Below are 71,613 nucleotides of genomic sequence, written 5' to 3'. Positions count from 1 at the left end.
AATTATTTCCCATACATTAACAAATTAGACTACATCACACATTTTGGGGAATTGACCTGGCCTCACTAATCATGATGGTATATGATATATTTGCCACTACTAGACCGAAATGAAACATAGGACAGGTCTCACCAACCTGCAGAAAACATTAAGCATTTGGTTAATAATTAATTAAAGAAAATCAATGTCTTCAGATCCCCCTTCATTTCCTACAATTGTCTGCTCCATCGCCCTCTGACAATGGCAGGAGAGGGCCTTGGTGCTAGGGATATGTCAATGTACTCCACAATATGGTTTTGTTATTCAGCTGAGTGACATGGGATCTCACAAATTAGGCCAGCTTCCTATGAGAGATTTCCTGCGCTTGGATCAAAGAGTTTCTATTCGCAGAGGAGAAGTGATAGAGGGGAAAAAAGCAGTCACTGTGAGATGGCTATCAAAAGACAAAGATAGTTCTGTGCTTCCTGCACCCTAGATGCAAGACCCTCAAAACTTTGACTGTTTCACTAGGGCCATAGTTTGTTACAAGGCTGGTTTGGAGACCCTTTTCTCAAGCTAAACCGATCTGCGTGCTCGGACTGCATCTGACAGTGACTGCCCAGCAAAGCATTTTCCCTCCATTGTCCATGAAGAGTATTGATGGAAACGAGTTAGTCTGGCACATCGATCAAATCAGTGCAAATAACCCTTGACGTGCAGCATCCAATCAGACCTGGGGTCACAGAGAATGCACGTAATATCAGACACAAAGGCACTCGGCAGAGGGGCTTCATGAATAATTGAAACCTGTAAAACTTTGAGATGGGGTTCACCAGTCAAGTGAGGGGAGGCAGATATAAACCGTTACAAACACGAGATGAACAAGACACTATTATATCTCCTCTCCTTCCAGTTTACTACACTTCAGACCATTCAGGCCATTTACACTACAAGAAATGCCGGTAATGTGGAGAACTTTAGCAAAAAGGCAGTGCCATGAACACAGTCCAATACTGGAGAAAATTATCAGGGGGAAAAAAGAATTTAGACCTACAATATGTTTGACAGGCCTATTTCTTTAAGGATTGTTTTCAGAGTGGTCATGTTCCATGTGCACTAATTCAAGACATTGTAGGATTTCATTGCAATTTCAGGTTCACTGATGCCTTACTAGTTCTTTGGAGTGACAAGGCTGTGGATGGAGAGGTTTTTACACTTCAATCCAGTTACTGCCCAATGAAAATAGGTTGTTTTTTCTTAAGGCAGGACAAATCAAAAAAGTACAGGAACAGGTCTTTTACATGCCATTGTGACAATAAAGGCTGGTGTTTCAATAGAGAATGTTTGTGTGTGTCTCACGCCTGCAGTGACTCAGTCACACCACCCTCACATATTCCCACTTCAGAACTAGTGGAACGCTCCCTCCTCCCTTCACCTCTCTTCATTTTTGAAGCGGTTCTGCATAGCTCCTGTTAATCGAAGTCCAGCTCTGTGCACCTCACCCACTTCAAGGCTAAGCCTACTATAGAGCCCCACAGTGTAGGTGTTATAATACGCATAAAACCTAGAGGTCAAACAGGGAAATGGTTCCAGTCATTTTCCCAACATTTATTTTTCCCATATGGGATTTTACAAACACTTAAAGGGAGGTGTTTCATGTAGGCTTACCCTGGCGTGACATTTTGATAACCATGTTTATCCCTCTTGGACATGCAAGACTACAAATCCCTGCACGTCAACTCTAGCCGACACCTTTGCAAACAGGTATTGTCAATTGTCCATTTAAAAGAGACTTAGCTAAATGTAGTAATTAATAAATTACTAAAATAAAAAGTCACCAGATCATCATGGTATTTGTAGTTCTTTATGATAGCCACATTAGCAGCTAATTAGCATTTCATTTTTTGCAGGTAAATACAGGCAAATATATTGATAAGTCACCTTGTCCTAGAGAGATTTACACAGTTATCAAAACGTTACGACAGGGTACGCCTACACAAAACACAGCCCTTATTTTAAGTGTTTCCAAAATCCCCTATGGGAAACATGAATGGTGGAAAAACGATTGGAACCATTTCCCTGTTTGACCGCTAGGTTTTATGGGTATTATGAATCATAATGTGGTACACTATAATGTGTGGAATGACACAGTAGCCACTACACTGCTTAGAACACTGGTAGTTGTTTGATGTGTGTGTTTCAAATGTATTCTCACTCTGCTTGAATAGCTACCAACTTTATTTTTATAAAGACCTGTGTATTCTTTCCATTCGCGGTATTTAATCAAATGAAACAATGTCACACCGCCATGGAGTGAAGTTCTTATGTTGCCAAACATGTTACACAATGGACAGCTCAAACTATGACAAATTAATTAAAAAAAATACAAAACAGGTTGTTCATACCTTTCTAACAGATGGAAATGTCCTGTTCAATTTGAGCCTTCACAGGGCTCCTTTCAGACAGTATCTGATGGTATAGTGCAAGGTTTGGTGTCATTTTAAACCTTACTGTATGCTCTGGAATATAGGTTAGGCCTAAAGAGCATTATGGCTTACAAAGAGTGTTTCCAAAAAAATTCAGCTATGATAAACCCCTGCTACACAGTGATGTAACATGGACAGTCCTGTGTTACCATGGAGTCAAGAACATGCAGTGAAGAAAAACAAAAAAATGAACACCTGCTCGCCAAGTTTATCACCCTAGAAACACAGGCAGAAAGGTTGGGAGGTCCAAGAGTAAATTTAAATAAAGCAGTAGTAATTTTGTCTGGATATAACAACCTGGCCACAGGCCTAGACTAATAGGAAAAAAAACAGCCAATGTTAAATTATCTCTTCAAAGCTACAGAAAGATGCAGGACTGCCACCGATGGTCTCTGACTAGCCGATCAGAATCGAACCTCCGGCAGGATAGTTAACTAGCGTGCCATGTACTTAAGGTAGATCCGATGGTACATTGAAAGCATGGTACATTTATTTTCAACCAACCTTTAGCCTACTTGCAGATACTTTCTACATTCTCGATGTGGAAGGCAACTGGTGTCTTATAAAATGTCTGTTTCTGATACTCAAGAGAATATTCCGCAAAAAAATGTTAATCCACACCTGTGCCTTCCAAGTCAAGAATCAGCAAGTAAAGATTGTTAAAAAAAATAAAAGTTCCATGCTTTGAATGGACCATTGGATCAATCTCCAGTGCAAGCTAGCTAACTATGCTGCTGGAGGTTTGATCTGATCGGGTAGGGCTGACTAGATTGTCTTCATATTTTAGACTCATTGGAACATACTGCCCAAGCTTTAGTTTAGTTTTTGGATTGGCACGCTGAAGGGTGTTAAACTATTGATGACAGCCGTCCACAATTCTACATGTTGAATTGGTTAAGACTGCTGGCAGGTGGTCCCTGTAACACACATTTACATTACATTTACATTTAAGTCATTTAGCAGACGCTCTTATCCAGAGCGACTTACAAATTTACCTTTTTATATTTTAACTAGGCAAGTCAGTTAAGAACAAATTCTTATTTTTCAATGACGGCCTAGGAACAGTGGGTTAACTGCCTGTTCAGGGGCAGAACGACAGATTTGTACCTTGTCAGCTTGGGGATTTTAACTTGCAACCTTTCGGTTACTAGTCCAACGCTCTAACCACTAGGCTACACACCGCAGGTACTGCAGGCAATGGGACTGACTTTTCGGCTCATTTCATATTATTTATTTAGCCAGGATAGCCCACTCAGTAACAATTCAGCCACTGTTTTGCAAGGAGTCCTGGGTTCCATAGATCGTCAACTTGTTATAGCCTGATACTTTCCTGTTAACATTGTCTTAAATTCCAACCCAAACAGGACCAACACCTCTACGAACCAGCAGAGTAGATTAAACTATAATAATTTTTCAAAACCAAATTCTTACTTAAAGTTATTTCACGAGATAGCCTCTATTATAAGCGTCCCATCTTGAAGGAGGATGTGGCTAGGCCACCTGGACAAGACATTGAAAAGTTATTGTACATTTTATGACGAGCCTCAACTACTTGGACCCCTAACTTCTGGACAGGATCAAGGACCATAACGTCAATATAATCTAGATAGCATAGCCAGTTACCTAACGTAGGTTGCATACTACTTCAGGAATGGTTGGATTAGTTAGCTGGAAAGACGAATATTGTTTAGCTAAAATGCTCAACTCAGACACCTGGCTAGTTTGGTTCTGACAAGGTTTTGAGTAACGAGACAGATACTGGACCTAACTAGCTAACTTACTGTAGCTAGCTTACATTAGCTAACGTTACTTATGATAAACTAGCACTCTCCGTTTTACTTATTAGAACATAAAACGAATCACTAATCTTAGCTAACTTATTAGCCCATAAACGATATAGTTTGCTAGTTAATTAACTAATGACGGAAACTCGCACTTGACTGGCAACAAACACCAACCACTCCCAATTCCATGCACTGTCGGCACCACACAAACAAAAAACAGACAACCAAGATGCATTCCCTGTGTGGTCAAAATGTTGTCTAGGTAGTTCGTTAGCTAGCTGGCTAAAGGTAGCTAATTGTCCAGACACTGTCTTTAGTTCAGGCCATTAAGTTGTTAGTTAGCTAGCTAGCTGTTAAACCTAGCCTAGCCGGCGTCGTTCAGAAATGCAGCGGTTAGCTAACGTTAATGGACTAGCTTTAGCTATTAGTCAATGTTAGCTTGCGAGGTTTGTGGAAATATAAACTTACTTTCAATGTGATCCTGGGTGCATTTAGTCATTTATTTTCCGTTTGTGTAGTGACAATTACGCCAGAAACAAGGTCGAGATGTCAATTTGGCTAAGGTTATGTCAAGCTACGCCTCCCAGAGCCCGGTTCAGTTCGCCTCCACTGATATGAAAGTGTTCCGGAAGTGTTGATCCAAACCAGAAAGGAAGGAAGAGGCGAAGCGAGAGATTTTACTCCGCCCGAAATCTGTCTACGAAAATAAAACCAAGTGCGGAATTTTTGTATGGCGGTTTGGTACAATTGTATGAATGCGAACAGATAATTTGTGGTTTCGACATGGTGGGATCTTTTTGCGTTGTCAAATTAATCATGCGAGAAATGGCGGTAGAAACGCCTTTATGCGCAATTATTGATAGCCTATAATAACAATCATATCGAAGTAAATTTGGGAGTCACGCGATGACATGTTGTGTGGTCCTCCCACTACGACAAGGGAGACCATGCAGTTTGTTAGGCTACAGAGTAAGCACATTTGGATGAACTTTACAGGGTGGTGAAAGTGCACGGTATGAGCTTGATGCTCCTTTCCAATAAATGCCGAGGGTTTTATTCTGGTGACATGATGATCGATGCTTGACAAATACAAAACATTTCTGCTCTTATCCATAATAATCTCATCATGTACCAGGGCTCTCCGACCCTGTTCCTGGAGAGCTACCCTCGTGTAAAGTGTGGCTTCAAACACAGTTGTAAACAGGGGTGAAGTAGATTTCATTTCTTCTCGGTATGTGACCTCCCACGCACTTGCACCCCAAAAAATTATGTGCCCTGGACTTTCTGCCACTTTCTGCCGGGAGACAAAAAATGGCCACCCCCGCCTATCCCTACTAAACTAGAATAGGGTCAATTTTTTTGTCAGCTAATAGTTGACAGAACAGAATATAATAGTTGCCCAATTCATTGGCAAATTAAACACTTTTTTTGCACATCTGCTTAGTAGGCTATATAATCATGTCAATAACACATCCTAATATTTTCGAACTGATTACACTGATAAAATCACCAATGTCTTTTAAAATAGTTTTACATTTCTTTGTGCATTGATTGCTTGCAATCAAGAGAAAATATACTATGAAAAAGTCTCAAAAGAAAGGTGGATAATGAAAAAATTCAGGCAAGAATTGACAGGGAGAAATATGCATTGTTCCACGAGGCAGAACAATTTAAGCTTCAACTGCTGGCTACTCGTCCATTGTTTAACCTAACAACATACGTGTTTCCCTATAAACTGCCTGTGATTCAACATTTTCACTTTTCAGAAAGTAAAAAGCTCAATTAATAGGGATAGCAAAGTACATTGTTCATGAGTCACGGATTTTGTGGAAATTTTAAAGCTGGTTTCTAGAATAATGCATCACGAAGTTAAGCGTTATAACAATGCTTATCGGGATACTTTTTATTTATTTCAAAATATAAAGCTAAAAATAGGTATCATTTTTGCCATTTACTTTAACAAAAGGTATGGCATACCTTCACTCAATTTGAGCCCTGGTTTTAACCAAACACACCAAGCCCTTCCCAGGCATAGAGGTATTTAAGGAGTGCATAAAGACAGTTTTGGTCGATTTTGTTATACCGACAAATCTATGGATAGCATAATTGGGTCTGTCAAAGAGGTAGGCCTACCTTTTATTTTCTTTAATAGGAAGAAATAGGCTCCAATATAGCCCTCTTGTTGTGAGTGAAGTCAAATAAAAATGAAGACAACTGTTTAAATCAATTAAATTCAGCACCATTTGCTGTCCACCTCTCTTTGATTATGCCTCAGCCGCTCCAAAGCTATTGTCTGCCCGCTTGCCTTTTTATACTGAACAAAAATCTAAACACAACATCCAACAATTTCCAAGCTTTTACTGAGTTACAGTTCATATAAGGAAATCAGTGAATTGAAATAACTTCATTATTGCCTTAATCTATGGATTTCACATGACTGGGAATACAGATATGCATCTGTTGGTCACAGATACCATAAAAAAAGGTAGAGGCGTGGATCTGATGTGACTACCATTTGCCTCATGCAGTGCAACACATCTCCTTCGCATAGAGTTGATCAGGCTGTTGATTGTGGCCTGTGGAATGTTGTCCCACTCCTCTTCAATAGCTGTGTGAAGTTGCTGGATATTGGCGGAAACTGGAAAACGCTGTCATACATGTCCATCCAGAGTAGAGGTTGACCGATTAATCGGAATGGCCGATTACTTAGGGCCGATTTCAAGTTTTCATAACAATCGGAAATCGGTATTTCTGGACACCGATTTGGCCGTTTTTTTTTTTTTTTTACACCTTTATTTAACTAGGCAAGTCAGTTAAGAACACATTCTTATTTTCAATGACGGCCTAGGAACGGTGGGTTAACTGCCTTGTTCAGGGGCAGAACGACAGATTTTTACCTTGTCAGCTCGGGGATTCAATCTTGCAACCTTACGGTTAACTAGTCCAATGCTCTAACCACCTGCTTCTCATTGCACTCCACGAGGAGCCTGCCTGTTACGCGAATGCAGTAGGAAGCCAAGGTAAGTTGCTAGCTAGCATTAAACGTATCTTTTAAAAAACAATCAATCAATCACTAGTTAACTACACATGGTTGATGATATTACTAGTTTATCTAGCGTGTCCTGCGTTGCATATAATCGATGCGGTGCGCATTCGCGAAAAAGGTACCTAACCATAAACATCAATGCCTTCCTTAAAATCAATACACAAGTATATATTTTTAAACCTGCATATTTAGTTAATATTGCCTGCTAACATGAATTTCTTTGTGTCACTTCTCTTGCAACAGAGTCAGGGTATATGCAGCAGTTTGGGCCGCCTGGCTTGTTGCGAACTGTGTGAAGACTATTTCTTCCTAACAAAGACAGCCATCTTCGCCAAACGGGGGATGATTTAACAAAAGCGCATTTGCGAAAAAAGCACAATCGTTGCACGACTGTACCTAACCATAAACATCAATGCCTTTCTTAAAATCAATACACAGAAGTATATATTTTTAAACCTGCATATTTAGCTAAAAGAAATCCAGGTCAGCAGGCAATATTAACCAGGTGAAATTGTGTCACTTCTCTTGCGTTCATTGCACGCAGAGTCAGGGTATATGCAACAGTTTGGGCCACCTGGCTTGTTGCGAACTAATTTGCCAGAATTTTATGTAATTATGACATAACATTGAAGGTTGTGCAATGTAACAGGAATATTTAGACTTATGGATGCCACCCGTTAGATGAAATACGGAACGGTTCCGTATTTCACTGAAAGAATAAATGTTTTGTTTTCGAGATGATAGTTTCCGGATTCGACCATATTAATGACCTAAGGCTCGTATTTATGTTATAATTAAGTCTATGATTTGATAGAGCAGTCTGACTGAGCGATGGTAGGCACCAGCAGGCTCGTAAGCATTCATTCAAACAGCACTTTCGTGCGTTTTGCCAGCAGCTCTGCTGTTTATGACTTCAAGCCTATCAACTCCCGAGATTAGGCTGGTGTAACCGATGTGAAATGGCTAGCTAGTTAGCGGGGTGTGCGCTAATAGCGTTTCAAACGTCACTCGCTCTGAGACTTGGAGTAGTTGTTCCCCTTGTCTGCATGGGTAACGCTGCTTCGAGGGTGGCTGTTGTCGATGTGTTCCTCGTTCGAGCCCAGGTAGGAGCGAGGAGAGGGACGGAAGCTATAGTGTTACACTGGCAATACTAAAGTGCCTATAAGAACATCCAATAGTCAAAGGTATATGAAATACAAATCGTATAGAGAGAAATAGTCCTATAATTCCTATAATAACTACAACCTAAAACTTCTTTCCTGGGAATATTGAAGACTCATGTTAAAAGGAACCACCAGCTTTCATATGTTCTCATGTTCTGAGCAAGGAACTTAAACGTTAGCTTTCTTACATGGCACATATTGCACTTTTACTTTCTTCTCCAACACTTTGTTTTTACATTATTTAAACCAAATTGAACATGTTTCATTATTTATTTGAGGCTAAATTGATTTTATTGATGTATTATATTAAGTTAAAATAAGTGTTCATTCAGTATTGTTGTAATTGTCATTATTACAAATATATATATTTTTTTAAATCGGACGATATTTTCAGCTTCCAGGAATTGTGTACAGATCCTTGCGACATGGGGTGTGCATTATCATGCTGAAACATGAGGTGATGGCGGCGGATGAATGGCACAACAATGGGCCTCAGGATCTCGTCATGGTATCTCTGTGCATTAAAAATGCCATCAATAAAAAGCAATTGTGTTCGTTGTCCGTAGCTTATGCCTGCCTGCCTGCCCATACCATAACCCCACCGCCACCACGGGACACCCTGCTCACAACGTTTACATCAGCAAACCGCTCGCACAACCAACGCCATACACGTGGTCTGCGGTTGTGAGGCTGGTTGGTCGTACTGCCAAATTCTCTAAAATGACATTGGAGGCGGCTTATGGTAAAGAAATTAACATTAAATTCTCTGGCAACAGCTCTGGTGGAAATTCCTGCAGTCAGCATGCCAATTGCACACTCTCTCAAAACTTGACACATCTGTGGAATTGTGTCGTGAAACAAAACTGCACATTTTAGAGTGGCCTTTATTGTCCCCAGCACAAAAGTGCACCTGTGTAATGGTCATGCTGTTTAATCAGCATCTTGATATACCACACCTGTTGGGTGGATGGACTATCTTGGAAAAGGAGAAATGCTCACTAACAGAGATGTAAACAAATTTGTGACAACATTTTTGAGAAATAAGCTTTTTGTGCATATGGAACATTTCTGGGATCTTTTATTTCAGCTAATGAAACATGAGACCAACACTTTACATGATGCGTTTATATTTTTGTTCAGTGTACGGTAGTTGACTTTCTCCCATACTCTCTCTCTCCATTCATAAGCAAATTATTGAAAAAGTGTCTGTCTCATGACATTGTAATACATTTGGTCTCCAGTCTATGGGTGTTACGGATACAAGTGTTCTGTGTGTATCCTGTGTGTATTTCTTTTCTCTCCTTCTCCCCTACTCACAGGTGACAATAATCATTCCCCAATCAGTCATCAATCAGTCGCTAATCGGAAGACACCTGCTCCTTTTCCCTTACCCAATCACAGTCCCTTTCCCTTGGTTTAAAACCCCTGTCAGTTGTTTTCTCCCCAGCTCAATCTCTTTGTAACATGCCTTCTGTCTGTAGATCGCTTGTGTGTTTTGCAGCTACATGTCACTTTGTCCCCACCTGTGAGTATTGTTTTGGTTATGGTGTTTGTTTGATGGTGGGAAAAGGGGGTAACCAGACAAGTCGCCCTTGGGCTACACTACCCGTAGTTAAACATTGTTAAAAACACTAGTTAGAACTGGGCGGACCACCCCCTGTATTTTTGGTTAGTTAGTTAGTTAGCTGTTTGTGAAGTAGGCTAGTCTAGCTTAGGGGTGTTTTTGAATTATTATTCTTTCATTCCTTGGGTCCCGCTCAGCCCCTTTTCCTGCTCCCCCCCATTTACCGTGTGTTTATAAATAAACATTTAGTGTTTGACGGTAATTAAGTTGTCTGTGTTATTTGTTCTCACTGTTACGTTTTCACTACTATAATTTGCATGAGTTGTGTTACGGGTCCCATTACCATCCCCCCTAGACTGTCGGGCCAAAGGGATTCGTAACAATGGGCTACAGAAAAACACCACAGGCTACTTATCTTTCTACCGTACGCTCCATCATTTATGTTAATTGAATTTGATGGAACGTTGGTGGAGCACCACAGTGCTGCGTCTCTCCAACAGCACCCATTGACGAGCTAAATATGAGAGGGGTGGTTAGTGGAAAAAAAATTATATTGTAAAGATTATATATTTCATGAGAGATGTTGATGAAACCCACAGCCTGGATGCTGTCCATTGAAGGACAGGTGGTCATGAGGTCACATACCAACTTTGTGAATGGGATGGCTACGCTCTTCGCAAGCTACTATAACTTCAATCTACAGTAGGTGGAGGAGGCCTCATATGCACACTTGAGTTTGTTCAAAGGCTCAAGCCAACTCATTTATGTTTGGTTTACACAGCCAAATCAGATCAGCACTTCTGCCAATTATTGGGCAAAAGATAAGAATTGGACTGCCTGTGTAAATGCCTTATACAGTGCATTCCGAAAGTATTTAGACCCCTTGACTTTTTCCACATTTTGTTACGTTACAGCCTTATTCTAAAATTGATTAAATAGTTTTCCCCCCTCATCAATCAACACACAATACCCAATAATGACAAAGCAAAAACAGGTTTATTGGACCCTTCCCCAGATCTGTTCCTCGACACAATCCTGTCTCGGAGCTCTAAGTACAATTTCTTCGACTTCATGGCTTGGTTTTTGCTCTGACATGCACTGTCAACTGTGGGACCTTATATAGACTGGTGTGTGCCTTTCCAAATCATGACCAATCAATTGAATTTACTACAGGTGTACCTATCAAGTTGTAGAAACATCTCAAGGATGATCAATGGAAACAGGATGCACCGGAGCTCAATTTCAAGTCTCATAGCAAAGGGTCTGAGTACTTATGTAAATATGGTATTTCTGTTTTTTTATTTGTAATAAATGTCTAAACCTGTTTTCACTTCATCAATATAGGGTATTGTGTGTAGATTGATGAGGAACATTTTTAATCCATGAGGAACATTTAATCCATTTTAAAATAAGACTAACGTAACAAAATGTTCAAAAAGGGAAGGGTCTGAATACTTTCTGAATGCACTGTATATAGCTGTAGGCAGCATACTGGGCCTCCTATTCACTAACTTGCAGATAGTGGGGTTTAGTACTGTGATTCAGAAGTGTTCAGGATTTGTGCAGCAGTGTACCCTGCATGGATGGTGTTGATATATGGTTTTAGGCATTTCATTGGTTTTAGGAGTTGTGGTTGTAGCTCCACCTTGCTCTCTGATAGGCCAGACAGACAATAATTCCAGATATTAATTACACCTACCCAGGCCTCTTACACCAACTCGACCTCTACTTAGAGGCAGTTTCTGACGGGGCCTCTGATGAATGCACACACCTATTGCTTACATCTATTCAATTGTTCTCCCTCTTTTTCTGTTTTATTGTTTTAGAGGCTTCATGGGCATCAGTCCACACATGGGCTCCAAGGTGGCTTCTGGGAAGGTGATGAGCAGAAAGTCTGGAAAAGTTGTGGAGAAAAAACGTGGCACTATTAATCTATGTGTTAACCCTTTTGAAAAAGACGATAGACTGTGAACCGATGGAACAGTTCAAGGAGCTGTCAGGAACAGTTCCGGCACCAATTTTTTTTTACCACTACCGTTCCTATTCCTCGATTTGATGATAGACCAAGTTGTAACATTTCACCCCATCCCTTATAGGTTGGCTAGGCGGTTGTTGAAGAACGACTTTATTGGTATGTTTCTACACTGGTTATTAGGTATGTAACCCCGGTTCAAATGTTTAAGATACAAGTTCATTGGTCTGCGGGACCCCAAACCAGTCCAAATGTAGCATTCGTCGGTCAGAAAATCAATTCAAACAATACGAATCGCCAGTTCACTTTTTTTCCCCTCTTCTTCAAATGGAACTGTGTTGACAGTCATTTTGCATGCCGAACAACCCCAGGCAATATCAGTAGCCTAGTCAAACTGCGCACTATGGTAAAATATGGTAAAAAAATTAATAAAAATGTACAAGATTTTTGTATTAATCCTGTGAAATTATAGTAATTTACTGGCAACTGAGTTGCATTGTAATAAATTACAAGAGTTTACTGTATTATTTATCCTGTGAATCTAAAGTAACTTACTGCTAACTAAGTTGCAGTAAAAATACAGTAGATATCAAATTACACATTTTTACTGTAAATAGAATACAGCAACGTACTGTTATTTCACAGCAATTGTGTGGATGATTGAACAAAAAATCCAGTAAATTGTTGTATTATGATTACAGTACTGTATAATATTTACTGTAAAATTACATGGAATTTTTTACAGTGCAAGTTCATCCACTCGCAACATATTTCCAGCCTCCAAACAGTGGTGAATGGAAAGAGATCTGTTACAGAAAAGACCAAAACGTATTTGGCGATTGACAATATGCCAGAATTAATGCCGCCACTGCTGTCCGCGCGCCTCAGACAATCATCTCTGCCTTGGCAAAATGTCAGTGTTCTCATCGCACAATCGCATTTTGGAGTGTAGGCTACAGGCTTACCACCCGTGTTCAAGTCCATTCGCTCATTTTTCATGTCTCTGACACATAGTAAATTATAAATAATGATGTAATAGCCTACAGTTTTCTTGGCATTTTGTTTTCATTATTGTGATAGGCTCATGTTTTACCGGTACAGCATACCCACAATATTTATTTTGCAGGGATGCAGTAAGGGACCATACTGCCTTACTTTCACCTCACCGCTGGTTATAAGTAATCTGATTTAGATAATCAACCAGCCAGTTATTAGACTCAGGTGTGCTAGATTAGGGTTGGAGCAAAAACCTAGCTCTTCAGGAACTGGGTTGGAGAGCCCTGATTGACAGCGTGCAAGGAAAAAGGCTACATTGTTGCACTGCATTTGGAATATCAGGGGTTATTCTCAGATGTGCTCTCAGACAAATGCACTAGAGCATGACATTAACGTTGCCCCAATCAAACAAATTTCACTGAGGAGAATCACGAGAGGAAAAGTTACTACAGATATTGCAGAAGTTTCCTCTTGAAATCAGACATGTCCGCGGTAAGGACAACTGGAAGATTGTCACTCAGGGATGGGTAATCAATAAGTTTTGTGTTTTGCATTTAGCCACAGTGTAGCCCTGGCTCACAATTTATTTTGACTGCACGTTTTGCAGTTTTTGGGATGAGTATTGTTTTGGTTGGGCTCGTTCCAAGGGGACGAGAGTTATAGAAGCGTACGTGAGTTTTTCAAAAACGTTATATATAAAAAATGGTTTACATTTTTACATATTTAATTGACAGCCTGTAGACACCATTTGTTTTTTCTCCCTTTTTCTCCCTAATTTCATGGTATCTAATTGGTAGTTATAGTCTTGTCCCATCGCTGCAACTCCCGTATGGACTTGGGAAAGGCGAAGGTCGAGAGCCGTGCGTCCTCCCAAACACAACCCAGCCAAGCCGCACTGCTTCTTGACACAACGCACGCTTAACCCGGAAGCCAGCCGCACCAATGTGTCGGAAGAAACACTGTACACCTGGCCACCTTGTCAGTGTGCATTGCGCCCGCCCCGCCCACAGGAATTGCTAATGCGCAATAGGACAAGAACATCCCTGCCGGCCAAACCCTCCCCTAACCCTGACGACGGGCCAACTGTGCGCCGCCCCGTGGGTCTCCCGGTCACGGCAGAGCCTGGACTCTAACCAGAATTTCTAGCGGCAGAGGTAGCACTGCGCTGCAGTGACTTAGCCCACGGTGCCACTTGGGAGGCAGACACCATGTTTACATTGGAGAAGGTGATGCATTTATGTTGATTATGTTGTGCAATGAAAGTTGTTTTCTGTTGCTGGTGAGCAAACTTGTCTAACATAAATATAGGGTATATTTGTTGTCTTAAGGGGGAAGGTGTTACAGGCTTTGGTTTTTCCATTTTATATTTTGAGGTTGGACATTAGCACATAGGGTGCACCGATTCGTGTCACCTTGTTAGTCAGTCTGTATTACACCTGTGCTGGTTGGTCATGTCATTCGAGGTTAGGTGTTTCCACCTGTGCTGGCCCATGTGTTATTTAAGAGTGGCTGGCCCAGTGCTCCAGTTTTCTTTTCTATTTTACCTTTATTTAACCAGGTAGGCCAGTTGAGGACAAGTTCTCATTTACAACTGCAACCTGGCTAAGATAAAGCAAAGCAGTGCGACACAAACAACACAGAGTTACACATGGGATAAATAAACATAGTCAATAACACAATAGAAAAATCTGTATACAGTGTGTGCAAATTAAGTAGAGGTAAGGCAATAAATAGGCCATAGAGGTGAAGTAATTACAATTTAGCAATTAACACTGGGGTGATAGATGTGCAGATGAGGATGTGCAAGTAGAAATACTGGTGTGCAAAAGAGCAGAAAAACAAATAAGGGATGAGGTAGGTAGTTAGTTAGATGGGCTATTTACAGATGGGCTGTGTACAGCTGCAGCTATCGGTAACCTGCTCTGACAGCTGATACTTGAAGTTAGTGAGGGAGATATAAGTCTCCAACTTCAGTGATTTTTGCAATTCGTTCGTCATTGGCAGCAGAGAACTGGAAGGAAAGGCGGCCAAACGAGGTGTTGGCTTTTGGAATGACCAGTGAAATATACCTGCTGCAGCGCGTGCTACGGGTGGGTGTTGCTATGGTGACCAGTGAGCTGAGATAAGGCGGAGCTTTACCTAGCAAAGACTTATAGATGACCTGGAGCCAGTGGGTTTGGTGGGTAGTATATGGGTGGGTAGTATATGGGGCTTTGGTGACAAAAAGGATGGCACTGTGATAGACTGCATCCAATTTTCTGAGTAGAGTGTTGGAGGCTATTTTGTAAATGACGTTACCGAAGTCAAGGATCGGTAGGCTAGTCAGTTTTACGAGGATATGTTTGGCAGCATGAGTGAAGGAGGCTTTGTTGCGAAATAGGAAGCAGATTCTAGATTTAATTTTGGATTGGAGATGCTTAATATGAGTCTGGAAGGAGAGTTTAGTCTAGCCAGACGCCTAGGTATTTATAGTTGTCCACATATTCTAAGACAGAACTGTCCAGAGTAGTGATGCTAGTCGGGCAGCGATCGGTTGAAGAGCATGCATTTCGTTTTACTAGCATTTAAAAGCAGTTGCAGGCCACGGAAGGAGTGTTGTATGGAGTTGAAGCTCGTTTGGAGGTTTGTTAGCACAGTGTCCAAAGAAGGGCCAGATGTATACAGAATGGTGTCGTCTGCATAGAGGTGGATCAAAGAATCACCCGCAGCAAGAGCGACATCATTGATATATACAGGGAAAAGAGTCGGCCCAAGAATTGAACCCTGTGGCACCCCCATAGAGACTGCCAAAGGTCCAGACAACAGGCCCTCCTATTTGACACACAGAACTCTATCTGAGAAGTAGTTAGTGAACCAGGCGAGGCAGTCATTTGAAAAACAAAGGCTGTTGAGTTTGCCGATAAGAATATGGTGATTGACAGAGTCGAAAGCCTTGGCCAGGTCGATGAAGACGGCTGCACAGTACTGTCTTTTATCGATGGTGGTTATGATATCGTTTAGGACCATGAGCGTGGCTGAGGTGCACCCGTGACCAGCTTGGAAACCGGGTTGCATAGCGGAGAAGGTACGGTGGGATTCGAAATGGTCGGTGATCTGTTTGTTCACTTGGCTTTCAAAGACTTTAGAAAGGCAGGGCAGGATGGATATACAGTCGTGGCCAAAAGTTTTGAGAATGACACAAATATTAATTTTCAAAGTCTGCTGCCTCAGTTTGTATGATGGCAATTTGCATATACTCCAGAATGTTATGAAGAGTGATCAGATGAATTGCAAAGTCCCTCTTTGCCATGCAAATGAACTGAATCCCCAAAAAACATTTCCACTGCATTTCAGCCCTGCCACAAAAGGACCAGCTGACATCATGTCAGTGATTCTCTCGTTAACACAGGTGTGAGTGTTGACAAGGCTGGAGATCACTCGGTCATGCTGATTGAGTTCGAATAACAGACTGGAAGCTTCAAAAGGAAGGTGGTGCTTGGAATCATTGTTCTTCCTCTGTCAACCATGGTTACCTGCAAGGAAGCACGTGCCGTCATCATTGCTTTGCACAAAAAGGGCTTCACAGGCAAGGATATTGCTGCCAGTAAGATTGCACCTAAATCAACCATTTATCGGATCATCAAGAACTTAATTCAAGGAGAGCTTCAGGGTGCCCAAGACAGTCCAGCAAGCACCAGGACCGTCTCCTACAGTTGATTCAGCTGCAGGATCGGGGCACCACCAGTACAGAGCTTGCTCAGGAATGGCAGCAGGCAGGTGTGAGTGCAAACAAGACTTTCTGCTGATATTTCGATAAGCGTACTGGGCAACTAATAAATGGATGAGTCCATTTATCACATGGAAGATCAACACGTTATCTGTCATGGTAACAGCAGGCCAACTTGCTTTTGGGTGAGTTCATACATTCACTCTGGCGATCTACTCCGATTTCAGAGCACTCGTCTGTCGTAGAGTAAATTATGAATATACATACGCTCAACACCCGTTGAATATGGCCGGTGTCAGTAAACTTAGGCAAAAAAGCGTAATTAATTTGTTGCCAGCTGCAGTTACAGTAACTAACGCTCTGGATAACATGAAAACAGCCTAACCAGCTCTGCTAGCACAAGCAAAATGGTCAGAAGTGTTTTCATGTGTCTGGAAGTTGCTAGCAAGTTACCTTGGTTGTTTGACCGCCGTTCTGGGGTCAGAACGCTCATATCAACGCTACTCCTCGGCCAGCGTCGTGTACCTCCGAGAGCGCAACGCCCTGCATTTACGAACGCCGAGAGCGCACTCCAGATTCAATTTACAAACACACCCACACCACTTTTGGTGAATGAGTTGGTTCCACCAAAACCTTTACTGCGAATATTGGTTGAAAACCTCATGGTGTCAAGCATGTAAACTAAAGGCGGCCGCATGTTTCCCATCCGAAACAGTCTGTGCATATTACATTTTGTGCCGGTTCTTTTTGTAGTTCGTTTTTGTGGCTGTTTGGGCACATGACATTTATAGGAAGCCGAAATATACGCCTATTCGTCCGTGATTGGTCAACTGTAGGGGTGACGCGAGGATATGCTTGTCAATTCAGAAATGCAGCGTGGATTCAATATGGCGAACGACAACTTCGTGTGACATGGGACAAAAAATTAAACAGGTAGCCTAATCATGGAACACTAATCAACATCAAGTAGTGCTCAGTCTTTCCTCATTACCATACACTTTTAGTTTATGGCAGAATCGCCTAGTTTGACCATAACGATCTAGTGCCATCTACTGGTAGTAGCTATTACAAGATATTAGCAAAAATATATATATTTTTTAAATTCAGAAATTGCTAGGCATGCAGGGAATCTACTGATAAGGTTGAGACTTACCATCACGCCAATCTATAATTGCGTTGATAAGTGAAACCCGGACGCACAAAATATCACAACTACAACTTTGTTTCAGACCCAATAGAAGACTAGATTTTGGAAGCAGGAATAGAATAATAATTTAATGTAAGTGCTTTTCTCACCCAAGGCACCAAAGAAAATTAAAACAATCCAACACAGAACATAGTATGCAGACATCAAGGTTATATACAGGTGTCAGAGCCAATTGACAGAACAGAATTAACACATCCTTATACTTTTCTGAACAGCAGCCTGTAGTTGTGCCTTATACGAAGCCATAGTCTCTGCAGGCCTGGCAGTGCGCTCCACAGCAGAGGAGCCACACAACTGAAAGCCGTGTCACCCATAGTTTAGTCTGTTGAAGGGAGCTGGAGGAGCAAAGGGCATGTATGGGGTAGGATGCGGTCAGACAGGTACTTGGGTCCAGAGTTGTGGATACCTTGGTAGGTGTGAACTGGGATTTTGGCAAATGCGCCAACAGGGCGTTACAATAGTCCAAACAGGATGAGATAAAGGCGTGGATAAGTCGCTCAGCTGCAGGTTGTGATAGCATAGGTCATAACCCGTCAATGTTCAGTAGAATTATAAATTAAGACCAAGGTCACACTTGATGTGGGCCTCAAACGAGTTGACTATCAAATATCACCCAGGTTGTGACAACGTTATGGAATCAAGCTTAATAAAAAAGTTTATTAAACATCTGTACAAAAACATGAATTAATCAATAATTATATACAAAGATATACCCAACCCATTCAAGTATTAGAGGCAATGGCTTTTCAAGTGGGGCACCATTGGCTAAGCTCATTCACCCTCAGCATCCTCAGCAGGCAGTGGTCTGGAACTGAAAGGCGAGTGATTGACATTAGATAGGCCAGCAAATATGGAATCAATGCTGTTTCGCCCATAATTAAATTTGAACTGGCTTAGCGCACTGAAAATCATAGATGCATCCTGAAAATTTGAAACCTGGCTCAACAATGGATAACTTGCAGACAAACAGCTAGATGTACATTCAAACGTGGTTCAATACATTTCCAGAAACAGCAGGACTGTACTTGTAACCCATTGATTCTGCTTTGGCAAAATACCTCCACAAGGCACAGGTGTATAAAAAAAATTATTAAAAAAAGTTCAGAATCGGTTCCCAAAACATTGCATTTAACAATCAGAACACATACTTTCTATTGGCAACGTTTTTGGAACAGATTTAAGAGGAACGTCTGCAAGCACTAAAGCGGTAGGCATTTTGGGGCCGCTTTTAGACTAATCCTAAAACAATGCTTAATAGAATGAACGTACTTCCTGGATGACTTGGACACTCCACTGACTCCGGCCTCTTCATCATCTGACTGGGGGAGGTGGTTCTCTTTGTCAGGCTTCCTGCTGGGCCCACCAAAGAAATCTCCAATTCCCTTCTGCCAAGTTGGGGTGGGCCGAGGACACACAGGATTACCACCAGCAAATTTACTCTTTGCTGCAAAACAACATTTAGAGTCCTCACCAGTGATGAAAATATGAGCAAGAAACTCATCTGGAGGCAAGTTGTTTGTCATCTACCAGAAATGTCTCATCTAACTAGGATTACATAGAAATATATGGTTATTAGGTAGTCAATGTTACTTTTAAGGTCAATGAAATCATGACTCACCAGGTGTGCCTGCTTGAGAGCTGCTTAATGCATTAGCAGAACTCGAGGCACCCAATGACTTCCTGGGTGCAGATGCAGCCACAGCTGAAAATGTATAAATACGTTAACGTAAACTCACTCACTTTTGTACATCGCCTTGGTCCGTACAATTGACCTTATTTTAGCGCCCCAAAAAAGTAATACTTCCAGATCAACTGTAATGTCAATACCATTGTAAAGCACAATTTCTCCCCTTTCCAACAAAATCAATGACATGAGCTCCACGCTGCCTGTTTCAGCATAATTCAACAAGGCAATGAGCTCCGTCGGGTCTTTTTAAAAATGGCGGGTGGGGAAGCGAAACTAATGCGCGATAGTGATTAGGACAGATATCGTGTGGGAAAACTTTTTTTCACTCGATCTGTCCAACTTATCACCTCTAAAATGTAAATGAAACACTATAAAGAGTTTATATGTGTCATTACATACCTATTTGAAGGTTTGTGTCAAATTTGAATCGGGTTTTTAGTGCGGTGCTAAAGTGATCTTCAGAAGTAAACAGCGGCTTTGAGAGTCATGATGCTGGCAGTAATGACGCAAAAAATGACTAGGTATCCCCCCCCTTACCCGTCACTGTCCATTTCTTGTTTTTAAACGATGAGAGAAGTGCTACACCTGGCGGACAGAGATTGTAAGACAAATCGTTGCTTTATGCGTGCTGTACGTTACGGCATTACACGTCATGATATAACGAGGGTCAGTTCTCAACTTTTCTCCAATACTATAGTCATTACCATGTCGATCAACGCTTGAATAGAAACGTAGTTCACCCCCCCCGATTGTGAAGTCAACACAGTCCCATTAGTTTTCTTTGCAGCCTCGTTTGAATGTCGCGGTTGCACATTTCTACGGAATGGAGTGAGTTTACTTTAGTTAACAAGTAATTTTTTACAAGCAAAGTATTAGTAGCTATATTGTAATGCAGAGTTTAGTCTGATCTGGCAAAGTAATCGACACCGCCATATATGTATGGCTGGCTTCCTTAATTTGGGCGGCGAAGTTACCGCCAGATTGAGGATAATGAATTACAAAAATGTGCCAACGTTAGCTAACCAAAGACGTTAATAACGACATGTTACGCCAATTCTTTATCTAATCTTTAGTTGTACAGTGACGATCAAAAATGTAATTTATTGATGCAAGTAAAGTTTCGGGTAACGTTCCAATCCTGCACAAATGATGAGATGTGAGAACATACCTAACTAGATAATGCAACATCCGGCTGGGTTGGCATGCGCGGTGTTCACGATTCTATTGAAATGGCGGGAGACAGGCATCTAACCCGGTCAATCATGTTAGCTAATCAATGAAATCGATCAAGTTAATCAAAAATAGAAAATGTAGGAGTGGCAATTATGTCCGCAAAACTACAGTTGGCTACGGTAATTAAGTAGCTAACGTTAGCGATTCCAGTTCCGCACTCAACCAGCAAGCTAATTATATATTCATCAGGTTTTGATTGCAGAACATTACCTTTTCTGTAAGTTCCGGGGACACTGTCTGCCTTCGTCCTCACCATGTTGTCCTAATTTTCACCAATAAAATACAAACGGGACGTGGACCTTCACTGGAGATTTCACGACAGCCCAATGTTCATTCTGCTTTCCCGCTTGGGTTTAAATGACGAGTGTGTGTTTTGCCGCCTCTGACGTCATTGGTTAGGTAACTATTTCCCTCCCCTTCACGAACGCCTTGCCACAGAGTTTCTAAACCCAGAGGCGCAACATTGCAATACTTCTGGGAACATTTGCGAAACAGACCAAGCAGACCAGGCCGGGGTTTGAGAAGTCAATGAGAGGCAGAAATGTCTTCCTAGTTGTTAATGTTCTCGAAATCTAAAGGCACAACCTAGATTCGAGAGAATTTCTTAACTAGTTGAACATGTTATTACTTGAACCTCGTGAAAGTGACAAGTTTTAATTTGTGCCGTATATGACGGGTTGCACATGCGCAGTTTGGCGCGAGACGATCCTCAGACCACAGATAGTTAAAAAAAAATCTTTGCTTAGACCCGATGACATATTTCTGCGCATGAGCTTAGTTAGCCAACGTCGCCATGACATCGCCTACAAGTGTGATGGGGGATTTCTATTGGAGAAGCAGTTTTAGCGAATCTTCTTATTGCGCTATCCTTGGCTTCGCCTTCTGGAGTTTAACACACACACCCCACTAATCGACTAATGCAGTGGTTCCCAACCAGGGGTAGGGTACTAGGTATCTAGGGGTAGGGTATCTGCACCCCCCCCCTGTAATTAACAAGATGTCAACAAATTATTTCCCTAACACTTTCCCTGGCTGCCACTGCTCTTGCTCAACAAAACATTTCCTCTGTGTCATCACAACTTTTGGAGATATTTCAACAAAACTATTTGTGGTAAATTGATTTTAAAAAAATTGAAATTTTGTAGATATATTCCAATTAAGTTAGTGTAACGGATGTGAAATGGCTAGCTAGTTAGCTAGTAGCGTTTCAATCAGTTACGTCACTTGCTCTGAAACCTAGATGTAGTGTTGCCCCTTGCTCTGCAAGGGCCGCGGCTTTTATGGAGCGATGGGTAACGACGCTTCGTGGGTGTCAGTTGTTGATGTGTGCAGAGGGTTCCTGGTTCGCGCCCGGGTCGGGGCGAGGGGACGGTCTAAAGTTATACTGTTACATTAGATCTATAATTGTTTTTTAAATATACAAGTAGGAAAGCATTAATATAAATAATCCACTTGTTTAGAGAGAAAAATGTAGATAATTTTTTTGTAAAGTAATAATATGTTGGATGAGTGTGAGAGCAACTCTACTAGGGGGTACTAGGGGGTAACTAGCCCCTGTGCTTCAATTTGACTGGCGATAGCTTTATTTGTGACCAATGTACAAATTAGAATCGTGCAATAGCAGAACATAAGAGAGTTGCCACCCCAATGTTACACTGAGTTATTGTTATTAAATGTTATATTCCAATGGTATTTAATGTTTTTAGGTATATTCCATTCCAATATTATATTCCAATTAATATTTTTAATGAATTAAAAACAACCATTGTAAATCTTTTGCTCCTGAATATCATTTTAAAGACTGCAGAGATGTAAAATCTTGCATTATTCAAATAATATTTAGTGTAGTTGTACATAATGGATTGTATGGAAAAGGAACAGCAAAGAAAATGAATATGGAGGTGAGTTAAAGAGGGACTTTACATCAAATCTCCTCATAGTGCGGATATTAATGGTGACGTGCAACACCATTCCCCCCCTCATATTTTATTTAAATAATTAAAACAAGACAACTAGACTTAACTATTAAGTATTACTTCCTAAATAATTTAAATAAAACTTACAAAAATTGATTTTTAAAACCCTATGTCATAATTTTCTAACAGGGTAACAGTTACCCCATGGGTGGAGCTAACCCGGTACATGCCCCTTTCTAAAAACAACATTTCATGAAATAACAAAAGTGTGAACTGGAGCCATTTATTTCCCTTAATAGTTTATTCGCCTCAGTATGACCTTCATCCACATACCATTTTTTCCCCCTAACATTGCTTTTTTGTGTCAGCAGTTAAACATTGTTCTTAGGGGGGGCTAGTTACTCCCTAACAGCCTACTACACTTACAAAAATATAAACATAACTTGTAAAGTGTTTATCCCATGTTTCATAAGCTGAAATAAAAGATCCCCGAAATTTCCCATACACACAAAAAGCTTTTTTCTCTCAAATGTTGTGCACAAAATTGTTTAGTGAGCATTTCTTCTTTGCCAAGATAATCCATCCACCTTACAGGTGTGGCATATCAAGAAGCTGATTAAACAGCATTATCATTACACAGGTGCACCTTGTGCTGGGGACAATAAAATGTGCGTATATTGTCACACACAACACGAGTTTTGAGGGAGTGTGCAATTGGCATGCTGATTGCAGGAATGTCCACCAGAGAATTGAATGTTAATTTCTTTACCATAAACCACCTCCAACATAATTTTAGAGAATTTGGAAGTATGTCCAACCGGCCCACAACCTCAGACCATGTGTATGGTTTCATGTGGGCAAGTGGTTTGCTGATGTCAACAACGTGAAGAGTGCCCCATGGTGGTGGGGTGATGGTATGGCCAGGCATAAGCTACAGACAAACACAATAGCATTTTATCGCAATGGCAATTTGAATGCAAAAAGATACTGTGATGAGATTGTGAATGGCCCATTGCCGTGCCATTAGTCCGCCGCCATCATCACCTGATGTTCAGCATGATAATACACGGCCCCATGTCACAAGGATCGGTACACAATTCCTGGAAGCTGAAAATGTCCTAGTTCTTCCCTGGTCTGCATACTCATCAGACATTGAGCATGTCTGGGATGCTCTGGATTGACGTGTACGACAGCGTGTTCCAGTTCCTGCCAATATCCAGAAACTTTGCACACAGCCATTGAAGAGCAATGGGTCTACATTCCACAGGCCACAATCAAAAGCCTGATCAACTCCATATAAAGGAGGTGTGTCGTGCTGCATGAGCAAATGGTGGTCATGCTAGATACGGACTGTTTTTTTGATCCACGCCCCTACTTAAAAAAAAAAAAAAAAAGGTATCTGTGATCAACAGATGCATATCTGTGTTCTCAGTCATGTGCAATCCATAGCTTAATGCCTAATGCATTTATTTCAATTGACTGATTTTCTTATATGAACTGTAACAGTAAAGTCTTTGAATTTGTTGCATGTTGAGCTTATATCTTTGTTCAGTATAGGTTGTCACTAGTTGCCACAGCCACAAAGTCAAAATGGGTATATAGTAAAAATCTATAAACAAAAAATTACAATAATTTAAAGCTAGGCATAAGGTTAGCAGTGTGGTTAGGTTTAAAATCAGATTTTGAGAAGCAATGTAAAAATAGGCAGGATTTATGCCTTTGGCAGTGGTAACTAGTGACCGGGGTACAAGGATCCCTAGGGGTACTTGGCCTAGCCACGGGGGTACTTGAAGACTCATGAGAGCATAGAACTACTGGTAAAATGCACGAGGGGGTACTTCAGGAGTACTATGGGCAGTGCAACATTCTGTTGCTGGTACAGTAACTGAAAAAGGTTGAGAACCACTGGACTAATGCAAGCACATACATGTTATGTCCCACCTGGATCATTCCTACAATGTGGTGGCTTTTGGACTTTATAACAATTTTTTGGAAAAGTATATATTTTTAAAATTGTTTTACTATTCTAAATCAGAAAAAGGATATTTGACTTTCAGAAAAATATATTGGTCAAGCTCAGGCACTTCATTTGTTTTCGGTGCATTTTACAACCTGTAAATTGCATAATCCTAAAAAGGTGGAACCTAACACGGTGGACATTTGGAGCCTAAATTAGCTATAGCTCTGAGTGAGCAAGATTGAGCTAGCATGATGGTGAACACTAACATGATTTTAACTTCTCTCAAACATATTTTAACATTTTGAAATGTTGTTCATTTTCTCTAGAATTTAGCAGAACAGGGTGGACATTTAAGTGGGACATACAGACTAACATGAAAAATAGAACTGAGTGTTTATATTTATTTAGCTTTGCACCAAAGAAATGACATCCTGAATGTGGTGTCGTTGTAGGAAGAGGTTGTTTTCTTAAATGGAGAATTACAACAAACAGGTAGGAAAGTGATATCAGGGACACTTTTCATAAAATAAATATAATGAACATGAAAAAAAACATTGAATTTAACTATATTTTATGGCTCATATTTTATCGTGGAAGTTGATGAATAACACCCGGCGACATGGCAAAAATGCCTACATCCACTGAAGTGTTCAAAATGCATAGAATTCCCTTTCAAGATCCATATGTTTGTATTTTTAAAGTAATGGACACCTGACCTTATATTTAAAGCCTTTTGGAATGCACACTTTACACTAAGTGCTATTTATTGGGGACAGAAAAGGCACCACATGGTAGGAATGGCCCACTGGTGTTATCTTACTGATGATTTGTTGCCAGTTTCTACTGTTGTGGCTAGATGAAGTAGGCCTACAGCTCCATTTAGTGGTCGTGTCGGGGACAAGTCGTTGACAACTAGCATTATAGCAAAGCCTAACCTTTTCCTAACATTATCCTCATTCGCCTAACCTGCTACGTTAATTTACCTAACCTGCTGCTTTAGTTCTCCTAACCTGCCACGTTAGTTATCCTAACTTGCTGTGCCGAAAAATCATCAGTATCACCACACCGGTACTTCGATAAGGTTCAAATTGCATTGGGAAACTAATTGTCATGGTCTGAGTAGAGACAAATCCTCAGTTCTATGTGCAAGTTGGTTGAAATCTTCAACATAATAGAATAGATAACTTTTTGTCCATTGGCGGGAACGGAAATGTGTCTTCTGCCCTTCCCAACACTCCCAGAGCAGAATGGCATAAGGAGCTATATACCACAAAAGAAGACCATTAAGTCAATCAAATCTAACAAGTTTATTCTCTGAAAAGTCTTGTTTACAGCTAGGTATAAGTATGTGTGTGTGAGGAAGAGGGGGGAGCAGTATGGGACAGGTGAGCAAAAATACAGTATGAGAGGTATTAATGTTAATGTATGAATGTGTTATCTTTGTATAATATGTGTGTGTATTATCAATGTGAGTGTTTAGGCTCTATTCCACCCCCTGGCTGCTGGTGGATGGATGCCCCCCTCCCAGTTTGAAGTGTCTGAGCCTCTCTGGGTTGGTACGGGTGGAGCGGGATGGGGCATCGGGCAGGTGGGGCAGCGTGGCTTGGCTGGGGGGCAGGATGTGACCCCCCTTTCTGGACAGGATGTTGATCTCCTGGCGGAGGGCGTTTGCCTCCTGAGCTTGACTCTGGACCAGCTGGTACAGCCTCCGCCTCTCGTCCTCCTCAGCATGCCGACGGCCCTGGAACTGGGTACCCTGACACACGGCATGTGACTTTCATGTTTGGGAAGCAAATTTTTACCATACAAAATGCACCTTTTATAATATAGCATTCCATGTATCATCACATTTGCAGATTTATGTAATATAGCCCACGATTCCGAATGTGATGACTAGATTGTGATGACTAGTCATAATTTTGGCTAATAATATAACGCAATCACTGTTCTAAAAAAAATACAGTTCAATGCATGGCTGAGTGCGTAGTGGCGTAGAGCAGGGATCATCAACTAAATTCAGCTCCAGGCCGATTTAAAAAAATTATTGAGCAGACGGATGGTCAGGGGGCCGGAACATAATTACAACTAAGTTGTAGACTGCAAATTGACCGCAAGAAGCCCAAATAGATATACTATTTGACTAAAACATAATAATTTCAAACCTTGCTTAGATCTGTATACGATCACATACAGTATATCTATCTATTATGCGTGAGAATACTTTGGAACAGATTTCCAAAATCAAAAACACTTGGACTGATTTGCTGTTGTTTTTACAGTCCTTTATGTCCAACAATAAAATCGCCAGTTGGGGAACCCTGGCGTAGAGTATAGGCCTAGGCTATATCAGATACGTTTCTTCTCCTTTCTTTGCAAGGGGAAAAATGTGGCCTTTTATAAACACATTTCATGCAATACTACTACACGTTTTAAAAATTACAGGGTAGCCTACTATGCTGACACTAACAAACAGATCAATAAAAATGACGTTGTCTGATCCATATAATAGGCCTATGAGAAGGGGAGACAAATATAATGTCACTATTATTCATGGCATGCAATGACTACATCAAGCTTGACTCTATACATTTGTTGGATACATTTGCTGTTTGTTTTGGTTGTGTTTCAGATTATTTTGTGCCCAATAGAAATTAATGGTAAATAATGTAGTGTCTTTTCCGACTGTAGGCTATGCGATTTAAAACAATCCACAGGTTATTTTTTTAAAGAAGCTTATGATGCTCTGTGTCCAAATCATGCTTTCTGGTGTAGGAGCCTATTTTGGCAATTTAATTCAATTTACTTTAGGGGAATCTTAGCTATATGCGCCGTCTATGCACAGAAGGTCACGCACACACACTCAGATGCACGCTGTTATTTACTCCATTTAAACATGTCATATCATGCATACACACTATCATGAAAGCACTTTTTGTACCCCCTTTTTCTCCCCAATTTCATGGTATCCAATTGGTAGTTACAGTCTTGTCTCATCGCTACAACTCCCGTACAGACTCGGGAGAGGCGAAGGTCGAGAGCCATGTGTCATGACGTTGCCCTCTTTGGGTACAGCAAGCCCCATCCCCCTCTCCCTGCTCCTACAACTAGGCTGCTGTGGTCAGAGAGGTCGTAAATTCCTAGGGAAGACTCTTCCTCATGGCCACACAGTATAGAGACAGAGTGAGTTTTCATAGAGAACAAAGGAATTTCGTCCACCTCACAGAACTTGAGGTCCGAACAACATTTACGTTCCGGAGAAGGTATAAAAGATCGGTGAAGAATCCAGCTACGAACTGGTCTGTTTGTTACAACTTGGGGAAGCTCATGGGAGACGGTGCGGCCACATTACCATAACGCTGTTTATATAATAGCCTCAGATATGAGGTTTACATCTAATTATTGTATAAGATGAATGAGTGAGGATGATACTGTTTGTAAAATTGTGTAATGTGACTTTGGACTGTTTAATGAAGGAAACTCCAATTCCCTTCTGAGTTTAACTAAATCAGAGGACCGCCCATGAGCCCAGTTAGGGTCAGGCATCCTGGGACAAGCCTTTTTCTGCAACTCCTGAATAAAACCCCAACTTAGAGAAATTCTCAGTAGACCATGTTTTTCTCCATTACGAGAGAGCAAAGGTTGCAGACCATTGCTGAATCTTTTAACCATACCACGTGGTTAAACTCTTAGACTATCGATAGCGACAGAATAAGAACAAGTCTTTGATATTAAATACTAGTCTGCAGCTAGGAATTCGGTATGATTGAACGCGAAGAATGACAACCGCCGAAACATCCATTCTACAACAACATGAATAAATGTCACTCTGAACTATCCCCTCTAACAGACAGAGACGGACAATTCTACAAAAGAAACAACCTTTTTTTTATTTTTATTTTTTAAATAAATTTTATCCCCTTTTCTCCCCAATTTTCGTGGTATCCAATCGCTAGTAATTACTATCTTGTCTCATCGCTACAACTCCCGTACGGGCTCGGGAGAGACGAAGGTCAAAAGCCATGCGTCCTCCGAAGCACAACCCAACCAAGCCGCACTGCTTCTTTAACACAGCGCGCCTCCAACCCGGAAGCCAGCCGCACCAATGTGTCGGAGGAAACACCGTGCACCTGGCCCCCTTGGTTAGCGCGCACTGCGCCCGGCCCGCCACAGGAGTCGCTGGAGCGCGATGAGACAAGGATATCCCTACCGGCCAAACCCACCCTAACCCGGACGACGCTAGCCCAATTGTGCGTCGCCCCACGGACCTCCCGGTCGCGGCCGGCTGCGACAGAGCCTGGGCGCGAACCCAGAGACTCTGGTGGCGCAGTTAGCACTGCGATGCAGTGCCCTAGACCACTGCGCCACCCGGGAGGCCCTAGAAACAACCTTTTCAACAGCGATCAAGACGACACACTGAGCGTAAATACACTGCTCAAAAAAATAAAGGGAACACTTAAACACAATGTAACTCCAAGTCAATCACACTTCTGTGAAATCAAACTGTCCACTTAGGAAGCAACACTGATTGACAATACATTTCACATGCTGTTGTGCAAATGGAATAGACAACAGGTGGAAATTATAGGCAATTAGCAAGACACCCCCAATAAAGGAGTGGTTCTGCAGGTGGTGACCACAGACCACTTCTCAGTTCCTATGCTTCCTGGCTGATGTTTTGGTCACTTTTGAATGCTGGCGGTGCTTTCACTCTAGTGGTAGCATGAGACGGAGTCTACAACCCACACAAGTGGCTCAGGTAGTGCAGCTCATCCAGGATGGCACATCAATGCGAGCTGTGGCAAGAAGGTTTGCTGTGTCTGTCAGCGTAGTGTCCAGAGCATGGAGGCGCTACCAGGAGACAGGCCAGTACATCAGGAGACGTGGAGGAGGCCGTAGGAGGGCAACAACCCAGCAGCAGGACTGCTACCTCCGCCTTTGTGCAAGGAGGAGCAGGAGGAGCACTGCCAGAGCCCTGCAAAATGACCTCCAGCAGGCCACAAATGTGCATGTGTCTGCTCAAACGGTCAGAAACAGACTCCATGAGGGCCCGACGTCCACAGGTGGGGGTTGTGCTTACAGCCCAACACCGTGCAGGACGTTTGGCATTTGCCAGAGAACACCAAGATTGGCAAATTCGCCACTGGCGCCCTGTGCTCTTCACAGATGAAAGCAGGTTCACACTGAGCACATGTGACAGACGTGACAGAGTCTGGAGACGCCGTGGAGAACGTTCTGCTGCCTGCAACATCCTCCAGCATGACCGGTTTGGCGGTGGGTCAGTCATGGTGTGGGGTGGCATTTCTTTGGGGGGCCGCACAGCCCTCCATGTGCTCGCCAGAGATAGCCTGACTGCCATTAGGTACCGAGATGAGATCCTCAGACCCCTTGTGAGACCATATGTTGGTGCGGTTGGCCCTGGGTTCCTCCTAATGCAAGACAATGCTAGACCTCATGTGGCTGGAGTGTGTCAGCAGTTCCTGCAAGAGGAAGGCATTGATGCTATGGACTGGCCCGCCCGTTCCCCAGACCTGAATCCAATTGAGCACATCTGGGACATCATGTCTCGCTCCATCCACCAACGCCAAGTTGCACCACAGACTGTCCAGGAGTTGGCGGATGCTTTAGTCCAGGTCTGGGAGGAGATGCCTCAGGAGACCATCCGCCATCAGGAGCATGCCCAGGCGTTGTAGGGAGGTCATACAGGCACGTGGAGGCCACACACACTACTGAGCCTCATTTTGACTTGTTTTAAGGACATTACATCAAAGTTGGATCAGCCTGTAGTGTGGTTTTCCACTTTAATTGAGTGTGACTCCAAATCCAGACCTCCATGGGTTGATAAATTTGATTTCCATTGATAATTTTTGTGTGATTTTTGTTGTCAGCACATTCAACTATGTAAAGAAAAAAGCATTTAATAAGAATATTTCATTCATTTAGATCTAGGATGTGTTATTTTAGTGTTCCCTTTATTTTTTTGAGCAGTGTATATATATATTGATTGCAATTGTTCCCGAATGAGTGAGCGTTCATGTGCAAAGGATTAGCATTTCAATTGTTATAATTATCAACTGTGGGTTGTCTTCTCAGTCGACCCCCACTCCCCCTTTTGTCTAACAAGCCGCCATGCCGGTTTAGCCCACTAGGGCACATTCTCCTATCATTTCTTGTAACCATATTTACTTTGTTTGTTTATGCATTTCTGTGAATTACTTAGTTTGTAAATAAATAATTTAAGACAATTGATGTATGGTTGACTCATATTGAAGACTGGGTTCGTGCGACGTTTGGAATGAGACTAACGTGAGGTAAAGTAAATAATTAATTCGAAGACTAATTGATCAGATATAAAATATCTGAAAAGTTTAGGAAATTATAACTTTGTAATCTGAATATTTTCCTTGGTGCCCCGACTTCCTAGTTAATTACAATTACATGATTAACTTCTTGTCAATAGGGGGGCGCTATTTCCACTTTGTAAAAAATCGTGCCCAATTTAAACGGCCTCGTACTCTATTCTAGATCATACAATATGCATATTATTATTACTATTGGATAGAAAACTGTCAAGTTTCTAAAACTGTTTGAATTATATCTGTGAGTAAAACAGAACTCATTTGGCAGCAAACTTCCAGACCGGAAGTGAAAATTCTGAAAATGGGTCTCTGTTTCAGGGCCTGCCTATTCAACTGGCTTATATTTATCGATATACATGCACTTCATACGCCTTCCACTAGATGTCAACAGGCAGTGGAAGGTGGAATGGGGTGTCTAGCTTGATCTGGAGGTTGAACAAGAGCTTTTGGAGTGGCAGGTCAGGAATTTCCTTTCTCTACCTAGGCGCACGAAGCACCTCGATATTGTCTTCTGATAAGCGTTCGGTTTACACGGCGAATATCTCCGGCTCTGATTTTATTTGATACATGTGATAATAACATCGTAAAGTATGTTTTTTCAACAGAGTTTTATCAGATTATTCAACGTTTATTGGGACTTTGAGTTTTCCGTTCTTTGCGTAGAGAGAAGATGGGAACGTTATCAAGCTTGGCTAGCATTGTGGCGCGAATTCGACAGAAGAAAAGGACATTCTAAAACCAAACAACGATTTATTCTGGACCAAGGACTCCTTGTACAAGATTCTGATGGAAGCTCAGCAAAAGTAAGAACAATTTATGATGTTATTTCGTATTTCTGTGGAAAATGTTGATTCCTATTCTCTGCCGTTTTGGCGAGCGCTGTCTCGCAATAACGCAAGCTGTTTGTTATGGTAAAGTTATTTTAAAAAATCTAACACGGCGGTTGCATTAAAGAACCAGTGTATCTTTCATTTGCCATACAACAAGTATTTTAATGTAAAGTTTATGATGAGTTCTTTGTGTAAAGGATGTGAAATGGCTAGCTAGTTAGCAGGTACGCGCTAATAGCGTTTCAATCAGTTACGTCACTTGCTCTGAAACCTAGAAGTAGTGTTTCCCCTTGCTCTGCAAGGGCCGCGGCCTTTGTGGAGCGATGGGTAACGACGCCACAATGTAACAGTATAACTTTATGGCGTCCCCTCGCCCCGACACGGGCGCGAACCAGGAACCCTCTGCACACATCAACAACAGTCACCCACGAAGCGTCGTTACCCATCGCTCCACAAAAGCCGCGGCCCTTGCAGAGCAAGGGGAAACACTACTTCTAGGTTTCAGAGCAAGTGACGTAACTGATTGAAACGCTATTAGCGCGTACCCGCTAACTAGCTAGCCATTTCACATCCGTTACTCACCCCCCTTTCAACCTCCTCCTTTTCCGCAGCCACCAGTGATCCAGGTCAACAGCATCAATGTAACAGTATAACTTTAGTACGTCCCCTCGCCCCGACCCGGGCGCGAACCAGGGACCCTCTGCACACATCAACAACGGTCGCCCACGAAGCATCGTTACCCATCGCTCCACAAAGGCCGCGGCCCTTGCAGAGCAAGGGGAAACCCTACTTCAGGTCTCAGAGCAAGTGACGTAACCGATTGAAATGCTATTAGCGCGTACCCGCTAACTAGCTAGCCATTTCACATCCGTTACACTTGGTCAGATTAGGTGAGTGTCCAAAATATCTCTGGAGATTCTGGTGAATCGATGCTACGTATTCACAATGTATAATCAGGATTTGTAGCTCTAAATATGCACATTTTCGAACAAAACATAAGTGTATTGTATAACCTGATGTTATAAGACTGTCATCTGATGAAATTGTTCAAGGTTAGTGATTCATTTTATCTCTATTTTGTCGGTTTTGTGCAAGCTATTTTTGCGGGGAGTAAATTGCGTTGTGTGTTTGGCTACTGTAGTGAGCTAATAGAAATATTGTGTTTTCGCTGTAAAACACTTTTAAAAAGAATCGGAAATATTGGCTGGATTCACAAGATGTTTATCTTTCATTTGCTATACACCATGTATTTTTCATAAATGTTTTATGATGAGTATTTAGGTATTTCACGTTGCTCTCTGTAATTATTCTGGCTGCTTCGGTGCTATTTGTGATGGTAGCTGCAATGTAAAATTATGATTTATACCTCAAATATGCACATTTTTCGAACAAAACATAAGTGTATTGTATAACATGTTATAAGACTGTCATCTGATGAAGTTGTTTCTTGGTTAGTGACTAATTATATCTCTATTTGGTCGGTTTTGTGATAGCTACCTATGCGGTAGAAACATGGTGAAAATATGCGGTTGAGTCTTTGGCTATTGTGGTTAGCTAATAGAAATACATATTGTGTTTTCGCTGTAAAACATTTTAAAAATCGGAAATGATGGCTGGATTCACAAGATGTTTATCTTTCATTTGCTGTATTGGACTTGTGATTTCATGAAAATTATATTATATGATATCCCTGTCCCGTTAGGCTAGGCTAGGCTATGCTAGTCATCTTTTTTGATGAGGATGCTCCCGGATCCGGGATGGGTATCACTGAGAATCAGTTTAAATCGCATAATACTAATTACAGAGAATCTTTGATAAAAACTATAAGTCTTCAGTTTAATGATGCCAAAGACACGACACATGCGTCCTCCGAAACACGACCCAACCAAGCCGCACTGCTTCATGACACAATGCCCGCTTAACCCGGAAGCCAGCCACACCAATGTGTCGGAGGAAACACCGAACACCTGGCGACTGTGTCAGCATGCACTGCGCCCGGCCCACCACAGGAGTCGCTAGTGCGTGATGGGACAAGGACATCCCTACCGGCCAAACCCTCCCCTAACCCGGATGACGCTGGGCCGCCCCATGAGTCTCCCGGGCGCGGCCAGGATGCCTGACCCTAACTGGGCTCATGGGCGGTCCTCTGATTTAGTTAAACTCAGAAGGGAATTGGAGTTTCCTTCATTAAACAGTCCAAAATCACATTACACAATTCTACAAACAGTATCATCCTCACTTATACAACTACAGAGCCTGGTCTCGAACCAGAATCTCTAGTGGCACAGCTAGCAACTGCGATGCAGTGCCTTAGACCACTGCGCCACTCGGGAGCCATAAAAGCACTTTCACAAATGATGAAAAACCACACTTTTTGAAACACACAGTACCATCTTGCTCTGCCTGGTGTTGAGTTTGTCCTCCATTTCTTTCTTCTGGCTCAGCAGGCTGTTCATACTGAGGAGACGCTCGGTGTGATGCCTTGTCACCTCTGTCACCGCATGACGGGCCTCTGTCACTTTCACCTGACACACACACACACACACACACACACATCATAAACAAAACACCTTTGTGTGTGTGTATCATAAACAAACACCTTACAGACTGCCATACCTCCCACTGTCTGAGCTCCTGTGTGTAACCGGCCTCTCGGACTCTGCTCTCCTGTCTCATCTCCTCCAGGTTTCTGTTGCCAGACAGAGTCTGTAAGGCTTCCAGGTCCACTAGCTTCCCAAACTTCATCAGCATCAGCTGCTCACAGCGCGCCTCCAGACCTACACACACGAGTTTACTGTAAACAGTGCATGTCTACGATGCACTGGACGCAATCGTGATCTGCAGTATCTTATTTTGAACTGAAGTGCCATGCCTGGTATTTGGAAGGATCTGTTTTTCACATTTTCTCCACAATTTTGTGCCCCCAGTCCCCCTCAGCCTACTCTGTATCTTGGCCTCCATGTCCTTGCGGTCGTGAATGAGCTGGACGTGCTGCTGCCTGGCCTGTCTGTAGAGGTCTCTCTGTTCACTTTTCTCCACCTGCAGTTCTTTAATCCTCTCCTGTAGTCCTCCCAATGCCACTGTGTTCAGCACCAGTGCTGGGGCCAGGCTGCACGGTACCACCCCATTGCTCACAAACTCTATCTGGTATACAGAGGGAGAAAGCATTTGTTTTGGTTTTTTGAATATGGGTTGTTGACTTAGTTTTGTTACTTATATTGATCACTAATAACTAAAAGGCATGATGACATGTGATGATGTACGAGTGAACAAGGACAGTCACGTTTCTTACAAACGTGTTCCCTCAAATCCTCTCCTCCCTTCTCTTTGACGTTTTGAGGAGGCGAGGAAAGGACAGGGGGAAAGGATGCCAGGAATTGAGGCAAGACAATTGAGAAAGACCCAGAAAGAGAGAGACTTCTCTCCTCTCCTCACCTGGTGCAGTCTGAGGGGAACCACCACATCCAACTCATTGAGCTTCTGTTGTTTCTCTCTGTTGAACAGCTCCAGGTCTCCCTCTGCTGCCTTCAGACTGCCATGAACCCCTTTTTCCTACATCACACAATACAGACTGGATGAAGATTAAATGAATGTCAAGAAAGACAGAAGACAGAAATACACTGATAAGGAGGTGTTGAGAACTAGCATGATGAGTGGTTAACAAGAAAAGCTTTGGGAGTGGAGGATGAGAAAAAAAACAGGAGCGAAGAAGACAAAGGGGGAACAGTGGATAATGACAAAATTGAATGGTTAACTGGGAAACGGAATGTATGGAGATAAAAAGAGGAGAAATAGAGAGAAGAAATGGAAGTAGGAGATCGGAAAGGGGTCAGAAAATGTGTACCTTCTTGACGAGGGAGTCACCCTCCTTCCTCAGGTTGTCTGCAGTCTTCCTCTCCTCCACCAGCAGCTCCTCGAGGTCCAAACGACGCTCACGGAGCTGCACCGTGTTCTCAAACAGCTCTGAGTTACAGTCTGAGGGAACACACAAAGACAGGTAGACAAAGACAGACAGAGTGCATATCTGTGGCTAAATCATGGAGTACAATGTGGTGTATAACTGAGAATACTGTAAGGTGAATGGTAGCGACTGACTTGGGGGGCAGACGCTGTCATCCAGAGGACCACCGCTCTCCGAGCCACTGTCATCCTCATCATCATCCCAGTCAGACTCTTCATCAGAATCTTCATCACTGTCCTCCTGCTCCTCTGGTAGAAAACAACAACAGGATGAGCTGGGCTGATCAACCCTACACTAAACACTCACGCACACAATCACACTTTCAGAGGGGTCCAGGACTAACCGTCATCTCCGGCCTTCTCTTTCTTCTTGACACGTTTGATCTTCTTCTTGAAGACCCTGGTGAGGAAGTCAGCAAACTTGTTGTTCTCCCCTAGAGAGGCCTGGAAGGTGGCAGCTATGGCCCTCTCTCTCTCCTGGAGCTTGGAGATGTCCCTCCGCTTCAGCTCCAGTGCCTGCTTACACTCCTCCAACTTAGACTGAGGAGAGAGATGGGATGATGGTAATATGGAATACAGAGACACACACACCCCTTCCTTCCCACCTAGGTACCCTGAGGTATTCCTCTTCTTCCACGCAGGCATTGAGTCTCTCCTGCAAGGAGTTCTCCCTCTTCTCAAACTCTTTGAGCAGCAGCAGCTCCTGGAACAGGGTGACATGGCGCAGGTCAGCCAGCTTCATCTGGATGTCTAGCCACAGCTTCTCGTGACGCAGCAGGCACAGCTCCGCATCAAACTGCCACATTGATGACGACATCTGAGAGGAGAGGGAGAGAAGGGAAAGGATGGAGGGATGGAGGGAGAGAAATAAGGGAGAGGGGAAGAATGAGTTTGGCTTGGTTTCAGTTGACAATTTGATGACAGAGAGCCTGGATGTTGCATTGAGGGCCTTTGCATCCCACCTGGAAAGTAAACTATTGGAAAGGCTGACCTGTTCCAGCAGGGATTCCTCTTCATACAGCAGCCTGATCTCCTCCACCTCCCTCATCTCCTCCTCCAGCTCGGTCACCCCAGATTCCTCCACCTCCCTCTCTCTCCTATCTGCAGGTGTATGGCAGGGGGTCTCCTCCTCCTCTTCTATCTCTGCTTCCAGCTGTTCCAGCAGAGTCTGGCCCCCCTCTAGTTCCTGGTCACGGGTACAGGCCCTGTGGGTAGGATTGGCATAATAATAATAATTATCGCTGAATTATTAGGGGGGCGGCAATGTTTAATGTGATAGTAGTTAGTTACTGTATGTTCATGTTTCTATAATATTTCATTTTAAAAATCACAAATTTTAAATATTTAGTTTTTTGGGGACAAAAAAATCTGTTGGATCAGACTGACTTTTAGACTTAGGAACGTGATAACTGTTTTTAATCAATGATCTGTAATTGATGAGTTATTATGAACCTACAGTAAGCTCTGCTCCGGTCCCAGTCCCAGGCCAGACCTACCTCTGAGCCCTCAGGGCCCCGTAGCGCTGCAGGGTGGTGCGGGTGTAGCGTAGCTTCCTCTCAGGGGTCTCCTCGGGCAGCAGGGAGGGCAGGGTGGGGACCGGGCTGCAGAAATGAGGCACCAGGCGCTCCTGGACAGCCTGTAGCTGCTGGGCCTGGGAGCGCAGGCGGGACACAAGGCTCACCTTAGTATCCCTTAGGGCCATTATGCGACTGTTCATCTGCGTCTTCCTCTCATGGATCTGACAGACACAGAGGGACAAGCATACATAGGATAAAATCATCGTGTTAACACCATGCAACCTCCCAACCACATTCTGTTATTTGGTCTTATCTAATATATTAGTTTGGGCGGGGGTCAGGTACAGAGGTCGCCAGGTCTATTAGTGTATTACATATAGTACATTTGGTTTTGAATGGTAAAGATATGGTAAAGATTGGGAGAAAGTGTAAGACGTAACCTAGTACCTTCTCCTCTAAGTGGACCAGCTGAGCTCTCTTCTTCTCTGCGTTCATTCTCAGGTGTTCTGGGACTGTAAAGTCTTTGGCCGTCTTCAGCTTGAAGTCACCCATGTTCTCCGTAGCCAATCGGATGGCTCGCACATCTTCCGGATCCTCACAGTTCTCATTGGGCTTTGCAGCATACCTAAGCAGAGTAACATGGAGATAGTCATGTAGGGAAGAGTGAGGACAGAAATTCTGAAACGAGAAACTTCAACAGAGGCCATATGATAACAGACTCACAGTTCAGCCCACTCTTTCCTCCTCTTCTCTATCTTAGCCCGGGCCCGCTCTGCCTTCTCCGTAGCCTTGCGGAGTTTCTCTGCCTGGCGGCCAGCCAGCTTGCTGCCCCCTGGACGCACCACATGGGGCGCCATAACAGCCTCCTCACCCAGGTCCTCCTGGTCCGCTGGCCAGGGACACACACATTATGATATGGTAGGTAAAACACACACACATTCTCTCCCCGCTCTCCTACCTGTGATGTTGGAGCTGTCTTTGCCGGCCTCGGCTTTGTTCCTCCAACGTTCCTGCCCCACTGCCCCCGGGCCCCCCACCCTTCCCCTCTGTTTCAGCTCGTGGAACCTCTGGGACAGTGCCAGCAGACGATAGGTGGAGATCCTGTGGTCACTCTGGAACGCTACCACAGTAACTGTGTCCGACTCAAGAGAATCCCAGAACCTGGAAGAACCAGTGGGCAAATCTGAAATGTCAACCCATTCCCTAAGTGCACTACCAGGTGAAAGTGCAGATTAAGTACCTCTCCTGTAGTTTCTGGAGTCCGATGCGGTGGCGTTCCTCCTCCCAGGCCAGCTCCTTCCTGGCCTCTCTCACCCTCTGGGCCATCATCCTCTCAGTCTCCTCACGAAACCGCCAGTCCAGCTCCAACTCCTACACATACACACTAGATTCTCTTGGGCTGTGGCCAGAAACATGCTACAATTTATTAGGTTTATCACAGAAACATTCAAATGCTTTTTGGTTGGTTATGATACTAAACACTTTGGGACGAAGGGGTGGATTTGGGTGTAGGGGTGTATGGGTTTGTGAGTGTGTACCGTGCGGTGCAAGCGGACGTGTTCGGGCAGACCCTGGTTCTTCTCCAGTAGCTGTTTGAACTGGTTCTGCAGCTCGGCCAGCATCTTACGTCTCTCCACCTTCCTCATCTCAGCCTCCCGACGCATACGGTCCATTTCCAACTTCTGCTTAGCCGTCTCAATGCTACAGAGAGGGAAGTGGGGGAGGGAGAGAAATAGAGGGGAGAAAGAGAGAGGAATGTGTGACAGAGGGGGGGGGGGGGGGGGGGGGGGCTGGTTTGCCTTTAGCCAGATGTGCCTTTGTATGAGTTTGTCTCTAGGTTTCTTCCTCACCTGTACGCCGACGGGTCTTCGATATCCTGGGCCACACCCTCCATTTCAACGCCGACCTGTTTCACCAACAGCACAGTCAACCACAGAACTGGCACTCACTTATGTGTTATTCATGAGGTTATTGTCCCACTCGCTTCCTCCATTCATCCATCCCTCTATTCTACCCTCCCTTCCCTGCCCCCCACTGACCCGTGGTGAGGGGACTTTGGCCTTGCTGCGCTGCAGGGCTTTAAGCAGGTCCTCCTGGGGCAGCAGGCTGAAGGAGAAGATGTTGCCGTCCTCCCCTGTCGTCAGGACAAATTGGTCGTCAAAGCTACAGCGCAGCTGGCGCAGCTGGCCATACTGGTTGTCATGGACGCTGAGGGCCCAGAAGGCCTGCATGGAGGTGAGGTGGAAGTCAGATGGCTGCAGAGGGTAGGCCCGGACACTGCCTGACTGCATGCCACACAGCAACAGCTGCCTGCTGGAGCTGGGACAGAGAGACCACAACAACCTGTCAACATATACACACATTAACAGAACATCTAGAAACCTCTGCAGTTACAACATTACAGAACACAATACAGACACACTGATACAGAAAATGTTTATAGCCATCAGTTGTGTAGTCCCTTACCTGAAGGTGATGGTGCAGATGGGGTCCTCGTCTGTATTCTGGACAGGCAGGAAGGTGAACGGCTCATCCCTGAGCTGTAACAGGTCCTCACCCTGCTGCTCGGAAAACTTACAGTGGTACAGGAACCCCGAGTCATAGCCTCCCTGAGAGAGATATGGAGAGAGAGCCTGGTTTTCACCCCGCTCCTCCGCACACTCCACTGGCTTCCAGTCGAAGACTCATCCACTACAAGACCATGGTACTTGCCTACAGAGCAGCAAGAGGACATGCCCCTCCCTACCTTCAGGCTATGCTCAAACGCTACACCCCAACCCGAGTACTCCATTCTACCACCACTGGTCTCTTGGCCCTCCCACCCCTACGGGAGGGCAGCTCCCACTCAAAGCTCTTCTCTGTTCTGGCACGCCAATGGTGGAATCAGCTTCCCCCTGAAGCTATGACAGCAGAGTCCCTGCCCATCTTCCGAAAACATCTGAAACCCTACCTCTTCCAAGAGTATCTTAAATAATCCCACAGAACCCCTCCTCACCCCCCCCCCCCCCCCCCCTACAAAAATAAATAATTACCTTTTGTGAACGAACACTCGCACTTTACTTTTTCCCTCCGTTCTAGCACTGACTTTGCTGATTGCTACTTTATTGAGGAAAAATGTATTTACTATGACTGAGATATGTGGTTGTCCCACCTAGCTGTAAGTCACTCTGGATAAGAGCATCTGCTAAATGACTAAAATGTAAATGTGCAATGTAGAGAGAGCAAGAGATGGCCCTGTTAATGTGTGTGTATGTACCATGGAGAGCCAGAAGGCCCCAGGTTGAGAGTAGAAGCCACAGCAGAGGGGGCTGGGGGGGTCAGGGGTGTAAAGAGGGGGCAGCTCTTCCTCCTCCTCTACCTCCTGCAGCTCCTCCTCGGTGGGCTCAAGGCCCTCCTCCTTGGCTTTCTTCAGCTGTGCTTCTCTCTCCTTCTGCTTCTTCTCCTTCAGAGCCTGCCTGCGCGCAATCTCCTCCTCCCGCTGAAATACACACGCTCACAATTACACACCCATGCCAGAGTTGAACCAAAAGAGCTGTCAACAAAGCAGATAACAGACAGATATAATGTGAGCGTGCTTATGTACGTTTCCTACTAAGTATGATGTGTATGCTTCTGTGTAAACTGTGTTTTTTACCAAGACAGCTTTTATGTGATGTATGTTTTATTGATTCTATGTAACCCATGACTCCTTGGAAAACAGTGGCAAGTGTTACTGAGTGGACTATCCTGTATAAATAAATACAATGAAAATGTGTTTACAGTACAGTTGTTCCCAGACAGTGAGGGCCAGACCTTGATGTGTGACTTGATGCTGCTGAAGGTGAAGTTTCTTGTGGGAAGGCCAGAGATGTGGTAGGTGGTGCCGTGGTTCTGGGCCTCCGGGTCTGGAGACTGGACCTCCACTACATGACCACTCCTACACAGGACCAGCAGGGTGTTTTTGTCCTGAACACACACAGAAGGGTTCTAACTTACTAACCTCACGTGCCATTGTCTTGCAAACATTTGTCACTGATCTGGGATCAGACTTACATGTGACTGGGGGGACCACTCCAGCCCCTGTACAGGTCCTGGTACTGTGACAAACCCGATGGGGTCATACCTGTCCCCCACAGTGAAGAAGAACACAGTGCAGTCCATACTCTAGAGAGAGGAGGGATGGTGGAGGGGGGAGGATTATTGATATTTGTTATTATACCGATTCCGTTTGTTTTAGGTCTCCAAGGGGAGTGTCTATAGAAAGGAGCTAATGATTGATTTCACATTGCCCATTGGCCAACATTCTGCGGCCCTCCCTACCCCAGTAGCTAGGATCTCGCCGTTCCGTTCATATGCAATGGCCGTCACAGCTGCATTGTGGGGTTTGAAGGCCTGTTTGAGACGGAGCTCGGCATCTCCATAGCGACTGCGCCCGGCAACCACTCGTAAACTCTGGGGGTTGTAGAGCTCCAGCAGACGGACTACCCCGTCCTCAAAGCCCACCACCACCAGCCCTCCGCTAGGGTTCACCTACACACACACAGGCAAGGGTCACACAGAACAATCTCAACACACAGTACAGTACACAGATAAGCAAAGCACATTGAGACCTAGTTAAAGAAGACAAGACACTGCATGAATGATTATGTTACCATATACAGTGCATTCGGAAAGTATTCTGACCCCTTGACCTTATTCACAGCCTTATTCTAAAATGGATTAAATTGTTTTTTACCCTCATCAATCTACACACAATACCCTATAATGACAAAGCAAAAACAGGTTTAGAGATTTTTGCAAATGCATGAAAAAAAAAATTAAAAAATGAAATATCACATTTACATAAGTATTCAGACCCTTTACTCAGTACTTTGTTGAAGAACCTTTGGCAGCGATTACAGCCTCGAGTCTTCTTGGGTATGACGCTACAAGTTTTGCACACCTGTATTTGGGGAGTTTCTCCCATTCTTCTCTGCAGACCCTCTCAAGCTCTGTCAGGTTGGATGGGGAGCGTCGATGCACAGGGAAAGATGAACTTTGCTCCGCTTGTAACGTCCGTCGTCTGAAGATGAGGAATCATCGGACCAAAGCGCAGCGTGGTAAGTGTTCATGTTAATTTATTAAAAACAGAACACTAAACAAAATAACAAAGAGAATAAAACGAAACAGTCCTGTCTGGTACAGACACAAAAGACAGAAAACAACTACCCACAAAACCAACATGGAAAATGGCAACCTAAATAGGCTCCCCAATCAGAGACAACGAGAAACAGCTGTCTCTGATTGGGAACCAACTCAGGCCACCATAAACCTACATACCCCTAAACCATACAAAATCCCCATAGATAAACAAAAACCCTAGACAAGACAAAAACCCCTAGACAATACAAAAACTAAACAAACCACCCTTGTCACACCCTGACCTAACCAAAAAATAAAGAAAACAAAATATAACTAAAGTCAGGGCGTGACACCGCTCATCTTTCCCTCGATCCTGACTAGTCTCCCTGTGCCTGCCGCTGCTTCACCGTAGGGATGGTGCCAGCTTTCCTCCAGACGTGACGCTTGGCATTCAGGCTAAAGAGTTCAATCTTGGTTTCATCAGACCAGAGAATCTTGTTTCTCGTTGGTCTGAGAGTCCTTTAGGTGCCTTTTGGCAAACTCCAAGCGGGCGGTCATGTGTCTTTTACTGAGGAGTGGCTTCCGTCTGGCCACTCTACCATAAAGGCCTTATGGGTGGAGTGCTGCAGAGATGGTTGTCCTTCTGGAAGGTTCTCCCATCTCCACAGAGGAACTCTGGAGCTTTGTCAGAGTGACCATCGGGTTCTTGGTCACCTCCCTGACAAGGCCCTTCTCCCCCGATTGCTCAGTTTGGCCAGCTCAAGGAAAATTATTGGTGGTGCCAAACTTCTTCCATTTAAGAATGATGGAGGCCACTGTGTTCTTGGGGACCTTCAATGCTGCAGAAATGTTTTGCCTTGACACAATCCTGTCTCGGAGCTCTACGGACAATTCCTTCAACCTCATGGCTTGTTTTTTGCTCTGACATGCACTGTCAACTGTGGGACCTTATATAGACTGGTGTGTGCCTTTCCAAATCATGTCCAATCAATTCATTTTACCACAGGTGGACTCCAATCAAGATGTAAAAATATCTCAAGGAAGATCAATGGAAACAGGACGCACCTGAGCTCAATTTTGAATCTCATAGCAAAGCGTCTGAATACTTACAGTTGAAGTCAGAAGTTTACATACACCTTAGCCAAATACATTTAAACTCAGTTTTTCACAATTCCTGACATTTAATCCTAGTAAAAATTCCCTGTTTGAGGTCAGTTAGGATCACCACTTTATTTTAAGAATGTGATGTGTCAGAATAATTGTAGACAGAATGATTTATTTCAGCTTTTATTTCTTTCATCACACTCCCAGTGGGTCAGAAGTTTACATACACTCAATTAGTATTTGGTAGCATTGCCTTTAAATTGTTTAACTTGGGTCAAACGTTTCAGGTAGCCTTCCACAAGCTTCCCACAATAAGTTGGATGAATTTTGGCCCATTCCTCCTGACAGAGCTGTAACTGAGTCAGGTTTGTAGGCCTCCTTGCTCGCACACGCTTTTTCAGTTCTGCACACAAATTTTATATAGGATTGAGGTCAGAGCTTTGTGATGGCCTCTCAACATGATGCTGCCACCCCGTGCTTCACGGTTGGGACGGTGTTCTTCGGCTTGCAAGCCTCCCCCTTTTTCCTCCAAACATAACGATGGTCATTATGGCCAAACAGTTTCATTTTTGTTTCATCAGACAAGAGGACATATCTCCAAAAAGTATGATATTTGTCCCCATGTGCAGTTGCAAAGCGTAGTCTGGCTTTTTTATGATGGTTTTGGAGCAGTGGCTTCTTCCTTGTTGAGCAGCCTTTCAGGTTATGTCGATATAGGACTCGTTTTACTGTGGATATTGATACTTTTGTACCCGTTTCCTCCAGCATCTTCACAAGGTCCTTTGCTGTTGTTCTGGGATTGATTTGCACTTTTTACACCAAAGTACGTTCATCTCTAAGAGACAGAACGCGTATCCTTCCTGAGCGGAATGATGGCTGTGTGATCCCATGGTATTTATACTTGCGTAGTATTGTTTGTACAGATGAACGTGGTACCTTCAGGTCTTGGCTGATTTATTTTGATTTTCCCATGATGTCAAGCAAAGAGGCCCTGAGTTTGAAGGTAGGCCTTGAAATACATCCACAGGTACACCTCCAATTGACTCAAATTATGTCAATTAGCCTATCAGAAGCTTCTAAAGCCATGACATAATTTTCTGGAATTTTCCAATCTGTTTAAAGGCACAGTCAACTTTGTATGTAAACTTCTGACCCACTGGAATTGTGATACAGTGAATTATAAGTTAAATAATCTGTCTGTAAACAATTGTTGGAAAAATGACTTGTGTCATGCACAAAGTAGATGTCCTAACCGACTTGCCAAAACTATAGTTTGTTAACAAGAAATTTGTGGAGTGGTTGAAAAATTAGTTTTAATGACTCCAAACTAAGTGTATGTAAAATTCCGACTTCAACTGTATGTAAATAAGGTATCTGTTTTTTATTTTTAATAAAAGTGCAAAAACTTCAAAAAACCTGTTTTCGCTTTGTCATTTTTGGGTATTGTGTGTAGATTGATGAGGGAAAATAAAGATTTAATCCATTTTAGAATAAGGCTGTAACGTAACAAAATGTGGAAAAATTCAAGGGGTCTGAATATTTTCCGAATGCACTGTAGTCAAGTCTCACATACGTACCAGGCGTGGCGCCCAGGTCAGTGTTGTTCCACCTTGTTTGTAGCGGCTGGTTGTTAGTTCTTTCTTTGCAAGGAAGTCAAAAATCCTGACTGAGCCTGAGAAAGAGAGGAAGAAAGAGTGTGTGTTAGGAACAAATCGACACAAAAATTATGCGTTTCTACAGCGATAGGCCACTCTCACGGTCTAAAGTGGTGGTGGCCATCAGATGGCTGGTGCTGGACACATCCATTCCCTGGATCACTCCAGCATGGAAGGAGAACAGACACTCTGGGTCCTGGGTCTGCACACACAGTATAATGGAGTAATTTAATACAAGACCCAATACACACAGTCCCACATACACACTCAAACACTGTGCTGATGGAAAGTAAAACTCACAATGTTGGAAAATGAAAGATCCAGTTTCCAGATGCCTCCATTGGAATCCTGAGAAGAGATACATTTGACACGCTATTTAATAAGAAATTATCTTGTTTCTGAGGGAATCCCAAACTTAAACACATTAACATAACACTACACAGATTCCCATACAGCCCATTGTAACCACCTATGATGGTTGTAAAACTTTAGGCTAAGTGTTGTTGTATGACCCTTGACCCCTGCCCTCTGACCTGGGCGAACCAGATGAAGGAGTCTGGCAGGCAGCTTTTGACCATGGAGGACAGGCTGACGTTGCGTCCAATCACCATCTCGTTCATGGGCTCAATCTCAAACAGACCGCTGTCATCGTTACAGTCTGCTGTGTCAATGCTCTCAAAGTCCCAGCCCTGCACAGTGTGGAGAAAGATATTACACAGCGAGCAATCAACAAAACTGGCCCCAGATCAGTTGTTCAGGCCTGCTTTTTAGGGTTAGCAGAGACCACTTAGACTGAGGCTGAGAGGACTGTATAGTATCTGAAAGGTTACCCTAATGGCTCCATCGGTGCCGATGGTCATGAGCTCCCCCTCGTCCAAAGCAAACTGTTGGATGGTGCCAGCGTGGCACGTCCTGCCACCCTTACGGCATATCTCTACCTTGATCAGGCCCCCGTCCCACAGCAGCATGTTGCCCCACTCAGACCCCGACACTACCTGGCACCCGGACAGAAGGGATGTGATCGGGACAACATAGAACAAGAGAATATTGCTTTTAGTTTGTGTCAATTTCAATGCTGTATGTATAGCAGGAATTGAATGTAAAAGAGCAGTGGACAGACCTTCCCATCAGGCAGCTCCACATAACCCTCGATATCCGTCAGGGCAGTCTTCCCAAATCTTCCCAGAAGCCCTTGCAGTTTGAGACCAGTAAAAGTGCTGGCCATTTTCCAAAACCTGGAAGAATGATTGATAAGAGATCAACTCACATGGTGTATGACACTGTACACATAATACACAATTTTTGTATTTGTTGTCAATATTTCATCATGAAATCTGTTTTCTCTCCGCCCAGCTTTCTATAAAGTACTTTGTGACAAATGTATAGTGGTAGTACAAATACATTTTGCTCAATTGATTGCTACTAACTTGATGTGTCCAGATCCGGAGGTGGTGAGTTGCCCAGGATTGTCAGGTGAAAAGGTGACCCTGTAGACGTCCTGTGAGAAGGCCTTGCAGCGCAGCATCACCTGTTCATGTCTCCATTCCCACAGGGTCAGCATGTAGTCCGGAGCACTACCCACACTGGCCAGCAGGGTGCCCTCACGGTTAAAGTCCACAAAGCTGTAAGCCTGCCCTGTCCCACCTAACGGATAGGGATTCCAACCAAATGTCTTGATCATTAATAATATTCTCTATACATTGTTTTTTCAAATTAATTTTCAACACCACAAAGGGTGTGCGTGCCTGTGTGCATGTGGTAAAGTTTCCATACCTCTGAGAATGCGGTAGGGTCGTAGTGAGGGATACTCATAGATGACGATGTTGGGCTGGTCTCCCTTCTCTGCCACAGCAAAATACCTATTACTGGGGTGGGCCTGCAGAGAAACACAGTTACAGATGGGGTTATATAGGGTGAATCAAGGTTATCCAGAGCCAGTGTTTCTGTGTGTGTGTACCATGATGGTGCCGATGCCTCCCCCACTGCAGGAGCGGAGGTAGCGTTGCTCCTTGGTCTGAACATCCAGGAATATGAGCTGGTTTCCAGCCACAAAGGCCAGCGTTCGCTCATCCAGCAGCTGCAGGTTGGCCCTGCGCCCACAGTCATACCCAAAAGAGTGCCTGGAAGAATGTTAAGGTGCAACGCAATACACAAACATAATACCATGAACATAACTGGGTTGTGTAGACTTCTACGCACAAACTCTGGCACATGGCATACACACAGTGTTAAAAGATACGTAAGGTGCAGCAGGTTCTCTGGGATCTCCGAGTCTGCAGTGATGACTGGTCTGGAGTACAGCTCGTCATAGTTGTAGTACATGTCCTCAGAGAGTTTCTTCATCCCCATTCGCTCCTCCTCTTCCTCCACAACATCACTACTCCCACCTGGCTGCTGCTGCACCTGCTCAGAGGCTGCAGGAGCTGAAAAGACAAACTGCTGTCAAACATCAGGTCATGGCCGAGAAGTAGGCACACCATACTGAAACATTTTTCAGTGGGGGGGAAAAAAAAGGGTGTTCTTATTGTACAAGTTCCGGTAGTTACCTCCCTGTTTCTAAACGGTCTCTACCTACTGAACATGACCCAGCTCTCTCATGAGGGAGCTACCTATGTGTGGACTCTAGACAGAAAGGTCATAAAGAGAGCAGTACTACCCTGAGCTTTGTCTTGTGAAGGGTCCTCTGCTTGTGTATGTGCTTCCTGTGCACCTGCTGATTGGGAAGTTGTGTTGTTCTCTGGAGGTGGCTGAACATTTGAGCTTTCCGTTTCCCCAGAAGCTTTCTGCTTTCCTGTGGGGTCACCTGTCATAAGGACAAGATCAGAAAGATTAAGTGCATCAAAAAAGGCAAATAGGACTTGTAAAACACTTCCAAGAAGAAGCTTAAGTTTTTTGAGTTTATAGACCAAGTGTCTTATGTTGACAGGAGTCTTATTTCTATTGACAGTGTGTAACATATAATGCAAATATGCATACTTCATTTAAACGAATGAGCTACAATATTTGAAAACCACCCTAACGTAGACAGCAGCTAGCAAACAAGCTAGCTAGCTAGAATTGCTCATTCCTTGTGTTAGGGTCAGAGCCGGGTAAATAACTAAATGTCTCTTTAATTGTACCTATTCATTAAAATATTAATTTACCGTAGTCAAAATGTATAATTAGTTGAGCTGTGAACTTATATATTACCTTGAAAATTGTCTTCAGCTGTCTGTTTCTCAGAAGAGTCCATCTTCATTTGGAGTTGACTCGTTGCTGGGCAACCCAGGGAGAGGGACTTTGTAATCGCAAAGCATGTTGGTTAATGTAGTCATCCACTCCGACTGAAGCTTTGGGACACGTTCAGGTATGAGGTTTACTCAGAATATATTAATAAATAAATCAGATAGTCTTACATAAAATGTAGACATGTGTTTTTGTTAGTGCCAGCCTATATCAACTGAGTGAGTAGACTACAATCAGTGGTTCACATTCACAACCTTTTTTCTTTAACTGTACCACTAACCACATTTATTCCTTTCCAGGCATACCTCTGAAGTACCCCCTCAATTGCATTTTACCAGTAACCCTATGGTCTCATGAGTATTCTCAAGTACCCCCTGTGGATAAGGCCAAGTACCCACAGGGGTCCGACTACCCCTGGACTACATGGATCTGTTAATATGAGCATCCATGGACCATCATATCATATTTATATTAAAATGTGTGTGTGGAAATTGTGTCAAATAAGTCAGCTATAAAGCGATTCCAATGCCATACTAATGACTTTTATTTTTAAAGATCACATTTTATAGTAATTAAGTCATTAAAGAGAAAGTGTTTTGATTAATAAGTAGCATTAGGCTTACACGTTTGACAGGACTATAGATGTATATATTACAATGACAGAAAATAACAGACAATAATGAACAAAAAAGTAAAATAAAGTGCCATGTCTACAAAACAAAAACCTATTAACTTAAAAGTCCAATGCAGCTGTTTTTATCTCAATATCAAATGATTTCTGTGTAACAATTAATTAACTTTTACTGTGATTGGAAAGGGAAAGGGGGATACCTAGTCAGGTGTACAACTGAATGCCTTCAACTGAAATGTGTCCTCCACATTTAACCCAACCCCTCTGAATCAGAGAGGTGTGGGGGGCTACCTTAATCTACATCCACATCTTTGGCGCCCGGGGAACAGTGGGTTAACTGCCTTGCTCAGGAGCAGAACTCTTTCTTATTGGTCTATTAAAGGCCCAGTGCAGTCAAAAATTAGATTTTTCAGTATTTTATACACCGAGTGCATAAAACATTAGGAACACCTGCTCTTTCCCTGACAAACTGACCAGGTAAATCCAGGTGAAAGCTATGATCCCTTATTGATGTCACTTCAATCAGTGTAGATGAAGGGGAGGAGACATTTAACTCTTAAATGTCATGGCAAAATGTAGATTTCCGCCTAAATACATACCCAAAAGTAACTGCTATTAATGTGTAATTACATGATTATGACATGCAAACACTTGGTATATTTGGAAAGAAGACATCTGGGAGATTGAGGAAAGATAGGAGTTACATAGTTCAGAATACACAAGATCAAGCACACACAAAATAGCCTTTTTTGTTTTTTATTTTGAAAGTCACCTTTTATTGACAAGCCATAGGTGAATTATTGATGACTAGAGCTGGAAACACAGATGGCTTTCACAACATGTGAACAATATGAGAAAAAAATGGGATTAATAGACCTAACAACTAGAAATGGGCAGACATTTTAGTAAGTGGTCAGGTGTGGTCACGGGATGTTTCCAAGTGTCCCTAAACCTCTCCAAAGTGGCATATATCTGTAAATTAGATAATTCCAGTGCTATTACATAATTGCAATCCCTAAATGCTATTTGTTCAGTAAAAAAAACACATTTTCCACCATATCAACCTCACTCAAACATTGTGGTGTTCTGGTGTATCCAGGGTACATTCAAGTGTCCTTTCAACTTCTCCAAAGTGTCCAAATGTGGTAATTGTTTTTTGCACACTGGATGTGCCAAAAAGTTATTGTTCACTATAAAAAACAACATTTCTACAACACCAACCTCTCTCAAACATTGTGGTGGTGTCGGGGGACATACAGGGGATATGGATGCCTACAGTACGTAAGCAGGCAACATCATATTTTTGATGCGCAAAGATAGTCACTCAGTGGACATTCGATGTTGACATTAAGTAATACATCAGATAATATTGGCAATAGGCTTTGTTCCTACCAACCTAAGCATTCATTTGATACACCCCCCCACTCCCTTCCCCATGTCGCTATAGCGTAAACACAGACCAAATTGAGTTTACTTTGTAAGATGTTTGGTAAAAACGTTGTGTAAAATAAACATTTTGATTCTCGGGGCTGGTGATCAATAACAGTAGGTCACAGGGAGACAAATAAGATATCCTCATGAGCTGTGGAGTCCCAGCTTTTGGTGTGTATCAACGTATTCTGTGTTAATTTTGTTTATGCTTCACAACGCTAACCGGAATGTAGTTAGCAGCCATCTTGAAACGAGGTCATCGGCTCAGCCTGCCCTTATAAATATGTATGCCCATATATGGTAGTAAGTCATACCTAAGCTTTCCGCAAACACCCTGCTTTTGCAGTTAGGGGCTACCGTTCTCATACCAGACTGAAATGAATAAAAAAAACACTGCTGGGTTTTTCACGCTCAACAGTTTCCTGTGTGTATAAAGAATGGTCCACCACCCAAAGGACATCCAGCCAACTTGACACAACTGTGGGAAGAATTGGAATCAACATGGGCCAGCATCCCTGTGGAACGCTTCGAGTCAATGCCCCATGAATTGAGGCTGTTCTGAGGGCAAAGGTGGGTGCAAGATGGAAGATGTTCCTAATGTTTTGTGCACTCAGTGTTTATATTTCCATACTATGAGGTTGGAATAATACTGTGAAAATTATGATGATGCCCTTTTAGTGTAAGAGCTGATGATGACACCAGGCAGGCCAAATCTCCATTCCTCCAAAACAGGCTGAAATGTCAGGTCTTTTCAAACAACTCTTATACTAATTTTTTATTTAACCTTTTATTAACTAGGTAAGTCAGTTAAGAACAAATTCTTATTTACAATGACAGCCTACCCTGGCCAAACCCTAACCCGGATGACGCTGGGCTAATTGTGAGCCGCCCTATGGGACTCCTAATCACGGCCGGTTGTGATACAGCCTAGAAACGAACCAGGGTCTGTAGTGACGCCTCGCACTGAGATGCAGTTCACAATTTCACAGTATTATTCTAACCTCATAGTGTGGAAATATATATAAAACACAGAAAAATCATGTTGACTGCATGGGAAGCATTATCCTCACAGATGATTCCAAACCAACCCCAAACCCAGGATAGAGGGGTTCAGTGAATGTGTTATTCACTCTGTGGAGGAGGGTCACTTTTTTAGAAATGCTGTAAAAGGACAGAGTTCCTGCCTTGTAGTCCAAGTACACTCCTACTCTGGAGGTGCAATGGGATCGTATTTTAGTCTTAACATTATCATGAAGGAAAGAACAACTGGTGGGAGAGCATTCCAAACTCCAAGACTGATCATTACCTCCAAACCTACACTCATTAGCCTCTCCTTTCCTCACAAGAGCAACATATGAGACTGCCACAGTAATCCAGCCTCGAAGCTCAGCCTCCCAGTAGCAGTTTCCAGATAAACCCTCTCTACACAGCACTTGGTCATAGTGGGTAAATCTGTCTGGATGATCAGGATAGGCTTGAGTCTCCCCTTCACTCCATGTCACCTTGCTGTTCTTCTCAGACAGATGCAGTGTTCCACATGCTGTGTTAGTATCCACTGTGAGTTGGCAGGAATCTGAGTGAATTGACAAAAAGAAAAAGATAAAAAGAGAGATATATATATATTGTGTGTGTGGGGGGGGGGGGGGGGGTCATGTGTGTTCATGATGTGGGCAGTACGAGAAAACATCCTGTGACTCACATTCTAAGAACTCCTCTCTGGTCTTGGGCTCCAGAGGTCGAACAATTTGCACTTTCATCACTATGGACACACAAACGTCCGAAATGTCACTACTATTCAGTCAGATATTTCTTGTGTGATCTTCATAAATACATGATCTACTCTTTGCCTTACCATTTTCAGATATCTTGACTATTTCCTCCTTGCAGATACCATCCAGTTGCACTTTCAGTCCAGAAACCAATTTCTTCACACGTTCAAAAGAAATGTGTGGATTGAAAGTGGGGCTGGGTAGGGCCTCAGAACCAGGAGGGACAGAGAGTGACTGGAAACTCTACAGTGGAAACAGACAAGAAAATAACTAGTCTAGGGACAGTTTCACTTAGATGGCAACTTAGGAACTATGTGTACAGTGTAGGTACGAAGCCAATGATGTCACCTGAAGGAAATGGATGTGATCCTCTGTGTTTGAGAGCTGCCTGAGCTCAGCATCTCTCTTCTTCATCTCAGTGACTTCCTGATCTAGTCGGTCCAGGAGTCCCTGAACCCGACTCCCTGCAATCTTCTCCTGAGCTCTGATCAGCTCCTTCACCTCAGAACGCCTTCGCTCAATGGAGCGGATCAGCTCAATAAAGATCCTGTCAGTCTCATCCACTGTCACCTGTGCAGAGCGCTGTTAAGGTAGAGAAAAGAGGGTATATTTCAACCAGCCACTCACTCACCTCTCATCAGGAACCCAGAAAGCTTGTTCCCAACTGGGTCTGAGTGGGATTGGAATGTGGCCCACTGCTCCTTAATGGGCTCCTCACTGATCGACTGCAGGGTCAGGAGAGCCCTTGTAACGGCTTTCTTCCTGGGATGAAGGAGAGGACCAAAATGCAGCGCAGTTAGTGTTCAACATGTTTAATTAAACAATAAACAATGAACATTAACAAATAACAAAATAACAAACGTGAAAGCCGAGACAGTCCTATCTGGTGCAGAACACAAACACAGAGACAGGAAACAACCACCCACAATCCCCAACACAAAACAAGCCACCTTTATATGATTCTCAATCAGGGACAACGATTGACAGCTGTCTCTGATTGAGAACCATATTTGGCTGAACACAGAAACAGACGAACTAGACACACAACATAGAATACCTACCCCAACTCACGCCCTGACCAACTAAACACATACAAAACAACAGAAAACAGGTCAGGAACGTGACAGAACCCCCCCCTCAAGGTGCGAACTCCGGGCGCACCCCTAAAACTCAAGGGGAGGGTCTGGGTGGGCATCTGTCCGCGGTGGCGGCTCCGGCGGTGGACGAGGACACCACTCCACCACTGTCTTTGTCCCCCTCCTTAGCGTCCTTTGAGTGGCGACCCTCGCCCCCGACCATGGTCCAGGAACCTTCACCAAGGCCCCTCCTAAATAGAGGAGACAACTCAGGACCGAGAGGTAGCTCAGGACCGAGAGGTAGCTCAGGACAGAGAGGTAGCTCAGGACAGAGAGGTAGCTCAGGACAGAGAGGTAGCTCAGGACAGAGAAATCGCTCCGGACAGAGAGGTAGCTTAGGACAGAGGGACAACTCTGGACTAGTGGCAGCTCCGGACTGGGTGGCAGCTCCGGACTGGGTGGCAGCTCCGGACTGGGTGGCAGCTCCGGACTGGGTGGCAGCTCCGGACTGGGTGGCAGCTCCGGACTGGAGGGCAGCTCCGGACTGGAGGGCAGCTCCGGACTGGAGGGCAGCTCATGACTGGAGGGCAGCTCATGACTGGAGGGCAGCTCATGACTGGAGGGCAGCTCATGACTGGAGGGCAGCTCATGACTGGAGGGCAGCTCATGACTGTAGGGCAGCTCATGACTGGAAGGCAGCTCATGACTGGAAGGCAGCTCATGACTGGAAGGCAGCTCATGACTGGAGGACAGCTCCTGACTGGCTGGCGACTCTGGCAGCTCCTGACTGGCTGGCGGCTCTGGCAGCTCCTGACTGGCCGGCGGCTCTGGCAGCTCCTGACTGGCCGGCGGCTCTGGCAGCTCCTGACTGGCCGGCGGCTCTGGCAGCTCCTGACTGGCCGGCGGCTCTGGCAGCTCCTGACTGGCCGGCGGCTCTGGCAGCTCCTGACTGGCCGGCGGCTCTGGCAGCTCCTGACTGGCTGGCGGCTCCTGACTGACGGACGGCTCTAGCGGCTCCTGACTGGCGGACGGCTCTAATGGCTCGGGACAGACGGGCGGCTCTAATGGCTCGTGGCAGACGGATGGCTCAGATGGCGCTGGGCAGACGGATGGCTCAGATGGCGCTGGGCAGACGGATGGCTCAGACGGCGCTGGGCAGACGGATGGCTCAGATGGCGCTGGGCAGGCAGGCAGTGCAGGCAGCTCAGACGGCGCTGGGCAGACGAGCAGTGCAGGCGGCGTTGAGCAGACGAGCAGTGCAGGCAGTTCAGACGGCGCTGGGCAGGCAGGCAGCTCAGACGGCGCTGGGCAGGCAGGCAGCTCAGACGGCGTTGAGCAGACGAGCAGTGCAGGCAGTTCAGACGCCGCTGGGCAGGCAGGCAGCTCAGACGGCGCTGGACAGACGAGCAGTGCAGGCGGCGTTGGGCAGACGGCCGACTCTGACCTGCTGAGGCGCACAGTAGGCCTGGTGCGTGGTGCCGGAACTGGTGGTACCAGACTGGAGACACGCACCTCAAAGCTAGTGCGGGGAGCAGGAACAGGGCACACTGGACTCTCGATGCGCACTAAAGGCCTGGTGCGTGGTATAGGCACTGGTGGTACTGGGCTGGGGCGGGAAGGTAGCGCCGGATATACCGGACCGTGCAGGCGTACTGGCTCCCTTGAGCACTGAGCCTGCCCAACCTTACCTGGTTGCATGCTCCCCGTAGCCCGTCCAGTGCGGGGAGGTGGAATAACCCGCACTGGGCTGTGTTGGCGAACCGGGGACACCATGCGTAAGGCTGGTGCCATGTACACCGGCCCAAGGAGACGTACTGGAGGCCAGATATGTAGAGCCGGCTTCATGGCACTTGGCTCAATGCTCACTCTAGCCCGCCCAGTGCGGGGAGGTGGAATAACCCGCACCGGGCTATGCACCCGTACAGGAGACACCGTGCGCTCTTCCGCATAACACGGTGTCTGCCCGTACTCCTGCTCTCCACGGTAAGCATGGGAAGTGAGCGCAGGTTTCCTACCTGCCCTCGCCACACTACCCTTTAGCCCCCCCCAAGAAATTTTTGGGGTTTCTTCACGGGCTTCCAGCCCCGCTTCCGTGCTGCCTCCTCAGACCACCGCTCCTGGGCTTTAGCTGCCTCCATCTCTTCCCGAGAGCGGCGATCTTCTCCAACCTTAGCCCAGGGTCCTTCTCCGTTAAATATTTGCTCCCATGACCATTCCTCCTGGTACCGCTGCTGCTGTCGCTGCTGCCCGTTGCCACGCTGCTTGATCCTTGTTTGGTGGGTGGTTCTGTAACGGCTTTCTTCCTGGGATGAAGGAGAGGACCAAAATGCAGCGCAGTTAGTGTTCAACATGTTTAATTAAACAATAAACAATGAACATTAACAAATAACAAAATAACAAACGTGAAAGCCGAGACAGTCCTATCTGGTGCAGAACACAAACACAGAGACAGGAAACAACCACCCACAATCCCCAACACAAAACAAGCCACCTTTATATGATTCTCAATCAGGGACAACGATTGACAGCTGTCTCTGATTGAGAACCATATTTGGCTGAACACAGAAACAGACGAACTAGACACACAACATAGAATACCCACCCCAACTCACGCCCTGACCAACTAAACACATACAAAACAACAGAAAACAGGTCAGGAACGTGACAGCCCTGACTGACTCGTTAGTTGCCAAGTGCCCTAGAACCCTAGAAGCTGAAAGGCTAGACCCCAAAAGATTTCCGGACTCTCCATACAAATTGGTTAGATATGGGAAGTAGCTGAATAAATAGACAAAACTCACCGTGAGTGTTTTCACAGCCTGCCTAAGCTCCTGTACCTCCTTCTCCATCTCCTGGATTCTCTGGTGGTATTGCTGCTGTATTTTACCCAACTGTTTCTGTGTAGATGACAAATCATATTCCACTAATTTAATTTGTGATTGTAGCTAGGTTTCCATCCAATTGGTGACACATTTTTATGTGAATATTTACAAAATCTGCATAAAAACAATATGCTAATTTTCCCACCCGGGGTGTTTCCATCAACTGTATTTGTTGCTGATAAAAGTCTGTGCGTGATGACATAGTGTCCACAAAAATACATTTTGCGGTTAAATTCCCATGAACCGAATAAAAAATACAACTTAAATGGGTTTCTATCGCATTTTCAACTCTACTTAAAATTTTCTCACAATAAAATGTTGCGTTATATATGTATAACTTACATGATGTTATTATTACGGACAAAATAGCGAGATCATTTTTATTTGTCAAACGGCAGCCAAGCATCGATGATCATGTCATCAGAATAAGACCCTCGATATTTATTGGAAAAGAGCATTAAGCTTATTTCATTCCACCAGATTCATCATAACTGATTTCATATGTAGCATAATAAACTGCATGCTTTCCCAACGAGTCATAGTGGGACCACACAACATGTAATCGCGTGTCTCAAAGTTTACTTTGATATGATGGTTATTTTATCAATATTTGCGCATAAAAGAATTTCCACCCACATGTCTCGCATAATTAATTTTACCGACACAAACGATCCCATCTTGTGTAGCGTATTTTGTTTAGTCGACATTTGGAAAATATTCCGGAAAAACTTGTTTCCATCAGGCCCGTCTTTAAATGTTTTATCCAACATGTGGGCCTACTTTACTCGCATATTAAGGTTGGATGGAAACCTGGTTTATAGCTAGGTTTCCAATCAATTGTCGACAGATTTTATTGCGAATATTCTAAAAATCTGCATAGAGAAAAAATTACAATTTTCCCTCCAGGGGTTTGTACCAAACTGACATGTTGGGGAGAAAAATAAGTGCATGATGACGTAGTGCACACAAAATGTAATTTTCCGCTTACATTTTCTGTACTGGATAAAAATGTAACGTGTAACGTGTTTCCATCGCATTTTCAACTCTACCGATAATTTTGTCACAAAAATCTGTTGCCCTAAATTGCAAATGTGCCTACTCTGGTCTTGGCACATGCGCTCTAGCCAACAGCTCCTGTGGTTAGGCTACTTATTTTCTTCTTTGGTGGGGTTTATCGGCGGTTGGCAACCAACGTTATGGTGCATTACCACCACCTACTGTACTTCAGTGTGGGCCAGAGACAGGGTGAAACTAAATCCTACCTACCAGGCCCATTGCTCTTAAAAAAGATAACAAAATATTTGGGACTATTATCTAATGACGTTCTACTCGACATACTCTTTAAACTAATTTCCTGCATTCCCTTCTCCCTCATATTATATCTCAGCCTCTCTCTTTCCCTCTGATACTGCCCACACTGTAGCAATACATGCTCCACGGTCTCTGTTTCCTGGCAATAATCACACTTTCCTATTGGATGCTTTCCTATCACATTTAAAGTCTTATTCAACCGTCTGTGTCCCACCCTTAATCTTGTAAAAATAGCCTCCTCTCTTCTGTCCCTTCCTGCCATCCTCCCCGACTTACCTCTGTATTTGAAATAAATGCCTGCCATTATTATCTCTATTCCACTGCTCCTGCCATCTCTGCAACATCATATCAGGCTTTTTGTCTTTGCCTTGCTCATTGAAACTACAACATCAGCATCCCGTCAACGTAAAGCATCGGTCATCATGTCGCCAGAATAAGTAGTTTAATGTTGTCAACTTAAAAGCAAATTAATGAATGTTTAAATTCAGCTCTTGTAGGAGAGCACTGTAAAATGTGTTCAATATTCCCTTGACATCATATATTTTTCAGGTCTTAAATGGCACTTAACTGTTCAAATCTATCTAAAAGCCAGACTATTTCTATGGTGATTTTAATTTGATGATTTCTACACCCTCTGTTATATTCAAAGTACAGTATTTGTAAAGTGATTTGTATCTAGAGGAGAACATTCCATACCTGTTTGTCAGTCCTTTCTGCTGCAACTGACACCGTATCATGGCCTTTATGTTCATCCATCACACACAGCAGACAGATACACTGCTGATCAGTACAGCAGTAAACCTCCAGCAGTTTGTCATGATGAGGGCAGATCTTCTCCTGTCGTTGTGTGGAGGCTTTCACCAGCGTGTGCTTCTTAAAGGCAAGCGAGTCATAATGAGGCTGGAGATGAGACTCGCAGTATGAGACAAGACACACCAGACAGTACTTGACAGCTTTGAGTTTTCTCCCAGTGCAGACATCACACTCCACATCTTCAGGTCCAGCATAACAGTGAGCAGGAGACGCTTGAGGTCCTGTCCTCTTCAGTTTCTCCACCACTTCAACCAAGACAGTGCTTCTGTTCAGAACAGGCCTTGGGGTGAAGGTATGTCTGCACTGGGGACAGCTGTAGACTCCTTTCAGATCATCCTGATCCCAGCAGCCGTTGATACAACCCATACAGTAGCTATGTCCACAATGTATAGTCACTGGATCCGTTAGTAGATCCAAGCATATTGAACAAAAGAACGGGTCTTTTAAAATGGCCTCTGCCATTTTGTTGCACACAAACACAGCTTGAGCAGAATGATATCTGAGATCACTTTCGTTTTCCTTGAACTGAGAGGTGGGAGTGGCTAACTTTATGGCGCTGTTTGTGTGCTCAGAATCTGAAGGGGAATTTGGTTCTGAATAAAGACCATAATGAGAGGTCACACAAAGATTACTCAACATTTTAACAGAAAGAGATTTCAAAGTTCCAGGTAAAGAACTGTAGCATTTCCATAAATATGTTTTAAATAAATACATGACGAGTATGACCATAAATAATTTGCTTTTGTTTCATGTTTTATTGAGGAGACGAGTGAGCCAAGGTGGCAGTCTGTTTCTGGTCTCTTGAAAACTCCTTATGTGGAATTGTCTAGCCCAACCGGTCGGCAGATGGCGCTATTATTCATTTTACGTCATCATCTGCGTCCATATGCAGTACCAGTCAAAAGTTTGGACACACCTACTCATTCCAGGGTTTTTATTTCTTTTTTACTATTTTCTACATTGTAGAAAATATTATGAAATAACACATATGGAATCATGTAGTAACCAAAAAAGTGTTAAACAAATCAAAATATATTTTATATTTGAGATTCTTCAAAATAGCCACCCTTTGCCTTGATGACATTTTTGTACTCTATTGGCATTCTCTCAACCAGCTTCATGAGGTAGTCACCTGGAATGCATTTCAATTAGCATGTGTGCCTTGTTAAAAGTTAATTTGTGGATATTTCTTTCCTTCTTAATGTGTTTGAGCCAATCAGTTGTGTTGTGACAAGGTAGGGGTGGTATACAGAAGACAGCCCTATTTTGTAAAGTCCATATTATGCCAAGAACAGCTCAAAAGGCATAGAGAAATGGCAGTCCATCATTACTTTAAATCGCAAAAACCATCAAGCGCTATGATGAAACTGGCTCTCATGAGGACCGCCACAGGAAAGGAAGACCCAGAGTTACATCTGCTGCAGAGGATAAGTTCATTAGAGTTAACTGCACCTCAGATTGCAGCCCAAATAAATGCTTCACAGAGTTAAAGTAACAGACACATCTCAACATCAATTGTTCAGAGGAGACTGTGTGAATAATATTTTTTTTTAAATCACCTTTATTTAACCAGGTAGGCCAGTTGAGAACAAGTTCTCATTTACAACTGCGACCTGGCCAAGATAAAGCAAAGCAGTGCGACAAAAACAACAACACAGAGTTACACATAAACAAACGTACAGTCAATAACACAATAGAAAAATCGATGTACTGTGTGTGCAAATGTAGAAGAGTAGGGAGGTAAGGCAATAAATAGGCCATAGAGGCGAAATAATTACAATTTAGCATTAACACTGGAGTGATAGATGTGCAGATGATGATGTGCAAGTAGAGATACTGGGGTGCAAAAGAGCAAGAGGATAAATAACAATATGGGGATGAGGTAGTTGCGTGTGCTATTTACAGATTGGCTGTGTACAGGTACAGTGATCGGTAAACTGCTCTGACAGCTGATGCTTAAAGTTAGAGAGGGAGATATAAGACTCCAGCTTCAGTGATTTTTGCAGTTCGTTCCAGTCATTGGCAGCAGAGAACTGGAAGGAAAGGCGGCCAAAGGAAGTGTTGGCTTTGGGGATGACCAGTGAAATATACCTGCTGGAGCGCGTGCTACAGGTGGGTGTTGCTATGGTGACCAGTGAGCTGAGATAAGGCGGGGCTTTACCTAGCAAAGACCACACATGCCTTCAGGCCTTCATGGTCGAATTGCGAATTGCTGCAAAGAAATCACTACTAAAGGACACCAATAAGAGGAAGGGACTTGCTTAGGCCCAGAAACACGAGCAATGGACATTAGACCGTGGCAAATCTGTCCTTTGGTCTGATGAGTCCAAATTAGACATTTTTGGTTCCAACCGCCGTGGCTTTATGAGACGAAGAGCAGGTGAACGGATAATCTCTGCATGTGTGGTTCCCACCATGAAGAATGAAGGAGGAAGTGTGATGGTGTGGGGGTGCTTTGCTGTTGACACTGTCAGTGATTTATTTAGAATTCAAGGCACACTTAACCAGCATGGTTACCAAAGCATTCTGCAGCGATACGCCATCCCATCTGTTTTTCAACAGGACAATGACCCAACATACCTCCAGGCTGTGTAAGGGCTATTTGACCAAGAAGGACAGTGATGGAGTGCTGCATCAGATGACCTGTCCTCCACAATCACCCAACCTCAACCCAATTAAGATGGTTTGGAATGAGTTGGACCGCAGAGTGAAGGAAAATCAGCCAACAAGTGCTCAGCATATGTGGGAATTCGTTTAAGACTGTTGGGAAAGCATTCCAGGTGAAGCTGGTTGAGAGAAGGCCAAGAGTGTGCAAAGCTTTCATAAAGGCAACGGGTGGCTACTTGAAGAATCTAAAATCTAAAATGGCTAATACATGATTCCATATGTGTTATTTCATAGTTTTGATGTCTTCACTATTATTCCACAATGTAGAAAATAGTAAAAATAAAGAAAAACCCTTGAATGAGTAGGTGTGTCAACTTTTGACTGGTACTGTATATACTAATCATTGTGTCTGTGCCATTATAGCGTCTGTGACATCATGGGCAGCGCAATTTTAAAGTGGTCACATTTGTTCTTCTTCATTGGCTGATTGCTCCCAACTCATAGGAATCCTCACCCAGTTGACTACTTTAAATGGTGGATGCCCTCATTGGCAATGTCCATGCTAAAACAGGTTATATCCATGATGAGTCCTCAATCTAACTCTGCGTTCAACTTAAATGTATGCAGCTGGCTATACACTTCTGTCCCCCGGTGACCGGCTCATAATTAAAACATCCTTCATTCAGGCTGCAAGGGTGTCGGTTTCCTCCTTAACTAACTTTAATGGTGAGCCACCACAAAAAAAGGGGAAAATATGCATGCTGTCTTAATAAAACACAATTTACTTCCTAATGTTCAGCCAATCAGGTTACAGTAGTCTGTTGTGGGCGGAACAAAGTGTCCCTAGCCTGCGGCTATGGAACCCTGACCTGTTCAACGGACTTGCTACCTACCACCTTGTTGTGTTGCTGATCAAGTTTCTGCTGTTCTGCCTGCGACTATGTAACCCTGACCTGTCGTGCTACGTTCTCCCAGACCTGCCGTTTATGCCCCTGTGTCTCATGTACTCTTATATTCTCCACCCGGCACCACCAGAAGAGGACTGGCCACCCCTCAGAGCCTGATTCCTCTTTAGGTTTCTTCCTAGGTTCCTGCTTTTCTAGGGAGTTGTTCCTAGCCACAATGCTACTAGATCTGCATTGCTTGCTCTTTGAGGTTTTAGGCTCGGTTTCTGTATAATCACTTTGTGACAACTGCTGATGGAAAAGGGGCTTTATAAAGATAGTTGATTGATTGATTGATCTTCAACCAGGAATGGTCAAGGGATCCAGCTTTTGTAAGAATTGACTTTTTGTATTAGGTTTAGGACAACTTACGCAGCAGGTTAGGATAATTAGGTCAAGGTTCAGAAAAGGGTCAGGGTTAGCTAAAATTCAAACAAAAATATATGTTTTTTTACTTTTGACTTAAATTTGACAAAAGATGGATCCCATCTAGACATGACCACCTAGGATAGCCGGCTGCATGCATACATTCCAGTTGGATGCAGACAATGATGTGTATACGCATCATTGGACGCAGATGACAAATTATGTAAAGTAAATAATATGGCCATCTGCCGGACGGTTGGGCTAGGAATTGTCCATGTTTGGCTTGGGTGGACGAAGAGGTCAGTAACTCATCAAATGTGATACAACAATAAATTTGTAGATATATCTGCGCAGTATGTTTGTTATGTTTGTGTATGGTTCTCATGACTTAAGATTGGGTGTTGCGGGACCACTTGTCACATTGTCCAAGGTGTGTTTGTGTTTTGATAAACAATGCGTTCTGTCCAGATAAAGATGGTAATACAGTATTGAAACAGACCTACCACTGGCCAAATGTCTCTTTGTTTTCCTGTCCAACAGGAGTGCATCCCTCATACCACCCTCAGATCATCCCTCAGACGATAACTACTTTATTTTAGTTGGCTACTTGAGCAAAACTTAAATGTAATATAAGCTATTCTAGGAGCCTATTGTTTGTGTATGATCTTTATTCATTGTTCACTTGTTTTCCAGCAATGTCAGGTACAGGCAGGGATGACTGGGGCCTTCAGAAAGTAAAACACAGGGCCTTGAAAGTAATTTGAACATCACAGATATTCAAAATTCTAAAGGCACTCAGACATCTGAGGTATCTAACATCACAGATATACATTCCCACTGTGCCCATGATAAAGTTAACTACATTACTTTAGTTGGCTACTTTGAGCAAAACTTGTATGTAATATAACTTATTCTGGGAGCCTAGTGTGTCTGTATGAACTATGAGCAATATGAGTCTGTCAGAGGTCGTCACACTGGATGTGGATGGTGATGGAGTCCTTGGTGGTCCACACAACGAAGAAGCAGGTGTCCCTTCCAGTGATGTGGAGCTAACCTTGGACTTGGTGCCAGTATGGATGGTCTTCACAGAGGCAGTAAGACCCTCTCTCCTTGATATAGAACTCCTTCGACCTCACTGCCTCTTCAATGGTAAGGTCCCTTGCACCATAGGGACACTTGACCTCCACCACTGCTGTGGTGCCCACCAGACTATCCGGTGAGGCACTAAGGATCCCAGACCCTTTGACCAAAGCAAATCCATCCCTGTAGCCATTTTGAATTCCTTGATGCCCTCCTCTTCGTTATCTGTGCCCCACTTTACAGACAACACCCAATCCAACAACTGTCATCTGAGGACCCTTTTTAGCAGCGACGGGGTAAAGCATTTGGCACTAACCACTGCTCCATAATTGCTGGCCATCAACCTCCCTCTCCTCATGGTGTGCCAGTTGGGGTTGGTACGCTGTCCAACTGTTGCCTGTCGTATAGCCTCCTGGTGCTCCACCGACAGCGGCATGCCAGCCAGGATGCCTGCGTGCCCCAGGTGCCTTTGTTTTTTAATGTCTGGTACAGACAAGGATGACAGGGAGGGTAGTGATTGTTCTGGCTCAGGTTCAAGGAGACATGCCATGCCATTCCAATGAACCTGCCCCGGAGACGGTTCCTTAGCCACTGAAAATCCTCCTCTGTGGGCTCCAGGAACAGAGGTGTCACGTTCTGACCATAGTTCTTGTGGTTTGTGCTTGTTTTAGTGTTGGTCAGGACGTGAGCTGGGTGGGCATTCTATGTTGTGTGTCTAGTTTGTCTGTTTCTGTGTTCGGCCTAATATGGTTCTCAATCAGAGGCAGCTGTCAATCGTTGTCCCTGATTGGGAATCATATATAGGTGGCTTGTTTTGTGTTGGGGATTGGTGGGTGGTTGTTTCCTGTCTTTGTGTTTTCTATGCACCAGCTAGGACTGTATCGGTTTGCCACATTTATTATTTTGTATTTGTTCACGTTTATCGTTCGTATTAAACATGTTGAGCACTGGCTACGCTGCGTGTTGGTCTGATCCCTGTTATACCCCCTCTTCTAGTGAAGAGAGGGAAGGCTGCCGTTACAAGAGGGTTGTAGTCTTCAGCCGGGTACATATCCTCCACCGACTGCACCTGGTTGGGCATGGCTGGCTTCCTCCACATGCATTCCACTTCCGTACGGTCGATATTGTGAACTGCCAAAATAGGCTGCATGGCTACACTTATGAGCTCCACGAAAGCATTTGCATGTGGTAGAAAGAATCCCCTGGTCACCTGCCAAGAGGAAGGATGTTAAGTGCCACATGCCTTTCAATGCATGACTTTGAACACCTTGAAATGCATTTGTTGTAAGAAATGTGCTATATAAATAAAGTTTGATTTGATTGATGACATTACAGCTGTAGAATATTTAGTCAACTGTAATTTTCACGAGGACAAGTGCAGTTTTCCCATTTAATTTAATTGACATACAGTGCATTCAGAAAGTTTTCAGACCCCTTGACTTTATCCACATTTTGTTACGCCACAGCCTTATTCTAAAATGGAATAAATGTTTTTTTCTCCTCATCAATATACACACAATAACCCATAATGACAAAGCAATAACACGTTTAAAAAAAACGGAAATATCACATTTACATACGTATTCAGACCCTTTACACAGTACTTGTTGAAGAACCTTTGGCAGCGATTACAGCCTCGAGTCTTCTTGGGTATGACGCTACAAGCTTGGCACACCTATATTTGGGGTGTTTCTCCCATTCTTCTCTGCAGATCCTCTCAAGCTCTGTCAGGTTGGGTGGGGAGCGTTGCTGCACAGCTATTTTCAGGTCTCTCCAGAGATGTTCGATCAGGTTCAAGTCCGGGCTCTGGCTGGGCCACTCAAGGACATTCAGAGACTTGTCCCGAAGCCACTCCTGCATTGTCTTAGCTGTGTGCATAGGCTTGTTGTCCTGTTGGAAGGTGAACCTTCGCCCCAGTCTGAGGTCCTGAGCGCTCTGGAGCAGGTTTTCATCAAGGATCTCTCTGTACTTTGCTCTGATCATCTTTCCCTCGATCCTGACTAGTCTCCCAGTCCCTGTCTCTGAAAAACATCCTCACAGCATGATGCTGCCACCACCATGCTTCACAGTAGGGATGTTGCCAGGTTTCCTCCAGATGTGACGCTTGGCATTCAGGCCAAAGAGTTCAATATTGGTTTCATCAGACCAGAGAATCTTGTTTAGCTGACTTTTGGCAAACTCCAAGCGGGCTGTCATGTGCCTTTTTACTGAGGAGGGGCTTCCATCTGGCCACTCTACCATAAAGGCCTTATGGGTGGAGTGCTGCAGAGATGGTTGTCCTTCTGGAAGGTTCTCCCATCTCCACAAAGGAACTCTAGAGTTTGGGTTCTTGGTCACCTCCCTGACCAAGGCCCTTCTCCCCCGATTGCTCAATTTGGCCTGGCTGCCAACTCTAGGAAGGGTCTTAGTGTTTCCAAACTTCTTCCATTTAAGAATGATGGAGGCCATTGCTTGGTTTTTGTCAACTGATGGACCTTTATAGACATGTGTGTGTCTTTCCAAATAATGTCCAATCAACTGAATTTACCACAGGTGGACTCCAATCAAGTTGTAGAAACATCTCAAGGATGGTCAATGGAAATAGGATGCACTTAAGCTCAATTTTGAGTCTCATAGCAAAGGGTCTGAATACTTAGGTAAAGAAGGTATTTCTGTTTTTTATTATTAATACATTTGCAAAAATGTCTAAAAACCTGTTTTTGCTTGTCATTATGGGGTATTGTGTGTAGATTGATGAGGGAACAAATGTATTTAATCAATTTTAGAATAAGGCTTTTAACGTAACAAAATGTGAAAAAAGTCAAGGGGTCTGAATACTTTCCAAATGCACTGTATCAATCATATAGTGCCCTCAAACTCAACTCTGGACCTTGAAGCCAGTTCCACTGCATTTTCTCATTGTTTCTCACACCAGGTGGGTGCAATTAATTATCAGGTAGAAAGGAAAACCAGCAGGCGCCAGACCTCGTATGGTAAGAGTTGAGTACCCCTGATATAGTGAGAAGGATCCTGTAAATCAAGACTGTGTGAATGCATGTACCACTCTGAATAAACAAACATTGTGTCTTTGAAGATTTTTCTCTGGTTATGCAACTACAATACAGGATGGATGTCTAAACAAATTCAATTCTGAATGTCAATAGATTTTTTGATTCATTCTCATCAATGACACCATTCTAGAACTGAGTTATAACTCATCGAAGTCTGGTATCCGGGGTAATCTGGTTAATGATTATATGATCGAATAAGTGGCTCTTTCCTTGTAGAATGTTGACAGCTGTATAGAACACATTGTATTGCTAAGATGCTCAAACTTAACTTAATAGCTACACAGACACAGGATAAACTTTATCCCTCATGCTGGCCCTGACAAAACCGGCAAATTGTCCCTTACTACAGCTGCACTTCTCCACATGGCCAGACTTATAGTGGTCTTTAATGCTCTTTTGCTCTTCTTTGAAAAATGCCATGTCTGAAATAGACACCAAAGTCGACATACTGTAAAAACATCTACTGATCTCCTGCTCTGCTAACTAGCTGAATCGTAGTCAGTGGCTAGCTAAGACAGAGAAAGGGGACGGAAGAAGTTCAACATTTTATTCAATTAATTTTAATACAGCAAATGGATTCATCATGGATTGGGTACAGGTCTCTCAGATCGCGCTGGTGAACGGTAGCTGACAGTGTCGGCTAGAGATGACTTGCAGGAGCTTCCTGCAGGAATTTGTAGTCTTGCTGAGGTCTTCTCTGTTGCTAATTAGCATTTTGTAAATTGAGACGAATATATTGCTAAAACTCAATTTGGCAGACAGAGAATTACATGGTTATCAAAACATCACACCAAGGTAAGCCTACACCAAACACATACTTAATTTGAAGTGTTTGTATAATTCACCATGTGAAAAATGAATGGTGGAAAGAGATTGGAAACATTTCCGTGTTTGACCGCTAGGTTTTATGGGTATTATGACATGTCCACTATGGCGGACTATTGCCACGTTCAAAACAACTGGGAACTCAAAATTCTCATACTTCCGAATTCAGTGCATTCAAAACAACTCTGAACTCGATTTGAAGTCACCCAACTCAAGAACTCGGGCCTCTTTCTAGAGCTCCGACTTTCCGTCCTGAAGATCACTTCTTCTTCTTGTTTGGTGTAACGGTGTTGGCATTAACTATATGTGCATTCCACCACCTACTGTACAGGTGGATATTAAGGATCCAAAAAGGGTAAAAAAAAAAGAATCCATACAAACTATCAGTAACAAAATGTTAATTAAAGTAAATCAGCCTGCTTTTCTGTTTTAATAAAGCCCCTTCACAGGCTCAGAAGGATCCTGTGATGGCGGGACATTTCCTGGCGACAGTAGTCCTTGTAGTGCTTCTGCCGTTAAATCTTGGGAGGCCCAAAAACTTCTCAGCTGCAGATATAATGATGTCCAGCTTCTTGGACACTTGTGCAGTACAATTAATAACTGTGGCTATAAATGCTACAAAATCCACCTTCTTCACAATAGGTGTATCCAGATCACTTGACATATAACATTGGCAACTGGTTGTGGTGTATCCACCACCATATCTTCTTCAGAACTTTGGCCTCCTTTCCCTTTAACTCTCTTCACCGCCTCCACATAGGAGATTTGCTGTACAGCCCTGATCCTTGACCCCTCAACCTCTTTCACCCTAACAGGGCACTCAGGGAATTCGGAAATATGAACCCCACCACAGTTGCAACATTTTACATTCACAGACTCATCAATAACATATTCTTTCTGTCTGCAAACACTTGACACATGGCCAAACTTTTTACACTTCTTGCATTGCATCGGGTTTTGCACGAACGCTCTTACGGCGTATCTTATATATCCAAACTTTACATATGGTAGTAAATACTCATCAAACATCAAATATACAGATAAACGTTTCTATTTTTTCCCATTCTCCATACTTGTCAAGTGTCGTGCATGAACTACTCCTGTAATTTTTAACCTAAGATATTGATTATCAATGTCCAACGGGTGTCACGTTCCTGACCTTATTTCCTTTGTTTAGCCTTTGTTTAGTTGGTCAGGGCGTGAGCTGGGTGGGTGTCGTCTATGTTATGTGTTTCTTTGTTTAGGTTTGTCTTATTGGCCTGATATGGTTCTCAATCAGAGGCAGGTGTTTTACGTTGTCTCTGATTGGGAACCATATTAAGGTAGCCTGTTTTCACTGTTGGTTTGTGGGTGATTGTTCCTGTTCTTGCGTTCATCTGTTTTTGTGTTCTCTAGTTCGGGACTGTAGCTTCGTTGGGTTTTCGTCTGTTTATTGTTTTGTTCATTATTGAAAAAGTATTCTAATAAATATGGATACATACCACGCTGCGCTTTGGTCCTCCTCTCCTTCTACCGACGGAAGCCATTACAGAATCACCCACCACAAAAGGACCAAGCAGCGTGGTAACGGAAAGCAACAGCAGCAGCGGCCGAAATCTCAGGACTCCTGGACATGGGAGGAGATTTTAAACGGAGAAGGACCCTGGGCACAGGCTGGGGAATATCGCCGCCCCAAAGCTGAGCTGGAGGGAGCGAAAGCTGAGCGGCGGCGATATGAGGAGGCAGCACGGCAGTGCGACAGGTACGAGAGGCAGCCCCAGAATTGTTTTTGGGGGGGGCACACGGGGAGTGTGCTAAGCCAGGTAGCAGACCTGAGCTCACTCCTCGTGCTTATTATAAGCAGCGCGTTACTGGTTATGCGGTTGAGCGCACGGTGTCGCCAGTGCATAACCATAGCCCGGTGCGCTATAGGGCAGCCCCCCGAAAGTGTCATGTGAGTGTGGGCATCCAGCCAGGGCGTAGTGTGCCTGCTCAGCGTGTCTGGTCTCCAGTACGCCGTTTCGGTCCAGGGTATCCTGCGCCGGCTCTGCGTGCTGGGTCTCCGGGGCGCTGGGAGGGTGCAGTGCGTCCTATGCCTGCGCTCCGCTCATGCCGGGCAAATGTGGGAGTGGAGCCTAAGGGAGAGGTGCGTGTAGTAGGCACTAGATCTCCAGTGCTCACCCACAGCCCGGTTCAACCTGTGCCTGCACTCTGGAGGGTCCGGGCTAGAGTAGTATTCCAGCCTGGGGGAGTGGTGCCAAGGCTGCGCACCAGAGCTCCAGTGCTCCCCCACAGCCCGGTCCTTCAGGTGCCTCCTCCTAACACCAAGCCTCCTGTAGGTCTCCCCAGCCTGGTGGGTCCTGTGGCAGCCCCACGCACCAGGCTGTCTCTCCGTCTCCTCCCTACAGGTGTGCCCGTCTGCCCAGCGCCGCCTGCGCTGCCCGTCTGCCCAGCACCATCTGAGCTGTCCGTCTGCCCAGCGCCATCTGAGCTGTCCGTCTGCCCAGCGCCGCCTGCGCTGCCCGTCTGCCCAGCGCCGTCTGAGCCGCCCGTCTATCCTGAGCCTTCAAAGCCGCCCGTCTGTCCTGAGCCTTCAAAGCCGCCCGTCTGTCCTGAGCCTTCAGAGCCGTCCGTCAGTCAGGAGCCGCCAGAGCCGTCCGTCAGTCAGGAGCCGCCAGAGCCGCCCGCCAGTCAGGAGCCGCCAGAGCCGCCCGCCAGTCAGGAGCCGCCAGAGCCGCCCGCCAGTCAGGAGCCGCCTGAGCCGCCCGCCAGTCAGGAGCCGCCTGAGCCGCCCGCCAGTCAGGAGCCGCCTGAGCCGCCCGCCAGTCAGGAGCCGCCTGAGCCGCCCGCCAGTCAGGAGCCGCCTGAGCCGCCCGCCAGTCAGGAGCCGCCTGAGCCGCCCGCCAGTCAGGAGCCGCCTGAGCCGCCCGCCAGTCAGGAGCCGCCTGAGCCGCCCGCCAGTCAGGAGCCGCCTGAGCTGCCATTCAGCCATGAGCTACCCCTCAGTCATGAGCTGCCCTTCAATCATGAGCTACCCCTCAGTCATGAGCTACCCCTCAGTCATGAGCTACCCCTCAGTCATGAGCTACCCCTCAGTCATGAGCTACCCCTCAGTCATGAGCTACCCCTCCATCATGAGCTATCCCTCAGTCTTGACCTACCCCTCAGTCATGAGCTACCCTTCAGTCATGAGCTGCCCTTCAGTCATGAGCTGCCCTTCAGTCATGAGCTGCCCTTCAGTCATGAGCTGCCCCTCAGTCCGTAGCTGCCCCTCAGTCCGGAGCTGCCCCTCTGTCCAGAGGCGCCCATCAGTACAGTGGGGTTATTTTGGAGGGTCGCCATTCCGAGGAGGCCAGGGAAGCGGGGATAAACTATGGTGGGGTGGGGGCCACTTCCAGCGCCACTGCCGGGGGTGATTGTTCCTGTTCTTGCGTTCATCTGTTTTTGTGTTCTCTAGTTCGGGACTGTAGCTTCGTTGGGTTTTCGTCTGTTTATTGTTTTGTTCATTATTGAAAAAGTATTCTAATAAATATGGATACATACCACGCTGTGCTTTGGTCCTCCTCTCCTTCTACCGACGGAAGCCATTACAACGGGACACCAGAGATAACACCTTTTACCGGTGCTCTGCTCTGAAAATCAAAGCTGTTCACTTCATGCTTCGACAATTCCGCGAGCCACAATGCACGCTCCTTTTGCTCTTCAGATACACACGATATCAACACCATACCATTTCTGGTTACTTTGACTGCATCCACTTTTCCCAACACCTTCTTCACCATCCTTCAAAATAAAATAAAATAATAAACATCCTTATCCAAACGTTGTCCAACAAGCAATGATTCATTAGACTAATTTTCCACAACAATTTTTGCCCTTTTTGTTCCATTCTTGGATTGTTGTCCACTCATCTTCCTCGCTAACTGTACTTGACGTGCTTTCAGCTTCAAACGACCCTTCTGCTTCCGCCATCTCTTCTTCTTCGATGAGGTTTAATGGCGGTTGGCATCCAATACATGTTGCATTACCGCCACCTACTAGACTCCCTTATACTTTGCTTGAAAAAAAAATACAAAAAGAATATAGAAATAAACACAACAAATACCCTACCATCTAACACTACACTCACAAAAAAATACAAAAAATGAAAAATAACCATACGCTAGGCCAACAGCCTGAAAGGATGGGACACCACCACTTAACACACCCTATAACTCTTCTGATGTCTCGCACACCCAAATACCTCTCTGCAGCTACCACCACAACCTTTTTTTTCTGTGACTTACGTTCCATCCCTGCAGTACAGTTGATAACCATTGCTATAAAGGCCAAAAATGAAATCTTACTGAAACATGTATCACTTGTCGGTTTATCCCTCTGTACTGGTACAGATCTACTACTCA

The 71,613-nt window shown here is 44.1% G+C and overlaps 4 protein-coding genes across 5 annotated transcripts in view; all 4 read right to left on the bottom strand.

The window, feature by feature from the left end:
• The window catches only part of LOC120066388 (casein kinase I-like), a 76,012-nt gene extending 71,146 nt beyond the window's left edge, over nt 1-4,866 (bottom strand). For both annotated transcript variants that reach the window (XM_039017724.1, XM_039017725.1), the window contains exon 1: nt 4,718-4,866. The gene's annotated coding sequence lies outside the window, so the exon portion shown is untranslated. The remainder of the gene's footprint in view (nt 1-4,717) is intronic.
• A 13,669-nt stretch (nt 4,867-18,535) lies between these two features.
• On the bottom strand, nt 18,536-21,175 carry LOC120066737 (PCNA-associated factor-like). Its single transcript, XM_039018202.1, has 4 exons — nt 21,034-21,175; nt 19,522-19,605; nt 19,173-19,347; nt 18,536-18,714 (listed from the first exon to the last, which is right to left on the bottom strand). Exons 1-4 carry the CDS (start codon nt 21,077-21,079, stop codon nt 18,675-18,677), a joined length of 345 nt encoding a protein of 114 aa, XP_038874130.1. The 5' UTR covers nt 21,080-21,175; the 3' UTR covers nt 18,536-18,674.
• Nucleotides 21,176-26,011: 4,836 nt separating this feature from the next.
• LOC120065913 (cilia- and flagella-associated protein 44) lies at nt 26,012-50,752 on the bottom strand. Its single transcript, XM_039016956.1, has 35 exons — nt 50,732-50,752; nt 47,878-48,024; nt 47,461-47,660; nt 47,179-47,341; nt 46,995-47,097; nt 46,649-46,865; nt 46,338-46,456; nt 46,052-46,212; nt 45,755-45,910; nt 45,522-45,569; nt 45,324-45,423; nt 45,144-45,238; nt 41,662-41,871; nt 41,395-41,505; nt 41,155-41,307; nt 40,619-40,840; nt 39,829-39,971; nt 39,402-39,681; nt 39,213-39,268; nt 38,901-39,063; nt 38,603-38,733; nt 38,321-38,523; nt 38,086-38,272; nt 37,810-37,987; nt 37,342-37,583; nt 36,837-37,050; nt 36,459-36,662; nt 36,190-36,385; nt 35,981-36,094; nt 35,730-35,860; nt 35,321-35,437; nt 34,828-35,029; nt 34,502-34,662; nt 34,276-34,410; nt 26,012-26,455 (listed from the first exon to the last, which is right to left on the bottom strand). Exons 1-35 carry the CDS (start codon nt 50,750-50,752, stop codon nt 26,183-26,185), a joined length of 5,556 nt encoding a protein of 1,851 aa, XP_038872884.1. The 3' UTR covers nt 26,012-26,182.
• Nucleotides 50,753-51,448: 696 nt separating this feature from the next.
• On the bottom strand, nt 51,449-58,866 carry LOC120066736 (tripartite motif-containing protein 16-like). Its single transcript, XM_039018201.1, has 6 exons — nt 58,243-58,866; nt 56,155-56,250; nt 52,626-52,859; nt 52,361-52,520; nt 52,208-52,267; nt 51,449-52,081 (listed from the first exon to the last, which is right to left on the bottom strand). Exons 1-6 carry the CDS (start codon nt 58,819-58,821, stop codon nt 51,546-51,548), a joined length of 1,665 nt encoding a protein of 554 aa, XP_038874129.1. The 5' UTR covers nt 58,822-58,866; the 3' UTR covers nt 51,449-51,545.
• Nucleotides 58,867-71,613: the final 12,747 nt, after the last annotated feature.

The sequence above is a fragment of the Salvelinus namaycush genome, chromosome 21 (genome assembly GCF_016432855.1).
Source record: "Salvelinus namaycush isolate Seneca chromosome 21, SaNama_1.0, whole genome shotgun sequence".
Classification (NCBI taxonomy): domain Eukaryota; kingdom Metazoa; phylum Chordata; class Actinopteri; order Salmoniformes; family Salmonidae; genus Salvelinus; species Salvelinus namaycush.
Note: the sequence above shows the minus strand (reverse complement) of the source record. Positions and strands in the feature narration are given on the sequence as shown.

Bases quoted from the DNA above. Each gene is read 5' to 3' on its own strand.
- LOC120066737 (XM_039018202.1), bottom strand. From the start codon at position 21,079: ATGGTGAGGACGAAGGCAGACAGTGTCCCCGGAACTTACAGAAAAG. The intron at 19,348-19,521 runs GTGAGTCATGAT...GTTGTTTTGCAG, and splicing joins CTCTCAAGCAGGCACACCTG to CAAAGAGTAAATTTGCTGGT. The intron at 18,715-19,172 runs GTACGTTCATTC...CTCGCCTTTCAG, and splicing joins GTGTCCAAGTCATCCAGGAA to TTCCAGACCACTGCCTGCTG.
- LOC120065913 (XM_039016956.1), bottom strand. From the start codon at position 50,752: ATGGCTGCTAACTACATTCCG. The intron at 40,841-41,154 runs GTCTGGCCCTCA...TGTGTATTTCAG, and splicing joins GCATCAAGTCACACATCAAG to CGGGAGGAGGAGATTGCGCG. The intron at 37,988-38,085 runs GTGAGTCTGTTA...TACTCTGCTTAG, and splicing joins AGGAAAGAGTGGGCTGAACT to GTATGCTGCAAAGCCCAATG.
- LOC120066736 (XM_039018201.1), bottom strand. From the start codon at position 58,821: ATGGCAGAGGCCATTTTAAAAGACCCGTTCTTTTGTTCAATATGCTTG. The intron at 52,521-52,625 runs GTGACATCATTG...TTTCCACTGTAG, and splicing joins ATCACATCCATTTCCTTCAG to AGTTTCCAGTCACTCTCTGT. The intron at 52,268-52,360 runs GTAAGGCAAAGA...GTGTGTCCATAG, and splicing joins AGTCAAGATATCTGAAAATG to TGATGAAAGTGCAAATTGTT.